The sequence below is a fragment of the Elaeis guineensis genome, chromosome 8 (assembly GCF_000442705.2).
Source record: "Elaeis guineensis isolate ETL-2024a chromosome 8, EG11, whole genome shotgun sequence".
NCBI lineage: Eukaryota > Viridiplantae > Streptophyta > Magnoliopsida > Arecales > Arecaceae > Elaeis > Elaeis guineensis.
Window position 1 is genome coordinate 22,128,015 of NC_026000.2, and position 60,948 is coordinate 22,188,962.

At 42.8% G+C, this 60,948-nt stretch overlaps 3 protein-coding genes and 1 pseudogene across 10 annotated transcripts in view; 2 read left to right on the plus strand and 2 right to left on the minus strand.

Annotated features, from left to right (window-relative positions):
- The window catches only part of LOC105049869 (exocyst complex component EXO70C1-like), a 2,801-nt gene extending 446 nt beyond the window's left edge, over window positions 1-2,355 (plus strand). Inside the window, exon 1 of the mRNA XM_010929644.4 lies at window positions 1-2,355. This exon is cut by the window's left edge and continues 446 nt beyond it. Coding sequence (XP_010927946.1) covers window positions 1-2,066 — 2,066 coding nt within the window. The 3' untranslated portion in view covers window positions 2,067-2,355.
- A 1,382-nt stretch (window positions 2,356-3,737) lies between these two features.
- On the minus strand, window positions 3,738-6,409 carry LOC105049870 (aquaporin NIP6-1). Its single transcript, XM_010929645.4, has 5 exons — window positions 6,105-6,409; window positions 5,163-5,387; window positions 4,867-5,061; window positions 4,700-4,761; window positions 3,738-4,386 (listed from the first exon to the last, which is right to left on the minus strand). Exons 1-5 carry the CDS (start codon window positions 6,297-6,299, stop codon window positions 4,197-4,199), a joined length of 867 nt encoding a protein of 288 aa, XP_010927947.1. The 5' UTR covers window positions 6,300-6,409; the 3' UTR covers window positions 3,738-4,196.
- Window positions 6,410-44,472: 38,063 nt separating this feature from the next.
- LOC105049871 (hydrophobic protein OSR8) lies at window positions 44,473-58,343 on the minus strand. Of its 8 annotated transcripts, none has more exons than XR_012143468.1 (4): window positions 58,068-58,343; window positions 57,828-57,972; window positions 49,547-49,642; window positions 44,473-44,773 (listed from the first exon to the last, which is right to left on the minus strand). XR_012143468.1 is itself a non-coding variant. In XM_010929649.4 (3 exons), exons 1-2 carry the CDS (start codon window positions 58,158-58,160, stop codon window positions 57,838-57,840), a joined length of 228 nt encoding a protein of 75 aa, XP_010927951.1. In that variant the 5' UTR covers window positions 58,161-58,343; the 3' UTR covers window positions 44,473-44,773; window positions 57,828-57,837. The 8 variants fall into 8 exon arrangements, 4 of the variants coding, with proteins under 4 accessions (XP_010927951.1, XP_010927949.1, XP_010927950.1 ...); XR_012143467.1 differs by having other exon boundaries at window positions 44,473-44,779; XR_002165206.3 differs by having other exon boundaries at window positions 57,789-57,972; window positions 58,068-58,342.
- On the plus strand, window positions 51,519-54,209 carry LOC140859743 (uncharacterized; annotated as a pseudogene).
- Window positions 58,344-60,948: the final 2,605 nt, after the last annotated feature.

The following is a 60,948-nucleotide window of genomic DNA, read 5'->3' on the forward strand; positions in this document are numbered from 1 at the left end:
TCAAGCTAGAAGATAGACACCAGAAGAAGGAGACAGATTACAACAGGGAGGACCGGATAAAGGAAGGGAAGGAGATTAATGCGGACGAGAAGCAGGAGGAAAAGGAGGAAGCAACCAAGGAGAACTTCCAAGAGGCCGAACCCAACTTCATTGCCATCTCTGAGGAGATTGATCATTTCCTCGCCATCCTTGTCAGCCTCCAAGATGCTCAGTTTCAAATCTCCGAGCCGCCCGAGCTCCCAGAGTCGAACATCGAGACGTTCATCGCCATGTTGGAGATGGAGATCGCCACGTATGAGTCCGGCGAGCAGAAATGGTCTCCTGACCACGACGAGATCTGCCTCCTCGATGCCTTCAATCGACTCCACAAGCTGACATCCGCGCTCACACCACTCTCGTCCAACGCCAAGTATAACCATGCCATGAATCGCACCGGCAGTGCCCTCCACCACGCCATGGCCTTCCTCGAAGACGAATTCTTTTCACTCCTCGACGAGAATTCCCGGGCAAAGCAGCAGGATCCGGGCAGCGCCAGCTCGAAGACCAAGCGGCCGCCATCTTTCAGCCGACCGCAGCAACAACCACAACAACAACACGAACAAGACCGGTGCATTCTGCCCTCAGCCGAATCCAGCACCCATGAAGATTCCCCGACATATCCACCGGATGTCGTCGAGAGATTACGCGGCATCGCCGCGGCGATGATCTCCGCCGGGTATGTGACCGAGTGCAGCGAGGTGTTCGCCGTTGCTCGGCACAATGCCTTCTATGCGGGCCTGTCCAGCCTCGGATTTGAGAAGATCGGCATCGATGATGTGCAAAAAATGGCTTGGGATTCTCTGGAGGGAGAGATCGCGACGTGGATCCGGGCGTTCCGGCATTCCATCACCGTCTCATTCCCCAGCGAGCGCGAGCTCTTCGATATAGTCTTCTCCGGCCACCAAGAGATAGCCAACAGCCTCTTCAGCGACTTGGCCCTCCGTGCAGTCTTTCAGCTCCTCAATTTTGCGGAGGCCGTCGCCATGACGAAGCGCTCCACGGAGAAGCTCTTCAAGATGCTCGACATATATGAGAGCTTGAGGGACTTGATGCCCACCATCGACGCCATTCTCTCTGTTGAAGCGAACGAGGAGGAGGAGTCAGCCTCCTCGCCGGCAATGGATCTCAAGTCGGAGATCTCCGCCATCCGGTCCCGTCTCGGGGAGGCGGCGGTGGCGATCTTCTGCGACCTCGAGACCTCGATCAAGACCGACACCGGGAAGACACCGGTGCCCGGCGGCGCCGTCCATCCTCTCACCCGCTACGTCATGAATTACCTCAAATATGCATGTGAATACAAGAACACATTGGAGCAGATCTTCCGAGATTACCAGAGATCTGAGAGGCCGTCATCCTACGACGATGATGGCGATGATGCGCCGTCGGACAGCACTAGCAACCATGAGAACAAAGAAAACAACAACAATGCAGATGATCCAAACCCATTTGCAGAGCAATTGATGGAGGTGATGGAATTGTTGCACGCGAATTTGGAGTCCAAATCCAAACTCTACAAGGATCAGGCACTGTGCAACATATTCTTGATGAACAATGGGAGGTACATCATGAAGAAGATCAAGGGGGCGGCGGAGATCAATGAGCTGCTCGGCGATGCATGGTGCCGGAAGAGGTCATCGGATCTGAGGCAGTACCATAAGAACTACCAGCGGGAGACGTGGTCGAAGGTGCTCGCTTGTTTCAGGGATGGAGGCCTAAATGTGAAGGGGAATGTGTCGAAGCCGGTGCTGAAGGAGCGATTCAAGAGCTTCAACGCCATGTTCGACGAAATCCTCAAGACGCAGAGCTCATGGGTGGTGAGCGACGAGCAGTTGCAGTCGGAGCTGAGGGTGTCCATATCGGCGGTGGTGGTGCCGGCATACCGGTCGTTTCTGGGGCGGTACTCGCAGTACCTCGACCCCGGGAGGCAGACGGAAAAGTACATCAAGTTTGGGGCGGATGACCTCGAGAATTATATTGATGAGCTCTTCGATGGCAATCCTTCCTCCATGGCAAGGAGGAGGACATGAGAGGGGGTGAGAGTTGGGGGAGGTGCGATTCCTGTCATATTTATTATCTTCCTTTTTTTTTTTTTTTTTTTTTTTTTTGCTGTTTTTACTTGTGTTAAGAGTTGGAATGAAGAGAGGGAACGTGTCATATTCTGTTAAGAGACAGAGATGCATGTAATAGCTTGAGGTCTGTATTCGTTCGATTATGTTCTTAAACATTCAAGAAATGACAAATTCTGGCATATCTCCGTGCTTACAATTCATGAAACCATTCGTGTTTGCTCTAAATGCAGCTAGTGCTATACTTCTATCTAGCTCCGTGTTCAGAATTCTCCAAGTTCCTTTTTGAGTTCAAAATGCAATATGGTGGGAGCCCGGTGTGCCTAAATTAGTCTGCACTCCTTCAGCCAAAACCAGACCAAACCTTCAGAAGCTGTTTTCAGGTTGAAAACATTTGTTAGTACTCCAAAGATTTTATTATGCTGGGCCTAGAACATTGACATGAAACCGAGCGACCAACTATTTGAGGTGGTACTTAAAATTTTTTAGCAAGTTTTCGGTGCTTACATATTGATACAATGTCATCTGATTGGCTTGGGCAACTGGATTTATATAATAGATGATATAGTGCTTATATTTTGATACCATGCCCTCTGATTGGCCCGGGTTTGCCTACCGAGCTAATAAAAACTAAGGGTCACAGTTAAAATTCCAGGCCTGATCCAATCTAAGGCTTTCTTTTTTTCTTTATTATTATTATTATTATTATTATTATTATTATTATTATTATTTGATGTGGCCCAACCCATCCAGTTTATGCCTTAAATAAATGAGAAATTCTTTGTGTGCTGCACCGTCCATGGTGGTTGGCTCGGATGTGAGGTCGGGTGAAAAAAAAATTTTTTTTTTCATACTCCTCTCCAACCCAATCATCTGAGTCAATCATCGTAGATGGTGCACGTCGAGCTGCACCACCTGCAGTGCACAAAGAGTTTCGATAAATAAATTGGCAAAGTCTAGGTGTCTAGTAAGGCCCATTTGAGAGGCCGGCGTTACGCTATGATACATAACTATAGCTTGTTAATTTTGTTTGTAACAAATGCCTTCCTATCTCAGCTCAATTAACAGTCCAATCATACGTCACAGCATTCTTCTGTCAGTTGTCAAATGAGTGGCTGACATTTACTTCCATAAAGTATGAGTAAGAGATTCAAAATGATTGATCTAAAGAAATTTAAGGGATGCTTAGTCCACTGCTAGAATCGAAATCCAAATTGATCAATTGAAATGGATATATCCTCTAACATATTTAATTTATAGTAAAAATTAAAATCAAAATTAAAATAAAATTTAAATATTAAAAAAAATAGACATCAGATTTTAAAAATCAGGACATTCTCATTTTTTTTAAAATTAAAATGAAAATAATTTTTTTTAATAAATAATTAAAATAAAAGCTATCCATCTTTATTTTCCTCTCAGAGCCCAACCAGTCTCAACTAAATATATTCTTAAGATACATGTAAGTAATATTTGGGAAACCTCATATTTGGAGATGATTCGCGAAGCCTTGGCCTCTTATAGCTATACTTCAACAAATATTGACGCATCATTCAGAACGGTAAAGGCATTATCATTAAGAAAGGACATTCAGAACGGTAAAGGCATTATCACTAAGAAAGGACTGTAAAGTTAACAAATATTTCAGGGCATCTATTAATACGACAGACACAAATATTTTATCAAAGTCACATTCCATCATTTAAATAACCGAAGCCTTCGTTGGAACCCACTGAGAACAAAAAAGAAAACAGAAGCTTCCACTCCCAAACCAAAGCATATACCAGCATCAATATATTCTCCCACAACATTCAACTCTCCGACCTCCGCCCTTCCCAGGAAATTTCTTATTGGATCCATACCGTATGGGACCCTCCAATGTGTGAACCTTTTTAATTACTTTTTTGCTTTTTGCGTGTCATAAACTACAGATATATGGACCTTAAAGTAACCCACGCAACCACTACGTTGCTTCAATTACAATTACTTTGATCCAAATGAGAGGACATATATAGTTAGGTATGCTACAGCGCCTCTGACAAAGCCGGTGTCATGTTCCTTTTGGACAAGAACCACCACCTCTGGTGGTCATTACCTTCTGAAGCTTCGCGCTGTTGGTGTACCGTCGTCCTTTGGGAGCTTGACAGCAGAATAGGCTCCGGCCCCAATAAGGGCCCCAAGGATAGGTGCCGTGAAATACACCCATATGGCCTTGTAGTTGTTCGCCGCCACCGCCGGGCCCAGTGTCCTCGCCGGGTTCATGGATGCTCCACTAATCCTCCTGAAATTTTTGTAAATATTCCACCATTTAACCCAACTGAAAGAGATAGCTTTGTGAGAGAGTGTTGGAATTTGGAAAAGATAGTTTCTAAATCCAGCCTTTTGTCTTTGAGTCTCTCTACTTTCCAAGAAAGAGAATAAGTTTCCCTGGGAAAGCTTAACATATAAGCATCGACTAAATTTTGAGAGAAAATATAAATTTGCTACTTCATCTAGGAAGTTTTAATCCTTGATTAATCACTGGCAAAACATTCTTTTCAATTCCTTTTATACTAAATCATGATACATGAAGCTGTCATGGTCATCATACAAACCCGGCAATGAGATTGTTCATTGCGACAGTCGCTCCTACCGCAATCCCGGCAAGCTCCCCCACCTGAAAGAAATGAAGAGGATTACAAGAATTACACTAATTCATACATTATGTTCACGACCCCTATGCCTAATTTCATGGACACAAGCAAGAAAGAAAACAACTCACAGCTCTAGAATCGGTTGCAACTGCTGTGGTAACGAACATGAGATTGAATCCTATAATAAACTCCATTACAAACGCTGCACTCACACTACCACTCGGCACCGTTGCGCCTTCTCCCAGAACAGGATAAAAGATTGCCTTCAGTGTAAATGCTGCACAGAGTGATGCAGACATTTGCGCTGCAATATATACCAACACCTTCCACATATATACAAATATAATCAAACATAAGCTTAGTAGAATTTTCTTAGCACAAGATATCCTAGAAGCTCATCAATGGATGGTAGTTAATTAATTACCTGCTCCCAGGAGAAGTGTTTGAAGGTGGCAAAGGCAATGGTGACAGATGGATTGAGATGAGCTCCGGAGATATGGCCGGTTGAGAGGATGACAAGCATGGCGGCGAGGCCGGAAGCGGCGGCGACGCCAAAGAGGGTGACGGCACCGCCGGATTGGTGTTCGATGATTGCGGCGGCTGTGCTGGCGAAGACTAGCATGAAAGTGCCTATGAACTCAGCCCCTACCTGCTTTGCCCACATACCACAAAATTTCTGGTTATTGTTCACTTGCATGTGTTGCATTTCATACCATCAGCGAAAACTAGCTCTCTAGAAAGCAATCTATTCAGGAAACCGGGGAAAGATTTGTGCTTCCACCTTTCCCTTCCATCTTTTCTGATAAGATTTAATATATGTATTAGCCAAACCATCATTATGGATATAATCTAATTATTTATGTGGTTGCTATCGTATCATCTCCATGTCCAACAAAAGGATGCGTTCTTCTTCCTTTGAAAAACAAAAAAAAAAAAAAAAATCTTGTGTGGGCACGGTGGGTCAACATCCTTAGCATTAATTTATTGTTACACGTAATACATTGACTAATGGCGAAACAAGGTTGACGTGGTGAAAAGGACAACTAACAGCGACATAATTCTCCATTATTACATCTCTCCGTTGACACAAATTGCATCGTCTTTACCAATAATTTACTTCAGATCTCAAGTAAATCCTATCTACTTTTACCCCCCTCCCCCCAAAAGAAAAGCTATCTATTGGGAAAGATTAACGATGCAAGTGATTTATTTGATTGCTTGGCTGAAGGAAAGAAGAGCAAACAACCATTCAGAAGCCTTGATTTGATGAAATTTTATATGATTGGGCCGCCAGCCAAAAAATTTCCAGGTTACCTAGTGGAACCAGAAACGCTTATTTAAAGAGAAACGAGATCGGGAAACACACCTTTCTTGCAAGGGAAAGGGATGTCAGGGGGCTCGGGGCATCGTCGTCGATGGTCCATGGCTTAACTCGGAAGCAATTGCGGTGGTTGAGGAGCGAACGCCACCCATCGACGGCCCGGCCAGCCTTGTGCCCGCCGAAGAGTGGCGATCCGGGGCTCGCCGGAGTGGAAGCGCCGTCGTCGCCGATGTCCGCCATCGGAGAAGACAAGGGAGGAAAGGAAAGGACCCAAGGAGGGTGGAAGCGGTGCCCTGGAGGAAGTATACTTTAACCTCTCTCTTTTCTTATTCCCTGTCCCTCCGGCTTCTATTGTGGGCTCAGGTTCCTTATCAAAGAGGTTTGGTTGTGTTGCTCCTGGGCATTGGTTTTGGCTAACATGCTCCACACTTGACGCGGCGGTCATGTTTCGGAATTTTTCTTTCTTTTTTTTTTTCGTTGTACACGTTTTCAGTATTTGAAATAACGAAACTCTTGTGTTCCGTTATGTGCACGTAACATACTTCAAAAGAATAATAGTTATTTTCTAAATATTACTTTGTTAATACAGCTATCGTTTACCACTTTCATCATTTCTTGCATAAAAATAACTATCACGTTGCTAGATGAAAAATTTAAGATAAATTATATCGATAGTTCTTAAACTATATTAAATTTTTTTAAATAATTACTAAATTATAAAAATCTAAATTTTAGTCCCTGAACTTTCTGAACCATTTTAATGTTGTCCTTTCGATGATTTCCGACAACTCTTTCTCCTTGATTTACTCTTTCACCTACTTATGTAGCTTTTATTTTAATAATTAAACTCAGCTGGTGTCCCACACGAATCGCAAAGCATCAAAAAAAAAAAAAAGAACGAAGAAGACTCCCTGACAAACCCCTCCTACCGCACCTCTGCCCACCTCGCCTCACCCCCTCCACCCCAGCATCGATGGATTGTGCGCTGGTGCCCCCCGGCCCCGCCCCACCCCACTCCAATGTGAAGGATTAATTCTCCTCCCTCCATCGCGATGCACCCACACCAGCTGCCGACGAAGCCCGAGGGTGACACCCACATCCTCCCTTTCATCCTCTAGGCCATCGTCATTGCGGTGGCTCTCATCCTTTTCTTTCTCTTCGTCGGTGTCACGAGCGTCGTCCTCCACCTCTATGTCACCGACCGCACCCTTCGCCGCCATCGCTGCCACCCAACCGATTCCACCACCATCGTCGTAGAGCACTCCAGCCTCCCTCTAGCCGACTTGAGAAAGATCTGGTGCTTCAAGTACTCCGATGGTGGCTCGGCGTCGCCAATCCTCCGCCCTCGGCCTCCACCCCGGCTCCACGGGCGCCCACAATCCCCACCGCCATCCCCCGAGCCTCCATCTTCAATCGTGAGAGTACATAGGGGTGGGGCGGGGCGGGCCCAATTTGGGGGTGTGCCATCGCACAACCCACCAATGCCAAAGCGGGCAGGGGTGCGCTGGGGTGGGGCAGAAGCCCCAAGCATCAGAGAAGGGGGCCAGAGGGGCTAGTCGGTGGGAGTGAGAACTGCGAGGGTGCGCAGGTGGCGAGACGGTGGGGGGGTCGAGGCGATGGCAGAGAGAAAAAGAAGAACGTAAAAAAAAAAAAAATCAATTCCAATCAGTGCGCCACCTATTCAAATGAACGAAGTCACGTAAGCATCGGCAACTGCCACATAGAATTTTCGATGCGAGAAAGGCACCAAAAATGGGTGAAGGGCAACATTAAAATAGTTCAAAAAATTTGAAAACTAAAACTTAGGTTTTTATAGTTTAGAGATCATTTAAAAAAATTCGATATAGTTTAAAAACTACTGACATAATTTACCCAAAAAATTATTTTGGAGAGATTAAAAATTGTAATATCAAACAACATTGTTATTTCACTTATTATCCATCATTTTCATTACTAGTTGTAATATATATGTTCATGCATATGGAATTAATATATATATAATATGTCAAAATATATTTTTTATATTAAGTAGTTTGAGAAGAAATTTTAAATGAAGTGAATACCATTATGGCTTTAATTATAGTTTTTAGGATTTTATAGTATACTTCTTTACGAACCAACTCCAATGACTATGTATGGTTAACTAATTGACTGAAAGAATAAAGTGATCCCCGTTGCTTTCTCAAAAAAATGAATGCTATGTTGATGAAATAGAACATAAATAATTATTTAGGAAAACTTGAATCTAAGCAACTTGAACATATGGCAGTTCCATGATATGCATCCTGCCCCCTTGGACTTGAGTTATCCATCTCCTTTGCAATCAAGGATATGATCGTACGAGCCTATAGAATAGTTCTGTTTAAGTAAAGCTATAGTTCTATGATATATGATAGATCACACTATACTACTGCATTAGAAAGCACACAGTTTCGACGTTGCGAAGGTATTGTTTAATTTATATGAAGTTATTATAGGCTTATAGTGCTTGATAGTAGCAATTGGTAGTAATATATATATATTTTATTGGAAATTAGTTTCTTGTTAGAGAAACCTCACATATCATTAAAAGACAAAAATACTTCAGTCATCCAAATTGAATATGTTTTTCTAGAAACAAGAAAATACTAAATCAGGTGTGCGCCCCCTAGTAAATCAATTGATAATGTTGGAAACCATACAGATGCCCGTTGCAACATGATATTAATCGAAATATTAATTTTTTTTTTTTCCACTTTGGAAAGGACTTTTACTTTTAATTGGTTTGCTACCAATCATATAATTTATATGATTGTGCAACCAAAATACTATGACATGAAGACAATAGATGACTTCAAATTCGATATCCGATAAAGCTGGAAATATATTCTCAATGTCTCCTAACTATCTTTCATAAGTATCCTTCACCCCACCTTCATGGAATGCTTCTAGCTGAGATATCTCAAGCAAACATTTCAATATTATGTATTTAGAAGCTTATGCTTGGGGCTTCTAACTCCAAAGTTTAAGCACTATGTAGCTCATCAAAGAGAATTACAATGAAAAACTTTATATCGTCTTTGACCAAGTTCGGGGATCCATTGGCAAAAAATAACAAAGTAAGCACAAAACACATGAGTATTCTATCAGCTAAGAGACTAATAAATTATAAATTCCATGCTTTTATTGTGCTTGGAAAGCAATTCCCAAGATTTATATTAAACAGTGGCAATTATGTATGTCAACGATATAATATTGAGTCTATCCAAACAATTGATGTCAAAAACAAAAATTTAAACTTAAAACACGACAGAAGAATTACGGGAAGAATAATTTTTAAAAAACAAAGCATGGGTTGTTCATATATTAATGTAATTTTTAAACTAAAAAATATTGGTGTAAAGTCAAATAAAATCTAGAATAATAAATTTGACAAATAATAGCCATTTTTAACTATAATAGAAAACTATGCTTCCCAAGAGGTCCATTATTTGGAGAGATCAAAGAAATCTTGATTCGTGTTCAAGTACACAATGAATCGATGATTGAGATATAGAAACTCACAAACGCTAATATAAGGATAATATGAGAGAGAAAGGGAAACAAAAGTTCTTAGAAAAATAAAAAATTATAAAAATAAACTCACCCTTAGATTATCGCACGTACGCTCCCCGCTACCACGGGAAGGCGGGAAGGCGACTGCGGTCTCGATAGCTGGTAAACAAAACAGTCCAACTTTCTGTACAGACAGGTATTTTCTTTTTTGATGGGATGAAGACAAGTGCTTTCAACCGAGCAAATAAACCAAGCTTCCTTTCCCTCCAATATTTGAATTGATTTGAGCAGCCGCCAACAGTAAAATCTCAACTTGCTTTTCCCTTCATTCAAATTCTAATCCAATGCTTGCACAATTTTAAATCCTAAAAACAATAATTATAGTTCAAAACCTTAAAACAAAAATTATTCTAGCTAGAATCTATTATACAGCTCTAAATGTCCTAATATAATTAGGGCTCTTTATATTCTATGTCGCAACTGATCAATCACCAACCCATACCCATGTGTCTTGAGTTAATGGTAACATACAATACTCTCTTAATATTGACCCCATTGTCATTGTGTTAAAATTCTGTTGAATATCCAATCAAAGCTAATAAATATCTAGTTATTATGATTTCTACTTTTTTCTAGCTCAACCATTTCCACCAGTTACTTGACCACTTCACTTACATGCTTGCAAATGGTTGTACCTGATATATATAACCCCATGACCTCAAGTATACATAATATACGGTCATATGCTCTCATTATTTTGTTCAGCATCCCTCAGTTTCTTAAACGATGTTCAATCTCTCTACTGGTTTCATAACTATCAGTTCTATCATTTTCAATCTCGTAAAGACTTCTAGTTTATCCTATTCCAAATTATATGGATATATTCTTAAGATAATTAACCTTGTTGTGCTTTGGATTATATTGAGGACCCGATTCAAACTAGTTGAACATTTTGTGTTTCAATTGAGGCCCCTCTCTCTCTCTCTCTCTCATGCATCTACTATTCCACCCTCTTTAGTGCTGATTTTATTTGGGCTATTAAAAGGAAAATCTTCTAGATGTAACCAGAATACAATTTTTTTCTAAATGGAAGGAGACCAAGATTAAAACCTTAGTTACAAGGTAATTGGAGTACCAAGGATGTACTAATGTCTTCTTATCAAATTGGGCTGGCTAGAAATGAAAGTATATTCTAGAGCATATTTTGGTGTCTCAAAATGATTTTTATGAGAGCCTCCATCCAAGCTCAAGATCAAATCCAAGCAGCTGCCCCGAATGGATCTTTGACTGCACAAAAACTATGACTCTCCATTTTTCACGATCCTATAAATGACTTATTTCTCTTGACTCTTGAGAGCTATTACGTTCATATTTTTTCAAAATCAACTTTTGATAGTGGTGCTTAGAGTATGGGTATTTCTGATTTGGTGAGCTTTATCATCAAACGTGGTAGTGATGCATTAACTATAGCAGATGGAGTTAAAGTATTTGAAATTATGGTTCTAATAGTGGAGTTATATATTTCCTTAAAAGCAGTGACATATGCTACACAAAAAATTTAAGAATTGCATTCTTGAGAATGACTTTTTGCTAGCTATTAGGTAGCTATCTACTTCACTATCTGTAAAATTCAATCCCCATCTCCTATATACAATTGCTGGTGGATGAGGGCTACTCTATTTTTTTGTGAGGTAATACGATGTCTACAAAAAAGCTAATATTACTGTATATTGAATGACAACCATACAACTAATCATATCAACACAATATTGTAAATTTTTATGACACATGCTAAACACAGAGCACCAAAAGTATCCTCCACAAGAAGGGGCTATTATCAAGCCACCAATAGATCCACATGCTGATCATGGAGCACCGGTACCCCCCACAATGATGAGAAATTAGTGGTTGGACCTTATTCACAGTGAATCGGAGAAAATTTATTAGTTAGAGTGTATCGAATATATTAAACACATAGTAGCGCATGTTATTAAGGAGGAAAAAACATTACATACATGGTGATGCATGCTGCTAAGGAGGGGAAGCTATTATTTATCTCTGGTCCATGTCCAACCAATAATTTTTACCCAATTATGGGACACAAGCTTACCACAAATTATCAGCTGACAACCGTAGTCCGCTATAAATGACAAACAAAACAGACCAACCCTATGTTAAGAGAGGTACCTCTACCAACCTTCTATTTGTTTTAGACAAAACTTTCCCTGTGATATTTTGAATCCTGCAATCCTCTCTCGGGCTCAAACAATGTGTTGCCTTGCCGACCAAACTTAGACTCGCAACACGATTCATGACAGTTTCCCCTTCTCTATAAAGATTCAAACTCTAACCTAATAAGTCTATTAAAATTCTAATATAATCAGATGATCCCCAACACAAGGCTAGCTAATCTAGAGTTACAAACAGAATGGATAGATGAAGGCCTTATTTGGGTAATTGAGTGTCGGGCCAGGATGGGAATGGGTTGGCCAGGACAAGAAACAAGTGTCAAAACGTGACGATTTAGCTATGCAAGCAAAAGCGGAGCAAAGATGTGAAGTTTTACATAATTAAAGTGGTTTTGTCAAGAGCCGTGACCAATGGGCACGGGTTGTAACTTTCGCATGCCAAAGGATGATTGAACTTCTTTTATAACATTAACTATAGGATAGCATCATATATGGATCTCAAAGTATTCTATACTTCGTTTATTTGCCTGTATCGATCTCGAAGAGACCACATCATGATCCAACGATAATTTTATATAAAAATAAATAAATAAATAAATAAATTTTTTTTTTCATAAGAAAGATCTAACCCCAGTCATATAATCGATTTTCTCTACAATAGCATAGGTCGGTTTTCTTTCTCCCAAAAAAGGGCAAGTTGGTTTGACATGATCCATGTTAAATCTATGAAGATGTTCGGCCCGTAGCTCTCATGCAGAATGATATTAGTAAGAATAGATTTTGAGGAGATGACTGATTTTGAAACGAATAAACAAGTTCCACCATGAGATATGATCAATTAGCTACTTATTAAATACCTGAAGGATCAACTTAACCCAGTTAACTTGCATATAATTTTTTTTTGTTTCTAGGTTATTTTTGCCTAGATCTCAGTTTGTATTAGCATCACACTAACAAATGGCATTCATGTAAAACTAAATTCTTATCATCTTGACTGAAATAAGTGGAATATGAATATCATTTGCTGATATTTTTCAACCATCTTTTGTACCTTCTTAAATTATTTTCAATTCATAGATGCTAAAATAAATGAGTGACGATATTTGTTAATCACTATTTACTGTCCAAGATTTTGATATGTCAAAATCACATTATATCAACAAAGATAATACAAAAAAAACGATATTTCTTTTTACTGAAATTTTTTCTCTCTTTTGTCTTGGCTGACATAAAAAGTGGTGATGTTTATCAAGGAGGTCTCTATCATCCAACAAAATGTCCAAGTGTCTCAGCTTTTGAAAAAGTTTTAGTTAGTTTTGTCAAAAAAACATGGTGGATAATTGCATACAAGATGGTCGTTGCCATAATGGATACACATGGATAGGCCAAGGAATCATTAAAATCATTACACTTGCTGAATTGACATGATGATCATAAGAAAATGCTCTGGAATGCTGCAGGCTAGTTATATATGAAAGGGAATAGTGTAGGTATGTGGGTGGTACACACATATCATAAGAAGATAACTTGATACAAAACTATATCATCCTACGTTGTTTATCTGTTACTATACGTAATACACCCCATAGTCCGGTTTGACGCTCAACCAGTATATGAGACAAGGTACGGAAAGTGGTCCATCCATTCTTACCAAAAAAACAAAAAAAGGGTGGTCCATCCATCTATTACTATATCTGTATTTAATTGGAACTCATAAGAGTCTGTTATCTATATTTAATAGAAATTTGTAAGAGTCTCTTATCTGTTCACTCATCTCACATTATATAACCAGAGGAAAGATAAGGATTAAGTGAGTAATTTGAGAGTTTCATAAAAAGCTAACCAAGAGATATCTTCAAAAAAAAAAAAAAAAAGATTTATTGAAGTTTTTAAAAAATACTAATAAAAATTTGACTTAAATAAGCTCTCCACATGCATTCTATATATTAGATTTTAATTAGCATAAATTCTAGTATAATGCAACCCCAAAAAGAATATTCATTGGATGTTGAACCATCTCATCTGATCATTATATGAGATAGCAAACAAAAAAAAAAAATCTAAGTTTGAGGCAGAAAGAGTGAAAGGGGAAATGGACATGTGAAGAGAAGTAAAATATGCATGTCCAAATGAACAAAAAATAGCAATAAATTGATAAATTAAAAGAAATGAAATTTTTTCAAAAAAAAAAAATCTGGAGAAGGAATCTGAAATTTAGGCCACACTTGGTTGTGGAGTAAATTTTGAGGGGATAGGGAAAACTTTTCCAGAAATTGTGAGAGAGGTAGGATTTATTCCATGGCACAGAAATTTTCGGCATTTTGGTTGGAGAAATGAGTGCAAAAAATAAAGTAAATTTTAATGTTCAATAAACGAATGGGGACAGTACTTTCCTACCTTTTGTTTGTTTTGAAGGGATACACTTTTTACCCTCCTAAGGTTTAAGTATAATTCATCAAAATGATAGAATAAACTTGTATTTTTGACTGCCCGCTTATCCCCTTGGATGGTATAAACCTATCTCTCCCCTACTTTGTGGCTTGTTTGCTAAGATATCCTCCTGCGTTGGAGGAGATATTTTTCCCTCATTCTATGTCCAGGAGGGTTGCTTCCTGAGAAAGAAAACGCATGAAAAGAGTTCACGTCAGGGTCCAATAGTTCCAAAATACGTCAACTTCAGTAGGAAAATTGTCTCAGCATAAAATTTTTTTTTATCATGGACGTGTCATCATCTTAAACGTCGCTTCTTAATCCGTCAATTTTTAGTCCTTTCATCTCAAAACAACAAGAATGGATGGTGGAGAAGAAATTAAGATTTTTTTAATAAAATATTCTCAGACTACGATGGGTTGAAAACTATTTCCCACGTTATTGTACCACGTGAAATCATGGGTGATGACTCCAGCGCCACCTTAGTTGAAATCGTGGGTTGAATCCAAGATGATGTTGAAATCATGAGTTGAACTCACGATTTCAAGCCAATATGTCCATCTGACGTGGATCAAAAAAATCTGAAATCGTGAGTTCAACCCACGTTTTGACTGAAGTATAGGGCTAAGCCCACGATTATATTCTCATTTTTTTTCCTCATCGTTTCTCTTTCTCCCTCCCTCCCGTGTCCGTCATTGCTGCCCCCCACCTCCAGCACCGTACGCCACAAAAAAAAAAAAAAAATCTCCCCACAATCCTCCGCCCACCTGCTCCGCCCTGTTCTCTGATTTTTTTCACTCTCTTCTTATTCTTCTTCTTTTTTGCATAACGAGGGTGGTGGACTTGCGGGCACGGGAGGAGGGGATGGTGGGGCACGGATTCTCCATGACCACTGCCACCACTACCCCCTGCCACCCTCTTCCCCACCCTCTCTATCTGCCATAAAAAAAATTTAAAAAAAAATAAAAATCTCCCCCCACACCCTACACCCGCTCTGCTCGCACCCCCACCCCCTGCGGTGCCCCTCTGCCCCACCACGTCGGTCTGCGCTCATCACAACTGCTCCCCACCCCACCACCATCCACCACAAAAAAAAATTTAAAAAAATAAAAATCTCCCCCACCTCCAGTGCACCAACTCCGCTCGCACCCCCCACCCCTTACGGCGTCCCTCCGCCCCACCCCACGATATGCCTGTCAGCACCGCTCCCACCTCCGTCCGCCACAAAAAAAAGAGAAAATTTCTTACGCCCGCTCCGCTCGCTCCCCCAACCCCTTGCGGTGCCCCTCCGCCCCCACAAAAAAAAGAGAAAATTTCAGACGAGCTTCTACATCATACAAATTCCAGTCGGACTTCTCCAACAGACGGTTTCCGTCCGAGCTTCTACAGCAAATGACTTCTGTCTACAGTACCAGCGGCACTCAACAACAGTTAACCCGTCAGCAATCTCGAAAACATTCAAACTTCTCTCAGATTGCAGTGACAGAGAGCCATTCCGCTCCATCAGACATCCCAGCCGAGCTTCAACCGTTAGGTCCGAACTCTCTGGCAAGTCACGATAATGGCCACTACCCCACTCCACTCTCTGTAACAGATTTCGTGTGGCCCCACCACTCTCTGGCAAGTCGCAACAACGGACACCACTCCACTCTCCATAACAAACTCCACGTGGCTCTGAACGGCCCACTGACGCCACTACTCTCTGCAACAAACTCCGCGTGACCACAAACGGCCCACTACCAGGCGGTTACAGACATCGCTGTCGATCAGTTACGCTCTCTGTCTATAAAAAGGAACCTCCAGATACGTTCTTCTCTAGGCTCTAAACTCTATCTCAAAACTTTACCAAAATTTCATTTGAGTGCTCCATTTCTGTTGAAGCAGAGTACTGACTTGAGTGTCAGAGGGTCTTGTCGGAGCACCCCCAACTTCGATCTAGACTTCCCTTGCAGGTCCCGGTGGCGGCCGCGGTCATCTCGACTCCAGCTCCTCCGACATCGGCGGAATTTTGCACCAACAGAATTGGCGCTAGAGGAAGGATCCCCGTATCTTCGCAGGACCCTTATTCTTAAAGGAGTACTCAGCGGAATTGTCTTCGATCATCTTCTTCGATATTTTCTCCTTCTTCTCCCGCCAGATCTCCACCTGATGCCTCCCCGGAAGGCATCCACCAGGCGATCCACAACCTCCGCGGTCAGATCTCAGCGAGGCCTGCAAGCTCCAACCTCATCTCCAGTTTTTCAGGCTCCTCCTCCTCCGACGACTGCAGTCGGCATGAAGCAGTTCGACTTGCTGGTTTAGCAGGTCAGGGGCCTCACCAAAGCAATGCAGGCCATGCAGCAGCAGCAGCAACAGCCGCAAGCATCAGTACGGCTGGAAGGAACATCGTCGGAGTTCCAGAATCCGATGATCGGGCGGGCCACTTGGGCCGATCGCCCTGTCTTCTCCGAAAAGGGGAAGCAGAAGGCGGAGAGCCCTCCGTCTGATCACGATTCCACCCCCAGAGGGTCCCTACCTCCATTCTACCAGAAGACCCTCAAGACTCGCAGTTGAGAAGATCTCCTGGATCAAAGGTTCCAAGAGATGAACCGACAGATCAAGGAGCTCATCAGACGAGGTCGGCTCGACAGATTCATCCAACGTCGATCTGAAGGTAGGGAGGATCGGTCGGGGGCCCTACCACGGTCAGGGCCGTGAAGGAGGGAAGAACAGCCTGAAGCTCGGCCCCCCATCGGGATCATCAACACCATCTTTGGAGGGCCCCGGAGGGGAGCAGCCAGTGGATCGACCGGACCGCCCAAGCGGCAGAGGTCTGAAGAATCCATAACATTTACTGAAAAAGATGCCAAGGAGATTCAGTTCCCCCATAATGATGCGGTTGTTGTTTTTTAAATATTGCTACTTATGATATACGCCTCATTCTTGTTGATAGTGGTAGCTCGACCGATATTTTATTTTACGATGCATTCTCAAAAATATCCATCCCAGATGGTCGATTAGCGCCGGTTAGCTCCCCGTTGGTAGGGTTTACTGGCGATGCTGTGCCAGTGGAGGGAGTAATAACTTTGATAGTAGTTGCAGGTCAGTATCCGAAGCAATCTAGAGCGTAAGTGGATTTTCTGGTAGTGAGGGCACCGTCTGCCTACAATGCAATTCTCGGCCGACCTGACCTCAACACCCTTCGAGCTGTAGTATCGACCTACCATTTGAAATTAAAATTTCCTACTAGCCAGGGGGTCGGAGTGGTCAGAGGAGATCAAGTCCTGGCAAGACACTGCTATAACATAGTCCTACAAAGAAATAATCAGTCTGACCCCTGTCCGATTGATGGATTGGACACCCGTAATGACCTCGTCGAAGAACGGGGTGAGCCGATGGAAGATCTCATCTCAATTCCTTTGAATGATGGGAATGAAGAGCATGTGGTGAAGATCGGCTCCAACCTGGGGAAAGAGATGCGGACACAGCTCATCAATTTTCTGCAAAAGAATGCGGATATTTTCGCTTGAGTTCCGACGGATATGCCAGGGATTGATGCTAAAGTCATGGAACACCACCTGACTGTTGATCCCAAAGATCGACCGACAAAGGAAAAAATCCGAAGTCATGCTTCAGAAAGGCAGATGGCAATAGCTGAGGAAGTTGAAAAACTCATGAAAGTCGGGTTCATCAGAGAAGTCAACTATCCGAGCTGGATCTCCAATGTGGTTCTAGTCAAGAAGGCGAACGGCAAGTGGAGGATGTGTATAGACTTCAAAAAGCTGAACAAAGCCTGCCCGAAGGACAGTTACCCTCTGTCCAGAATCGACCAATTAGTGGATGCAACCTCAGGCCACGAGCTTCTCACTTTCATGGATGCATTTTTCGGCTACAATCAAATCAGGATGGCGCCAAAGGACGAAGAAAAACTGCTTTTATTACTAACCGTGGCCTTTATTACTACAGGGTCATGCCTTTTGACCTCAAAAATGCAGGGGAGACCCCCTTTGCCTTAACCTTCGGGACAGAAGCCGTGATCCCGATCGAACTCAAGCTTCCATTGATGCGAGTCATGGCATTCGACAAGCAGCGCAACTCGCAAGATCTCAAGGCCAATCTCGACTTGTTAGAAGAAAGACGGGAGACAGCTCAAGTTCGGATGACAGCTTACAAGCAGAAAGTGGCCCGCTATTACAATTTTCGGGTCAGAAGCAAAGCCTTCAGAGCGGGGGACCTGGTACTTCGGCGAGCTGCTGTCTCACAACCTCAGAACCAAGGGAAACTTGCTCCGAATTGGGAAGGCCCGTATGAAATCAAAGAGGTAGTCCGGCCTGAAACCTACTATCTAAAAGAGCTCGGAGGAGCAGACCTTCCACGACCATGGAACTCGAAACATCTATGAATGTATTACCAATAACCTTGCCTTAAATAAAAGTTTCATATTTGCATATCTTTTCTTTTGGCATGAGCTTACAACGACAGAAAGTAACTCCCCCATACAATCGAAATCAAGCGTGTTAGGAACAGGAGGGGAACCTCATCCTAACATGAGCAAAGTCGAAGATCCGATTATTTAAAGACCGAATGGGGGGAGAGGCCCTTACAACGGCCCTTACGTGCCCCCACAGCCCTGTTAGGAACAGGAGGAGAACCTCGTCCTAACATGAGCAAAGTCGAAGGTCCGGTTATTTAAAGATCGGATGGAGGGAGAGGTCCTTGCAATGGCCCTTACGTGCCCCCACAGTCCTGTTAGGAACAGGAGGAGAACCTCATCCTAACATGAGCAGAGTCGAAGGCCTGGTTATTTAGAGACCGGATGGAGGGAGAGGCTCTTGCAACGGCCCTTACGTGCCCCCATAGCCTTGTTAGGAACAGGAGGAGAACCTCATCCTAACATGAGCAAAGTCGAAGGCCCGATTATTTAGAGACTGGATGGGGAGAAAGGCCCTTGCAACGGCCCTTACGTGCCCCCACAGCCCTGTTAGGAACAGAAGAAAAACCTCATCCTAGCATGAGCTGAAATTGACTGTGTCGAAAATAGGAGGAGAACCTCATCCTGACACAAATGAAGACCTGATCGTTCAAGATCGGATGAGGAGAAAAGCCTCCTCCATGGCTCCTCTATATCCCTACAACCCCGCTAAGAGCAGAGGAAAAATCCTCACCCAAATATAAAAAAAAAAAGAGATAAAAAGAAAAAGCGACGAACTATACCAGTGATTAGAAAAAAATAAACTACATCAAAGATACAAAGGATCTCATCTCAACGAAGAAGGAGACTCCTATCAAAAACCCTCAGTCTCTAAGAGGGAACTCAACACAGGTAGGGGAAAATCGACTTTCTTAAGATAACGAGAAGTTCGGGCCCCCAAGCTCGAGCACTGGGAGGGAGCGTCAAACTCGAATGGCCTTGAAAAGACCTTCGATCATGAACAAAAAGGGCAAATCAACACGACGATGATCAGAAATCTTCAAACAACGTCGACATCGAGTAAGACAGAAGATAAAAGAAGTTTGGTAAACGACAACTTAATGAAAGAATGGACAACGAGATCGAAAAGTATTTGACTTCTTCTTCCCCCTTCCGTGAGATCAAAAAGTACTCGCGGTCGAAGATGTACCACGAGCACGGGCTCTGGGCGATCAAGGCGAAGCACGGCCAGATCTGTCTCTTCTACCCTCGCCTTCTTCGTCGACCCAGAAGTTGCAGTGCCTTTCCTCTGTGGGTCTTGAGACTCTTGGCTAGCATCCAAGCCGCGTCCGCGTCCATATCTGCAACGAAAGAAAATCAGCACAGCTTAGAAATAGAGCCACGAAAACAGGGAGAGTTCTGGAACTAACCTAAGCTGGTCTAGAGGAGGCAGAGATGCAGGGATGGGGACGACTCGAAGAATGCCTAAGGCTGAAAAGGATGCTGGGGAAGAACGAAACTCGCAGGAAGAAGGAGAGACCGCAGAAACTTCCAGGCAAAGTGAGACCCCTGAAGGAGGGAGGCGGGTTTAAATAGGCAACAGGGTCCGGTGCAGTAACGATTGCAGATTTTCTCTGGCCGATCTACACTCGCCGCATGTCCCACTCACCATAGCAGGCGATCGAAGGTGGCTGATAGCTGACAGAACCATTATTGCATCGTACCTAGAGCAATGCTCCAGCGAAAATTCCGAAAAAATCTTTTCAGATCTCCTCGATTTGAAAAGACTCCAATACCAGTGCGCCAAACGCCAAAATATCTGGATACAACCGAGTATGAAAATCGAGGGAGATAACTTCGGCTGTGAAAATTTTTCTGTACTTCCTTCATTCGAAACTCAAACTCGAAAGTAGGGAGACTGGTGTTGGGTATAAAATAACCCCAGCCGAAGTTCATAAGAGACCGACTTTCTCAGGGCTCTTCTGGCTTCCAACTTTGTGTGGCATCTTTCTGAACCTCCCCGACCATCCGTACTTCCATAATACCATCCGGACTCCTCCAGCGGTTGGCCTTCCACAGCGTCCTCCAGATCCCTCTAACAGACGAACTCCTATCATGCCATCTAGACTTCTTCAATAATGAGCTCCTCCATTCATCTATCGGGCTGCTCCAAACACTCTCTGAGCTTAACTTTCAGCCGATTCTCTACAGTGATCGACTACTCTCCGAATCTCTTCCAGACTTCTCCCAGTCATGATCGACTTTACTCCGAACTCCTTCCGGGCTTCGTTGACGTCCGAGCTTCCCTAACAATAAGACTTCTGCAGTAACCAGACCCCATCCAAGTTTCTATGATGGTCGACTGCTTTTCGGATTTCATCTGAGCTCCTACAAGAGCCGGATCCCAGTCGAACTTCTACCGCAGGTAGTCTGCTCTGAATTTCTACCGCAAGCAGTCTACTCCGAACTTCTACAACGACCAGCCTTCCTCTGAACTTCTACAGCAACCGATCTTCCTCCGAACTTCTACAGCAACTGGTCTTTATCCGAGCTTCCACAGCGATCGGCCTTCCTCCAAACTTCTACAGCAACCGATCTTCCTCCGAACTTCTACAGCAACCGTTCTTCATCCGAGCTTCCACGATGATCGATCTTCATCCGAACTTCCATGACAACCGATCTTCATCCAAACTTCCACAACAACCGGCCTTCATCCGAGCTTCCACAACGATCGGTCTTTATCCGAACTTCCACGACAACCGATCTTCATCCGAACTTCTACAGCAAGCGGCCTTCATTCGAACTTTTACTGTAAGCGAATTCCTTCGGAACTTCTATTGCAGGCGGACTTCAGCCGGACTTCTACAACAAGCAGTCTCCCTCCAGACTTCTACAAGAATCGGACTCCGTCCAAACTTCTACAGTGGATGGATTTCAGACGAACTTCTACGACGGACGGGTTCAAACAATTAGATTTCTACAATGTCCAACCATCAACCTTCAACAGGCACCAACTGGACTCCAACAATGCTAACCGAACTTTCGCAGGATCCTCCAGACTCCTCCAGTGGACGAACTTCAATAATGCCTTCCAGACTCTTCTATCGGCCGACCTGCAGCTGGATTCCTTGTGCAACCGGACCTTTCCAGCAGATAAGTCTTCAGACGAGCTTCTACATCATACAAATTTCAGTCGGACTTCTCCAACAGACGGTTTTCGTCCGAGCTTCTACAGCAGATGACTTCCGTCTGTAGCACCAACGGCACTCAACAACAGTTAACCCGTCAGCAACCTCGAAAACATCCAAACTTCTCCCAGATTACAGTGACAGAGAGCTATTCTGCTCCATCAGACATCTCAGTCGAGCTTCAGCCGTCAGGTCCGAACTCTCTGACAAGTCACGATAATGGCCACTACCCCACTCCACTCTCTGTAACAGATTCCACGTGGCCCCACCACTCTCTGGCAAGTCGCGACAATGGATACCACTCCACTCTCCATAACAAACTTCACGTGGCTCTGAACGGCCCACTGACGCCACTACTCTCCGCAACAAACTCCGCATGGCCACAAACGGCCCACTACCAGACGGTTACAGACGTCGCTGTCGATCAGTTATGCTCTCCATCTATAAAAAAGAACCTCCAGATACGTTCTTCTCTAGGCTTTAAACTCTATCTCGAAACTCTGCCAAAATTTTATTTGAGTGCTCCATTTCTGTTGAAGTAGAGTACTGACTTGAGCGTCAGAGGATCTTGCCGGAGCACCCCCAACTTCGATCTAGACTTTCCTTGTAGGTCCCGATGGTGGCCGCAGTCATCTCGACTCCAGCTCCTCCGACGTTAGCAAAATTTTGCACCAACAGGTAGAATAAAAAATACTTTTCAATCGACTGTAAATTCAAAATATTTTATTTAAAATTATTATTTTAAAAAAAAATTAAGAAATTATTTGCTGCACTGCATACACTGTGTGACTAAGCATATCATCAATTACATCCATTAATTTTGTAAATCTCATCCATTAATTTAGTGCATCGCGTATAAACAAATGGCTGTGATCGGTGGCATGCAGTGTAGGGTATAATTTCTTATCAAAAAGGCAGCTTTAGTGGAAGTGGCTACCTCGTGCCTTGGAGGATGCTTGGCTTCTTCGAAACATGACACATCCAAAAATCTTGGCCTATATATTGGGAGGGGATCTTTGCACTGCAAGATTTTCTTTTTTTTCCAATTGAAAGGGATTGATCTTGTTGCGGCCAATCCCCTCATCGCCTGGTCGTCGGGAATGAGCACCTGCAAAGAAAGTCCATGCTAACCGGAGAGGACTCTGATGGGGACCCTCCGACGGTCAAGTCAGAGAGGAGACTAGGCAACAGTAGAAAAGAATCAAGGAGCTCAGCGAGAGAAAGGGAGAGAGGGAAAGGAAGAGTAAGCTCAAGGGTTTCAAAGGGACTTCTTCTAGCACTGTTGCCTTCCCTGTTTTATAGTAGGGCACGGCATGGCACCGTCATTAATGGCGCAGACAATAGGAGAGTTGTCAAATCATCGAAGATTGTCAGAGTCGTCGTGAGACTGTCAAATCATCGTGGGGCTGTCAAATCACTAGGATCGACCCATGCCTTAGGTGGGACAATATTCCAGGGCGGCTACTCTGCACGCCTTTGTCAGGGTAGCGGCCCACAGCAGTCGTACGGCATTCGGGGGAGCCGACCGACTGCACGTCGGCGTCTGGTTGTGGAATGTCGGGTGAAAACCCAGGGACCCTCCGATGGTCAGTCGGGCGCATCGCGGGAGTCGGATATCAGGCTTTGCAGTTCAGCCAGTCGGAAATAGAGAGGATCTGCCCGACCGATGTATACTCGATCGGTCGGTGTCGGCAGTCGTCGGTCGGTAGAGTCGGGCGCTGGTCAAGCGGGCCCGATGGTGAGTCAGCGTGAGGGGGAGCGATCGGTATATCCCAACAGTTGCCCCCCCACTCCTGAGTCGGATGGTGTGCTGGCCAGCGTCTTTGCATGGGCGGCGGCATCGAGCGAAAGGAGTGGATATCCATCGCATTATACCCCGACCGTATCATTGTTTGATCCGACGCCAGATGTCTTACGGATGTCAGGCGACTCGTCGGTGTCAGGCATCCCGTCGGTGCCAAACATCCTGTCAGTGCCAGACGTCCCATCGGTCAAATGACTCATCGGTGTCAGGCATCCCGTCGATGTCAGACATCCCATCGATCAGGCGACTTACCGAAAATAGAAACCATCATTTCCGTCGTCTCTTCGGGAATGTGAACCGCCATGATTTTTCTACCGCGTGGCGGGGAGCCATTGGGCCAAACCTGTTCAGGCGGATAGAGTCGACGTGGCCTGATCTGAGGACAGGTGCATCGAACCGTTGGGCCGAAGGAGGGCCCAGATGTCGCCACATATCACGATCTGGGAGATCTTTGCTGGTCGTGCTTTCATCTCGATCGTCGGGGGGCACTATATATACAGGGTGACTTGCATCCAAATTTTCACTTTTCAAACTTGCTGTCGAGACTCTGGTTGAGCGGTCTCTTGCCTCAGGTAACCGTCCCCATTTCCTTCCTCAGAAAATCTTCTTTCCTAGGAGCCTTCATCGTTATCCTTCGTCTTCCTCCTTGCTTCCTTGTAGTCCTCTTCCTTCTTCTCCTTGTTCTTTAACTTCTGTTCCAGCGTAATGGCTAGAACATCTCCACGAGGAAGTCGGTCGAAAAATCCGACAGACGATTCTCGGTCGACCCCGAAGGTGGAGGTCTCTTCACTTTCGGGGCCGAACGTTGATCGGCTCTGGGAGCAGTACTGCATCCTAGAGCAGTTTCAGCTGTTCGCCCCTAGGGCCGACGGTCGGGTTAACAACCCGTCCGCGGGCCAGGTGGCCTTTTACGTCGAGAACCTCCGGGCTGATCTTCGCTTTTCGATTTCGGAGTTCGTCCGAAACATGCTGGACTACTACGGGCTGTGTCCGGCGCAACTTGCGTCGAACTCGGTTCGGCTGGTAGTCAGCTTTGCTCTGTTGTGTCGGCTTTTGCCGACCAACCCTCGCCTTTCACTCTTTCGAGCTTTTTTTGTTCTCCGACCCCACCCTAAAGCCCGAGAGTGGTGGTATTTCAATCCTCGGAAGGGTCTCTCCTTTATTATCGATCTTTCATCGTCGATTCATAGATGGAAGAACCAATTCTTCTTCGTCTCTTCTTCTGTTCCTTGGGGGTTCCCTATCCATTGGGGGGACCCCCGAACCCAATCAAACGAGAACAGTCGGGTGGAGGCCGGGGATCGGGAAGACTTCCACCGTCTGAAGGACATCTCGGTACCGAAGCAGAAGGAGCTCGTCACCGAACAGGCCCTGTACGACGTCGGTCTCAGCTCGGTGCCTCGCCTAGGTCTGTTCTGTTATTTTTTTTCTTCTTTTTTTTTTTTATGCTGATCCTCTGTCGTCGTTGCAGATATGCCGCCGAGGATGATATTGACGGCGGCCGACATCCGACAGCATGCGGCACGGAAGAGGCCGGCGTAGGGGGCCGAACCATCACGGCCTCCCAAGAGGCCTCAGGTAGCTCCACCAAGCGAGCCGGCTGGGGCGAAGGCGGAGCCCGACTCCGAACGAGCGTCAGATCGGGAGCTGATCATTGCACTGTCGGTGCCAACAGCACCCATTGAAGTCCCGTCCAAGGAACCATCGGTCGAGGGGGCAGCCTCGCCCGAGGGACGGGTGGCTGAGGAATCGGTCGAGGGTGTGCCGGCTGCTCAGCCGGTAGAAGAGGTTCGGGAACAGGTGCGCGAGCCCGAACAACCTACGTCGGCGGCTGCCGCACCTTCGGGAGGGACTCAGTCGGGCTCGAGCATGCCCTCCCTTTCCGACATCAAGGCCTGGGTGTCCGCACGGGGGAAGGCCCCGATGGCACCTGACGATGACAGGAGGTCGGTCGGTGGTGGAGCATCGACCAAATCCCCGCTTCCCGAAGGAGCGTCGGCCCTGGCAAACCATGACTTGGCCAGGAGACTATGCCAGGCACTCATCCTTCTGACCGATGTCGAGGTCATGAAGAATCAGTGGATATCTGACATGCTGTCCTCCTTCTACCCGACTATGATCCGGGTAAGTCTTCCTCCTTTTCATTTTCGTTATCATTTTTCATAAGTTCGATCTTCTGACGGTTGGCTTTATTTTTTGCAGCTGATTTATAACATATCCGAGTTGGAGGCCGGATATCGAAGGTTCGATGATCTGCGCACGGCCTGGAAGGATAAGGCCATGGCTGTCGAGGCCGATAAGGTGATCCTGGTCGACCAGCTGCAATAGTCGGTCGATCGGGACGCCCGACTGGAGGGGGAGATCTCCCATCTTACCGAGGAGGTCTCCCGACTCACCGACGCTCTGGCCGCTTCGGGGACTGAGCTACAGTCGGCCCGAGACGACGTCAAGCGGAAGTCCCGCACCGTTCGTCGGCTGCATCGCGAGCGGGATGACTTCGCCAAGGAACTCAAGGCCAAACGCGAGCAGCTCCGAATAAGCTTAGGGAACCTCGCTAAGGCTGAAGAAAACCTGTCCACCGCTCAGGCCGACGTGGACATAGCAAGGGCGGAGGCGGAGTCGGCGAAGGAAGCCATGGGTCGGGCCATGGAGGACTTTCGCGACTCCAAGGAGTATCGAGAGAAACTTCTGGAGAGCGGCTTCCTCTCGTACCGAGTGGGGTACGAGGATGCTCGGGAAGCCATCCGGAGCTTATATCCGGAGCTCGACCTCGATAGCATCGTCCCGCCAGAGTCGGAGGCCCAAGCTGTGGAGGAGATGGCCGTCTCATCGTCGGTAGATCGCACCGTCGTAGTGGAAGCCGAAGCTGACGCAGACCAGGCCGTCGAAGGTCAGGCGGCGCCGACCCCTGAAGCTATCCTGGCTCGAGCGGAAACGCCGATCACCCCTGGTCTTCTCCCGATGGAAGAAGCCGACTCCGATGAATAGTCAGAGTTTTATTTTTACTTTTATTCGATGTACTTGTAGTCGGGCTTCGGTCTAATTTTGTAAACTTAGCTCGAGCTTTAATAAAACCAAAATCTTTTTAACTTTGATTTTTCCTTTATCTCTATGTATCCTGGGATGTGTCTTGTGTGATTCGCTGAAATGCTTTCGAACGCATGAGTTGTAAGCCCAACGTACTAGTTAGGACATTTGGTAGGATCCCAGGTAATGACCCAGAGTAGTTGGTAGCATGTACTGTGGCAAAGGTAGAGCGAATCTCGAAGGCAGAGCGAATCCCGACTTTAGATCAGCCTCCCGACTGTCGTTTGACCCGACGGTCGAGAGCTTAAGTCGAACGCCCATCGCCCAGTCGTGAGTCGGGAGTGTTCGTCGAGTCGAAGGTCGCCTGACCTCCAGACGTAGCTCGATGACCTGATCACTCCGTAGGATCCGATAGTCGAATGTCGTCCGACGTGTTCAGTTGGAAAAATGATGACAAGTTGAGTTCCCATTATCCAGACCTTGGTCGGGTACATACGTCGTGACATGTGATAAATGGTGGTAAGCCGAATATCCTTCGATCGATCGTGACCTGGTCGGTAAGTCGCGAACGTGACATTGATCGCATTGGCGCTTTGCCTCTCTTGGCCGAGAGTCTGACTGTAGAAGGAGTGTAACTCCCATCGTTGTGGATATATCGGTCCTCATAAGCATCCGATGTGTCGTTGGCGATCGGGCCGTTGATTCTCAATGGAACATTGGGGCCTAAGTCGGGGCATCGGGGTTCGTACTTCTGGTGAGCGCCGACCCACAGTCGAAGAGTCGAAATTTCAGACTCTGAAGTTTTGAAACTAAATTTGTATTCCGGACAAGGGGATACAAAGTTCACTGGTAGTACAACTTTAAATTATCGGCATTCCAAGTCCAGAGAATGGCGCTTCCTTCTAGAGTCTCCAGTCGGTAAGCTCTCGGCCCGTAGGTGTCCGCTATCTTGTAGGGTCCTTCCCAGTTTGGAGCTAACTTTTCCTGGTCTAGAGGTTTTGAAACTTCTGCCTTTCTTAAGACTAGGTCCCCAGGCCTGAAAAGCTTCGGTTTGACCTTAGCGTTGTAGTATCAGGCTACTCTCTGTCGGTAAGAAGCCATGTGAAGTTGAGCCTCGCACTGGAGTTCGGGTAGGAGGTCCAGGTCGGCTCTCCGACACTTGGAGTTGTCCGACTCTTGGTACTGCTCGACTCTAGTCGATGGTAGCCCGATCTCGAGCGGTATCATCACCTCCGTCCCATAGGCCAAGCTGAAAAGAGATTCCCCAGTTGGGACACGGGGTGTCGTTCGGTACGCCCATAGGATGGAATTCAACTCCTCGACCTAGAGGCCTCTGGCTTCATTCAGTCGGGTTTTAAGTCCATGCAGAATGGTCCGGTTGGTCACCTCGACTTCACCGTTGGACTGTGGATATCCGACCGAGGTAAATCGATGCATGATATGAAATCTCGCACAGAACTCCCGAAAGTCTCGGTTGTCGAATTGTCGTCCATTGTCGGTAATAATGATGTGCGGTAGTCTGAACCTGAAGATGATGGACTTCTGGATGAAGTCTTCCATCTTTCGCTCCGTGATTTGCACCAGAGGTTCGGCTTCCACCCACTTAGTGAAGTAGTCGATTGCGACGACTATGAACTTTCTTTGACTGGACGCCAGAGGGAAAGGACCGAGTATGTCAATCCCCCACTGGGCGAAGGGCCATGGGGCGATAATAGGAGTGATTTGACTGGCTGGTCGGTGTTGTATGTTGGCATACCTTTGACATGGTTTGCACCTCCGAACCAACTCGATCGCATCCCTTCTCATGGTGGGCCAGTAGTAACCCTGCCGTAGGATTTTGTAGGCCAAGGATTTGCCCCCCAAGTGATTTTCGTAGATCCCTTCATGTACTTCTCTGAGCGCGTAGTCCACGTCGATTGGTCCCAAGCACCTGAGCAAGGAGAGGGAGAACGACTTTTTGTAGAGTCGGCCATCCATTATCACATATTGGGAGGCCGACCATCGGAGCCGTTTGGCCTCCGTGGGGTCTTCAGGGTTAATTCCATTGGTTAGGTACCGAACAATCAGATCCATCCAGCTTGGTTCGGTCGCTAGTTGTAGTACCTTCTCAGCCCTGTCGATGCTCGGCTGCTCGAGATTCTCCACGAATGTCTGACCTAAGGCGTCGTAAGCTGAAGTCGCAAGCCTGGAGAGTACATCGGCCCGAGCATTCTCCGACCTAAGGATGTGAGAGATCTCGAAATATCCAAGGTGTTCCACGAGATCTTTCACCTTCTAGAGATATTTTGCCATGGTCGGATCTCGCACCTCGAATTCGCCCTTGACTTGCCCCATGATCAGCTGGGAGTCGGAGAAGACTCTGAGGCTGTCAATCCCAAGCTCCTTCGCCATCCTCAAGCCAGCGAGGAGCGCCTCATACTCGGCTTGATTTTTGGAGGCTTTAAAGTCGAATCGGAGGGCGTACTCGGTGACCACCCCCTTCGAGTTGGTGAGTAGAAACCCGGCCCCGCTCCCTCGAGCATTGGAAGCTCCGTCGATGTGCAGCACCCAGGTAGACCCGGGGTCAGGCTCGGAGGTGGCAACTTCTCCGGGGCTCCCGCCTTTCGATCCTTGGTCGGTTGTCGGGCACTCCGCAATGAAGTCGGCCAAAACCTGGGCCTTCAAGGCAGGTCGTGGTCGGTACTAAATGTCGAACTCACTGAGCCTCATTGCCCATTTCGTCAGTCATCTCGATGTGTCAGGGCGGTACAGTATCGCCCTCAGGGGCTGATCGGTCAGAACCACGATAGTGTGTGCTTGAAAATACGGACGGAGTCATTGTGCAGACACGATCAGGGCGAAAATCATCTTCTCCATCTTTGAGTACCGAGCTTCAGCATCATGGAGTACTTTGCTGGTGTAATATATGGGTTGATGGATTCGGCTCTCGTTCTCAATGATGAGCACTGAGCTAACTGCCTCAGGAGACGTGGCCAAATAGAGATACAGTGTCTCTCCGACTTCCAGCTTCACAAGCAGTGGCGGGGAGGCCAGGTACCTTTTTAAGTCCTCAAAGGCCCGCCGGCATTCACCCGACCAAAAGAAGTCCTTCACCTGCCTTAGGGTTTTGAAGAACGGAAGGCATCTCTCAACCGATCGAGAGATAAATCGGCTGAGTGCGATGATTCTTCTGTTCAGCTGCTGGACCTCCTTCTTGGTGTCCAGATGTCGCATGTCGATGATTGCCTTTATTTTTTCGGGGTTAGCCTCAATTTCTCGTTGAGAAACGAGGAACCCGAGGAACTTCTCCGAAGTCACCCCTAAGGCATACTTAGTCGGGTTCAGCTTCATCTGGTGTTATCGCAGAGTGCGAAAAGTCTCTTCGAGATCTCGAACATGATCTGTAGTCTGTGCGCTCTTTACCAGCATGTCATTTACATACACCTCCATGTTGCACCTGATTTGGTCTTTGAAGACCTTATTGACAAGTCACTGGTAAGTGGCTCCGACGTTCTTTAGTCCGAAGGGTATTACTCTGTAGCAGTAAAGACCCTTGGCGGTCACAAAGGCTGTGTGTTCCTCATCTTCGGGCGCCATCCGGATCTAATTGTATCCGGTAAAAGCATCCATGAAGCTGAGCAGTCGATGGTCGGACGTCGCATCTACCAGCTGGTCGATTTTTGAGAGTGGAAAGCTGTCCTTCGGACAGGCACGGTTTAGGTCGGTATAGTCAATGCAGATCCTCCAGCTCCCGTTGGCTTTTTTCACCATGACAATATTGACGAACCAATCAGGGTATGTAGTTTTTCTGATGAAGCCCGTCTCGAGTAGCTTGCCCACTTCCTCATCAATGGCCTTCTGTCTTTCGGGAGCAAAAGACCGCTTCTTCTGCCTCACCAGTTTCATTGTTGGATCGATGTTGAGTCGGTGAGTCATCATCTCTGGGGGGATGCCCGACATATCTGCTGCCGACCAAGCGAATACGTCGGCATTGACCTTCAGCAGCTCCACTAGCTACTGTTGCTCGAGGTTGGGTAATTGAGACCCAACCCAGACTACTCATTCGGGATTCTCCATCATCGGGATGGGAACAAGCTGTTCGGCCGGTTCACCCCGTTCTTCCTCTTTCCGTTGGTCCAACTTGTCGACCGTCAGGGAGCCCTTCAATTCATCACTTTGAGCAGAGATCTGGAAGCATCGCTGAGCGAGCTGTTGATCCCCGCGCATCTCTCCGACTCCATTTTTGATCGAAAACCGAACCAACAGATGATACGTCGAGACTATAGCTTTGAGGGTGTTTAGCCCCAGGTCTTCCAAGTATGGCGTTGTAGGCTGAAGGTACTCGGACGACCGCAAAGGTCAAGTGGACTGTGCTTTGTCATGGTTCGGTCCCAGCTGTCACGGGAAGAGTAACTTTCCCTTCCACCGTGACAGCATCTCCAGCAAAATCTATCAGGGGTGTAGAGACTCTCTTGAGCTGGTCAACCGACAGTCGCATTCGGGAGAAGGTCGAGTAAAACAAAACATTCGTCGAACTTCCATTATCAACAAAGATCCTTCTTACATCATAATTTGCTATTATTGCCGAAACAACAACAGCATCATCGTGGGGAGTTTGGATACCCCGAACATCTTCATCTGTGAAAGTAATTACATTGTCTTGGCGCAGCTTCTTCGTCGGCTCCCCTCCAACAGTCATCCCCGGGCCCAATCATTTGGAGATCATGTTGATGACCCCGGCTGTGGGCTGGTTATTCGTTGCTTCTTCAGTCGGCTGGGGTCGTCGATCGGTGACGGGCCGAGTCGACGGGTTCCTCTGGAATTTGTCGAGATACCCTCAGCGTATGAGGGCCTCGATCTCATCCTTGAGTTGGATGCACTGCTCGATGTTGTGGCCATGGCCCTGATGGAATCGACAGTACTTTCGCTGGTCGAGGTCCTTTGCCTTCAAAGGCAGAGGCCGTCGCAGATATTCCTCCCCTTCGATCTCCATCAAAATCTGCGTACGAGGAGCAGAGAGAGAAGTATAGGAGTTATACCTGGGACGCGTCGGCCTCGGACTTCACCTTCGAGGTGGCCTCGGGCTCCGTCGCTGGGGTGAGACCTGTTTGTTGGTCGGGGGCCTGCTAGGCTCGGCAGGGGCCCGACCCTTCTTTCGCTTCTCCTTCGGGGTCGATGCCTCAGTCAGACACCGATCGGAAGCTCCTTCGTCCGTGCGCATGTACTTGTACGCGCGCTCCAGCAGTTCGGCATATGTCCGGGGGAGGGTCTTGTCCAAGAAGTAGGTAAATCGGGACCCCCTTAGCCCCCTCTTCATGGCTGAGATGGCCATGTCTTCGTTGAGGTCCCGGACCTCGAGCATGGCCGTGTTGAATCACGTCACGAAGTGTCGGAGCGTCTCATTTTCTCCCTGTTTGAGGGAAAAGAGGCTGTCCGAGGTCCGTGACGGCTTTCAGCTGGTGCTGAAGTGGGCCATGAAAGAGTGCTCAAGCTGCCCAAAAGAGTTGATACTTTCTGGATGAAGGCCGGAGTACCAGGCCCTGGCAGCTTTGCGAAGTGTGGCGGGGAAGCCAATGCAGAGAAGAGCATCGGTCGCCCCTTGGATCGTCATGAGAACCTTATAGCTCTCTAAATGGTCAACTGGGTTGGTGGAGCCGTCGTAGGGCTCCACATGGGACATCTTGAACCAATTAGGAATCGGCTTGTCGAGGATGAGTCAGGAGAGAGGCTGGGCGGTCTGGAAGTCGACGTCATTCGAGGATTTCTGTCCGTCTACCTGTAGTTGGGCAAGCCGATGGTCGATTTCTTCGAACCTGCGTTCGTAGTCGTCGGCCCGTCGGTGCTGAGAAACCCCGGGAGTGGAGTCTCCCGACGAATCTGAGAGAAAGGCAGACGGTGTTCGCGGTCACTTCTCCTTCCTTGCTCATTCCAGCTGAGAAGGAGACGGTCGTCGAGACCGATGGGTATCACGCCGTGGCCGCCCCTCCTCCTCTCGGTGGGAGTGCTGTGACAACTGCTCCTGAAGAGGAGACGGAGACCGACGCGGGCGTCGGGGGCTGCTCCTGGAGGGCATCGGGTGTGCCGCCGGCTGTCCCGCCGGCAAGTGCGGCAACCGGATTGGTTGTTGTTGAAGGCTCTTGACCGCGTCCGTCAGCACGGTCATCTGCCGCACGATCGCCGCGATCTGCGCCTCCGTGGTCACCATGGAAAGTGGAGAGCTAGGTTCCGCCATGGAGGATGGAGGAGAGGCCTCTTCCCGACGGAAAGAGTATCTTGCCGATCTGGTGGTCCTTGATCGCTGAGCTCTGGTTCTTGTCATCTCGAAAAGATTCTTCAAACTCTGTGGGGGTCGTAATCCCTGCGTGATCCCCCCTACCTGGCGCGCCAAACCTGTTGCGGCCAATCCCCTTGTCGCCTGGTCGCCGGGAACGAGCACCTGAAAAGGAAGTCCACGCTGACCGAAGAGGACTCCGACAGGGACCCTCCGACGGTCAAGTCAGAGAGGAGACTAGGCAATAGTAGAAAAGAATCAAGGAGCTCAGCGAGAGAGAGGGAGAGAGGAAAAGGGAGAGTAAGCCCAAGGGTTTCAAATGGACCTCTTCCAGCACTGTTGCCTTCTCCGTTTTATAGTAGGGCGCGGCATGGCACCGTCATTAATGGCGCAGACAATAGGAGAGTTGTCAAATCGTCGGAGACTGTCAGAGTCGCCGTGAGGCTGTCAAATCACCGTGGGGCTGTCAAATCACTAGGATCAACCCATGCCTTAGGTGGGACAATATCCCAGGGCGGCTACTCCGCACACCTTTGTCAGGGTGGCGGTCCACAGCAGTCGTACGGCATTCGGGGGAGCCGACCGACTGCACGTCAGCATCTGATTGTGGAATGTTGGATGGAAACCCAGGGACCCTTCGATGGTCAGTCGGGCGCGTTACGGGAGTCGGATATCAGGCTTCGCAGTTCGGCCAGTCGGGAATGGAGAGGGTCTGCCCGACCGACGTATACTCGGTCGGTCGGTGTCGTCGGTCGGTAAAGTCGGGTGCTGGTCAGACGGGCCCGATGGTGAGTCGGCGTGAGGGGGAGCGGTCGGTATATCCCAACAGATCTGCAAGAATATTTCAATAAAAACATATCATCGCAATTGCTTTAACGAGTCATGAACATTACTTCAAGCTTATTAAATTGATGGTTTTAATGATAGTGCACAATTTTTTTGACCCCTTACCTTTTTTGGTTTGCTCGGATGTGGGTAGTTTGGACAAAAATTTTAAAAGATTTCTAAAATGCTACGGTGATGAGCAGCCCAAATATTCATTGGTTTCTTTTTTTTCTTCTTCTTTACTTCTCTTTTTTTCTTCAAATAAGCTCTAACCACAAAAATCGGTGCAAAAATTTAGGATTATGGCTTCTCTGGAAAAAGAAAGAAAAAAAGACAAAAGTCTTCTTGATTATGGCTATAGGCTATAGCTATTAAGCTAGATAAGTAGCTCTAATTAGAAGAACTAAGATGGAGAGATTTGGTCATTTATGCCTCGATTTTCTTATATGATTCAAACCAACAACGAGTTAATATCAATATATATGTATATGATCAATATTTCATAGGACCTCTGGTACAGACTCCAGGCTGACTGAAATAACTGTGCGGTACTAAATTTATGGTAAATGATTTTTGATTTATCAGTTATCATAATTATTAATTTAATGAAATTAAAATCATCACGAAATTCTCATTGGCATAAGACAGAGAAGTTAAAATTAATTAGACATCATGAGGCTCCTACTCTGGTATCAATTTAGATAAGTGCGAGTGAAAATTTTAAACATATATGATTAAACAAATGGGCTCCTTTGGCATTCCATATGACTTAACGGCAATGTATACCAAAATAATGTATAATTGCAGCTAAGAATCCCATGTGAAAGATAGTTGGATGAAACTGCAACCCAGATTCCAACTGGATGAGGTCAAAATCATTCCTCTGTCTTTTTTGGCTCGCATCAAACTTCGTTGATCCATGTTCATTGAATATCTGCATTTAAATCGATCTTGGATATAAATTTATTTATATAGTTGCTATCATATCATCCACATCCATCAAAAGAAAGCATCTATGAATATGATATCTAGAGCGTATTCATTTCTCCCAAAAGAGAAAAAAAAGAAAGATAGAGGCTATTACGCGTTCACTCTGTCAGCATCACCTGGTCAGCATCGCCAAGCATCAAATTCTAATTTTATGTGATAAATCAATTTATCATAAAATATAATTTAATATTTAAATTTTTTTATTAAAATAAAATATTTTTTTTGTTAACATATAATTTTATAATAGATAATCAAATTATACTATTTATTTTACTACTTTCACAAGTAATGCTACATTACATTTAATGTAGCATTATCTCAAAAAGAGATAATCTGATTGTCTAAGGACAGGTGGCTATGTGATTACATATAATCTTGCAATCCTACAATACTGTAACAAGATAATTTCAGGATCAAAATATTCCTATCAAAATAAATTAAAATTTATATTAAATAAATTATGGATAGCCTCAATTAGTGAAAATGAAAAAAAAAAACATAATGGGTGGTTCTGACGGGTGATGTCACCAAAAATGATTGGTCTCGAAATTAAGTTATCCTTCTAGAAAATAGATAATAATCAATAAGCAAGAATAAAAATATTTTTAAAAAAATTAATTTATATTTTATATAATTTAAATTATAAATCAAATATTATAATATATAATTTTTTATTATTTTATTTAATAATTATATTTTTTTATAATTATTTTATTATAATAATATTATCTATGTAATGCATCAAATGCCTCACAAAGTCAGTTACGAATCCTATCTATTTGGAAGGATTTGTGATGCAAGTGATGTTACGAATTCCACGTCCGGGGCTCTGTGCGGGGGAAGGGTTGTCTCGCTCTCGCATGTTGGTTTTGGTTAGCGTGCTCTTTGGCGGATAAGTTCTCGTAAATTTTTCAAGACTGAAGATAACAACCATTACAAGAGGCAGCTTTGAACACCTTTCATTACGTTCTACATATACACAGGATTTTAAGTGATGGTCGTTATCTAATTGTTTTAAGTTATAGCAGCTATTATTTCTCATTTTAATTATTTCTCATAGGGCTTCTGTGAAAGGTTGTGTTGGAGAACTTCTGTAAAATTAAAAATTAATTTGGGCTAGATGTATCATTTAGAGTACTTTCTCCAAACAAATAAGAAGAGGAAACGGAGTCTCTTTTGATAAAAGAAAATAATTGGTCAAAATCTCAAAACAAAACTACTTCTAACGGATAAAAATGAGAAGATATTATTTTGAAAATAAGAAAACTATAACAAGTTTGCTATTAAACTTCTACCGTCTTCTATATTATAATGAGAATGCTTAAGAATTGGTCATGCGAGTCCATGTGCAGGAGAGAGACCGTGTAAGATATTTATTTGCTGCTACTTTCCGAGTATTTTACACGACAAAGACTCGTATGACTCGGAGGCAATGCACGTCAACATAAACTATTATTGCAGCTAGGAATCTTAAATCAAATCTATAATAACTACAATTACTTCTAATAGTACAACTGTATTTGATACGTAGTTGTAGCTGTGGCAAGTTATAGTTGTGATCGTATTAATCTAAGTGTTTGATAAAAATTAACTGTATCAGTAAGCTATCATATACAAAATGATACAAAAGAATATAACCTCATTTTATTATTTTTAACATCACTTCAAATATTCAGTTCAATTAAATATAATAGATATAATAAAAATCAATTTTACTAAATTATAAAATAATAAAAATAAAAATCATATGATATTTTTTAAGTTTGAATTAAGAATTAATGAAATCGTATATTTATTTATAGTATTATTTTTGTAGATAGATTTTAAAAATTTCAATCACAATAAAATAAATATTTTTTATTATTATGGGGTAAAGATTGTTTACAAAAAGTAAAATCTTAATATTTAAGCTTAAACATTAAATAAGTGAGTAATTTTAGAAAAAGATAAAGAATAAATTTGAAATTAAAAAATGTACAGCTAGCTGTTGATTTTGAACCCCTATCAACAAAAACTAACTTATGAACTATAAGTTATCCTCATCAAATATTAATATTGCTACATTGTAGCTTAAATAAATTAAAGCTATTCCAAATACAGTTTATAAGTGGCAAGGACAAATGATGCCAAACTATTTTCTTTGAGCCCGTTGTGGATCCAAAGTCTGGATCCAGTTTGTTCTGGATTGGTGTCGCAGGCTAATACGAGAATGGCTGAGCCAGAATAAGAGGTCACGCACCAAACCTAACCAAAACCATAAATGTGATGTTTTGCTGAAAGTGAAACCCACCTGAACTAAAATGTACAAAAATTGTGATGCTTTACCAAATTAAAGTTGTTTTTTTTTTTTAATTTTAAGTTAATACATTTTGAGAGTTGGAGATGTAGCTTTAGCTATAGAGAGATGGCGTCAATCTCTCTCTCTTTTTTGTAGAAGTCAATTTTTTTTCTCTTTGTTGGCAAAGAGCATGCCAATTCTCTCACTGCAACACAATAATAATAAACCATGTTTAAGTGGGTCAGCTCTCGCTGGTATGAATTGATTCATGCAATAATAGTTAAACAATTATCAGAGGATAGGGTTAGCCTGTAGTCAATAAATGTTTCGAGGAAGGCACACAAGTACACATGATGAGCCAGTTCAAGATTATCATCTCCACCAAGATCTTGGCTTCTATTGAACAGGTACTCCACAAGCCCCTTTCTTGACGCAACTGAAAACTGTGCGGCCCTTTTGAAGTGCTTTGAGATTTGGGCTGTTATCTTCTTGGGTGTGACCGCTGGTGTTCTGGTCAGCTATTGGCACCGTCGAGGCGATTGATGATGGCGAAGGAGGCACATGACCGATCGAGTGCCTCGAAGGTCGGCAACTGGTTGGAAACGAGTTGGAAAGGGGTGTTGCAAGGGCAGATGATGTGAGTTTCGTCGGATCCATTATCGAAGGAGGTGACGGAGCTTACCCGTTGGTTTTCAGAGAAGGTGGAGGCTCCGACGGCAGCCTCCAAAAGCATTCGATGTGGTGGGAGGCAATGGCGATGGTGGGACGAAGTCTGAGACGGCGAGTTTCATTGGAGTCAATAGCAAGAGAGTTCCGACTCTGGGGAGTGGTCAAAGGGGAGGTTATGACGTACGGATTGGAGAGGGGGCTACTTCTCTTCTAGTTTGGAGAGCTGAAGGAGCACGATTTAGTCCTTCGACAGTCTTGGACGGTGGCAAGGCAAGCCTTAGCCCTCGAACCATAGAGACTGGGGTTTTTTCTGGCAAAAGGGATAATCTTGATGGCGTTACTTTGGGTTCGTCTTCCACGGCTTCCGATAAAGAACTGAGATTCGGAAGCACTTTGAGAGGTGGTGCAACTTGCCGGCAAGCTGGTTTCCCTCGATGATTGCACGACGGAGCTGAGGCGGCTGGGGTTTGCCCATGTTTGCATCAAAATCGATCTCGGCCACCCTCTGAGGCCAGGGGTTTTAGTTAAGGGGTCGTCAGGCCTGTTCTGGCAGCATTTTGTGTTTGAATGTGTCGACGGGGTTTGTCTCTATTGCGGATACTTTCACCCACCAGAGGAGCAGTGCCGGTCGAGGAAAAGAGCTGCGGTGGCGAGTTTGGGCCCTAATAACCTCATCCGAGCAGAGGGGGCAGAGGTGACCAGGGGACGGCTGCGCCCCCCCCATGGGCCTTGGTTGCTGGCTGTCTGTCGACAGGAGCTGAGGCAGAAAGCTGGGGCTGATAGGAGGAGACTGACGATGGGGACGACTCGACACGAGTCCATGGCAAGTCAACCAAGCTGGGACATTTCGCAACTAACTCGATATGAGCGAACTCGAAACTTGGCACCGATGAATGGATCCAGCCAACCAAGGTCGCGCGTTGGAGATCGCCTGGTCGGTCGTGTCTAGTGGCGGGGGATGCGGAGCTGCATGCTGGAGGCGGGGGAAGGGTTTCGAACCTAAACCCAAATCCATTCGGCCCGTTGGCCAACCCCGAGCCTGCAGGCGCAAATGGGTGCACGAGTGCGCTGGGCATTACTGGGGGGCTCAGCCTAGCTGAAAGCGGGCCAGGCGAGAGAAGGGAGTAGGGTGCGCACAGCGGACCAAGCCAAGCAAGTCCAGCCCGAAGAGTTTGACATGGGTCGGGCTCCAGTGAAGCCCACTAGCCAAGTTTTGGACCTAAAGGGCTCCAAGAAAGTTGGGACCAAGAAGAACAAGGCAAAAGGCAAGGTCGTGGTCTCTTCGTCCGTGGATCTAAAGCGACAGTGGCTTCCTGGGGCCCTAAAGTCTTCATCTTTGCAGCCAGGGCCTCGATGGAGGCAGAGGAGAGCCCGCAGGAGCCAGGAGGAGGAAGCCGAGAGCTTGGTGCCTCGATGGTAGCAGGGGTGTTGGAGCGGAGGCTCGAGATTGAGATGGAGGGTATCCCACCTAGGTGTGTGGCGGTTGAGGGTCTAGAGCACATGGAGATTTCAGGCATGAACCAGGGCCCCTCTTATGAGATTACGGTGGCTAGACTCAGGTAGGCCATCCATGATAAGGGGACAACCTTCAAGAGGGAGGGCTCAATGGATGATGTGGCTGAGATGGACTCTCAAATTTAGGGGGGTACGAGTGCTGGCCCCCTTCCTGATGAGTCTTCTCCATGAGGATCCTGCTCTGAAACTGTCGAGGGGTGGAGAAGCCCTCCTTTCGGTCGATCTTCGATCGATTGATCCAATAGCATGGTTCTGATATTTGTGTGCTGAGCGAGACTCATCTTTTCGAGGCTGGGCTGGCCCAGACCAGACGAAGGATCCCTATAGCCTGGAGTTCTTATGCTATGGAGTCTCGGAGACTGTCAAGAGATATTTTGGTGATGTGACGTCATGACTTGGTTAGAGTGGATACTTTTCATAGATATGAGCAGCAGGTGTTCTTGTCATTACGAACCAGTCTAGGGAGCCCTGGCTCCTCTTCGGTGTCAATGCGAGCACCAAGCACAGGGACCGGAGGGTGCTCTGGATGGAGATTTTTAGACTCCTGATGTAGGGCGTGCCTTCTCTGGTGGCTGGAGACTTCAATTGCATCATGGGTCTCCACGAAAAATGAGACGGCAGACAGCAGTTGGACAACATGGAGTCTCGAAAGTTTGGGAAGTTCATTAGTAGCAGTAGGTTGATTGATCTCGGATTCATAGGCCCGAGGTTCATCTGGTGCAACAACTAGCATGAGTCAGCTCATATTTAGGAGAGGATTGATCGGACACTTGCTTCTACTGATTGGATCCAGCATTATCTGGGGTATTGTGTTCAACCTCTGTCGAGTATAGCCTCGGATCATTGCCCAATTTTTGTTTCGACGGATGGCCTGGATCGATCGAGGGCCCCCTTCTAGTTTGAAAAGTTCTAGATCTTTTATCCAAGATCTTAGGACTTTATTCAGGAGGTATGGAGGATGCCAATCTGCGGGTATGTGAGGTATAGGATGACTCGCAGGCTAGAGCTGGCTAGACACAGACTCCTCAGATGGAACCGCTTGGAGGTGGATGATATTTTCCAATGGATTGAGCAGGTTGAAGAGGATATTATGGAGCTGCAGCTGAGAGAGGATCAGGACGGTGGCTTACATGAGCTTGAGATGGGGTAGCTCTATAGTAAGCTCTCCGAATATCACTTTCTACTAAGACAGCAGGAGACCTTATGGAAGCAGAAGTCCAGAGTCCAGTGGATTCGAGAGGAGGACTGGAGCACTAGATTCTTTCATCAGTCCACCATGATCCGAAGGTCTGCCAACCATATCAGGCAGTTACGGAGGAGTGATGGCAGTGTTGTGGATGATGGTTGAGGGATCCGAGCAGAGATCCTCTGCTTCTTCAAGGATTGCTGGACGATGATGCTTGGTGATGACCATCCCATCCCAGATGCTCAGTCGATGGCTTATATCTCCGCATAGGAGAATGATATTTTGGTTGGTCCGGTATCTCCTGAGGAGGTCCATAGGGCCCTCTGATCTCTTGGAGAGGATAAGACCTCGGGGTCTGATGGATTTCCTTCACTGTTCTTACGTCGGTACTAGCCGATCATTCAGGAGAAGGTAGTGGAGGCGGTGCAGACGGCCTTCGAGTCCAGAGACGTATCGGCGATATGGAAGTGGATCTTGATCATCCTCATTCCAAAGTGGCCGACGCTTCAATCCCGAAGCACTTCAGATATGTCAATCTCTGTACCACTCTCTATAAGGTGTGTGTGAGGATTCTGGTGGGGTGGCTGAAACTGTTGATTCCTCATCTGATTAGCTTAGAGTAGGATGCTTTTGTTGTAGGTCAGTCCATCACCGATAATGTTATGCTGGTCCAGAAATTCATGCACGACCTTCAGAGAGCTCCATGTCGCCATAGCCTCATGGTGATCAAGCTACATATGGAGCGGACATATGATCGAATGTGTTGGTCTTTCCTCCGACGGATACTTTAGGAGCTGGATTTTGGGGACAGATGGATTGATTGGATTATGGATTGCGTTGAAGGCCCGAGCTTCGCCATCCTTGTCAACGGCATCTCGACAGAGTTCTTTCTTTCTTCTATTGATCTTCGCCAAGGTTGCCCTCTCTCTCTATCTTTTCATTTTATGTGTTGATGCATTACCCAGGGCTTTAAGAGCGATGGTTCAAGGGCAGGCCCTAGAGCCATATTGGCCTACCCCTGGTGCCCAACCTCTCTTGCACCTTCTCTTTGCAGCTGACTCCCTTCTCATTGAACGTGCCTCGGTCCGGAATGTGGAGCGCTTTGCCTCCATTATTAGGGCCTATTGTCGGTCGTTGGGGTAGTTGGTGAACATTTAGAAGTCTGCGGTCATCTTCACCCCGAGAATGAAGCTCCAGGCCAGATCGACGATCAAGGAGATCCTGGGGTTCAGGAGCAAACAGGGACGCTATCCTACCTTAGAGTTCTGATCACAAGCCATTATCTTCGGTGGGCTCGGTGCAGGCCTTTGGAGCAACGGATCCAGGAGCATTTTCAGGGTTGGCAGGTTGATGTCCTATCCTTTATGGGTAGGACAACTCTAGTGAGATCGATGCTGAGCTCTGTTCCAGTATACCTCTTGGTCAATACGATTGTGCCGATTGCTTGTATTAAAGGGATGGAGCAACAGTTTCGCAACTTCTTGTGGAGTTCCTTCTGTAATCGTCATCAAGTCCATCTACTTTTTTGGGAGGTGGTATGCCAACCTGTGCAAGATGGTGGCCTAGCAATCCACTCCTTGTTGACGAAGAGGGAGACTTTGATCGCGAGTCAGGCAGTCAGATTTTTGATCCAGCCGGACTGTTTGTGGAGTAGGGTAATGAAGGCCCGCTATGGTGGCTGGAGCCATGGGACCCCCATCCTTGCTGGCCGGGGATACTCTTTCATATGAAGGAAGATTTGCACTCAAGGACCCGACATTATAGACCAGATCAGATGTTTGATTGGAGATGGATGCTCAATGGAGGTGATCCAGGATGCCTGAATTTCAGATATTTCTTTCTTCCATTGGTAGAACCTTATCAGCAATGAGATGGAGGACCACATGAGGGTGTCTAACCTCATTACTGCTGACTGCTCTAGCTAGAGTAAAGAGGAGATCACTAGGCTCTTTGGGGGCCTACTTACAGAGCGGATCCTTGCCATCCCAGTTTCAATGCACCCCACTCAGGATGTGAAGGTTTGAGGGCGTTCTTGCTGCCTCAAGATCTTCTTGAGGGACCTATCCCAATTGTACAGACTGATGCCTACTAGGAGGATTGACGTTGCCTGGATTTGGAGAGTTGCCGCCCATCCTAGGGTGAGGATTTTTCTTTGAAAACTTGCTTGAAACCGACTTCTTACTCGGGCACTACTCAAAGATAGGGGTATGGAGATTCTGACCTTCTGTCCGATCTATGGGAAACTGTTCTGTACTGCACAAGGGTGAGGGTCATTTGGAGATAGACAGACGGTTACCTTTGGGAGACGAGCACTGATCCCTGATTGGTTTCCTTCCTTGGCTTGATTCATCAGAGTGTGACCGACGGATCAATCATTGTTGCTGGATGGATGGCTTACATTGCTTACCAGATTTGGCTGTCTAGGAACAGCCTTGTCTTCGACGGTGATGTGATTCTTGCTCGTCGGATTTTGGATATGGCTGTCTATCTTGCTCAGGAGTATTGCCACTTTGATACTACCACTTCGTTTCTTGACATCCCCAATCTCTGGAGCTCTCTAGCTACCCCGACAATGACCCATAGGGTTCTATCCATCTCTTGAGAGCTCCCACCCTCAGGGTTTGTCAAAACTTTGATGGCAGCATCAGAGATGGAAGAGACAGAGCTGGCTTTGTTATCCGCGGCTTTGATGGTAGACTTCTGACAGCTGATGGCTCCTACCTCTTTGAGCCTTCTGTCCCGAGTGCGGAGCTTCATGCTGCCTGGGCAAGTACCACTTTTGCCAGGCAGCAGTTTTATGCAGAGAGGATTTTCCTTAAGAGTGACTCTGCCACTATTATTGCTTGGCTTCAAAGGGTGCTAAGCAGCTCGAAGATCATCCTTTTATCCGAAATGTCTGGACCTCTCTTCGTCAAGCTGCTGCAGTCAGAGTTCAACATGTTTATCAGAAGGCTAATACTGCAGCAGACTGGATGGTGGTTTTTATTATAGACCACTCCGACGACTAGATCTGAAGATAGGATGGGGACTGCCCACTGGTCTAATGAGATTTTCTGTATCTTAATCTTTTGGACTGCTCTCGCACCAGATTGATGCGACCGTCCGTTTATACTAAAAAAAAAAAAAAAAAATACTCTTCCAAATAAAATACATAAAATCTTGGTGAATTCAAACTAATATATCTCATGATATCAACTGATACAATAGTGATATGTCAGTTGATACTCCTCAATGGTTTTTTTATTTTCTTTAAAAAATAAATTAATAAATATTTAAATCAATGTCTTGATGATGTTTCTTTCCAAAATTTCCTCACCTTTTATCATTTGATTTGATTGAGAAAAATGGGTAGATAAACGCATGCAAGAGGACCACAGCAGTGATGGATGTGAATTGATAATCAAAGAAAGGAGTTCTTACACGTAACTAGTCCAAGGAAAGATATAAGACAGTTGGAAGCGACTAAATGATGGGGAGATAACTAGTTAAATCATAACCATGAGAGTGGTGACCTATATCCAGAAGGAAAGGATGAAAAGACCAATGATATTTTGGATGGAAATTTTAAGAAAGCTTTTGAAAACCATGGTGACAAGCGAGAAATTATTGCCTGGACCATGCTCAGGTAGACCCCTCAAATCCCACGGTGGTTAACAAGCCACACTAACCCTTATATTTCACAAATTTCCGATTGCACATTATCCACTGTGCATGTGCTCCGAGATGTGCACTGATCTACCTAGGCGTGGTCCAGGCAATAATTTCTCAGTGACAAGTAGCTCTAAATCATTGCAAAGATGATTTATATAAGGCGTGTTGATTCTGCCTAGAGGTTAGATGAGTACCTCTAATTATAAGAAGATGACTGTTGGGCCTAGGACAGTATTGCAGATTACCTCTTCCACAGAATTGAGACTAAGCAACGCTGTTACAGATTTATTACTGAATTTATGGTAAATGACTTCGGGTTACCCATTATTATAATTATTAATTTAAGAAAATTAAAATCATGATTGAAGTTTACCACGCACAATCCAGCAAGAGAGTTTGGTTAAATGCAACTAGACTTACTCGGACTCTATCTGATTTCAACTTAGATCAGGCATAGTGAAATTTCAGTAAATCTATACACAAACCATTAAGCAAATGAGTATGATTGACGTTTCTCATACCTTAGAGACCATGCACACAAAACAAGCCATTATTGCAACAATTCACTCTTCATGCCTTCTTTGTTCCAAAATAGACCTTTTCATTGTTACAATTTTCACTTTCAATACCATCTGAAACATTTCATTTCACAGAGATGCTGTTTACCTTGGATCAAGCTAAAGTTTATACTGGCATAACACACTCAGGACCTGCAATCCATTTTCATTGAAGCATAGTTGCGGAAGTGTATTCTCTGGTACCCTCATCATGCATGCCTCTTCCAAGCTCTATCTCTAACAAGTGTGGATAAATCAGAAGATTTTAAAAGAGAAAGGTATTTAATGTATATAATGTGAGAATGACTTGTTGCGAAATAGAAGTCTAGCAGAAATTTTGAACTATCCAACAATTTTTCACATGTAGCAAAATAGACAAAGTCATAAGCTGCATCGTGGATTAGGATGTCATCATTTGTTCTCATGAAGGATTGTAATCAGAATTCTCGAGTCTACAGAAATCCTATTGTTTATGACAGAAATAGCTAATGATTAACTAGAGCATAAATCAACCTTCACTTGCCAGGGAGTGATCACAATGATATGATAGGAGTATAGGACCGGCATTGATTCCAACAATCGGCAGGACTGCCATCACACAAGTGCAGATTGCAATCATTGATGCACAATAGTATGTATTATTAAAAAAAGAACAGCCATCACACATGAAGGATTGAAAACATTAGGTCACTGTCCATCCTTAGCCCAAACTGTATGATCAGCAATCTACCTAAAATCAACCTCTTTCAAATTGTGCCAACCATAAATATAAATATGTTGACATAATTCTTTGCATGTCTATTCTTCATGCTAACAAACACTAAAGCAGTCCTAAGGAATTAGAGAATAAATGTTAAAAAATGAATGAGTTATCAGTTTTCCTAAGCTGCACTATGTTCATATGTCAACAGCCTAAAAGATTTGTTTTCTTGTCAGCAGCCTAAAAGATTTGGTTTTCTTTCTTTTTCTTTCTACAGTCTGGATTTTCTTGTGAAATATGTGCAAAACTTCAAAGAACCTCCTCGTTTTATTCTACTAGAAAAACAGTTATCATTGAATGGTTGCAATAGTTTGAATAATCCCAACTCTAGCTTATGGAATAATGACAGAACTGGTGGCAAACCCCAATCATTTTCACAAAAAGTCTTGTGGTAGGTTTCCATGACTATGAGCATGTTTTCTAGGTTACAAGGCAGACATCTGTTCTGCCATAGTTGCTGTGGCCAAAACATCTCAATCTAGAAGATAAACGTCAGGTTAAAAAAGCCAGCCATAAGTCACATTAGTGACTTTGACAGAATCTACCTTCATCCAAATAGTGGACCCATGTAGATGGGAGGCATCTTGTCGGTTGGTGGGTCTCTCAAAAGAAGATATTTTTCCAACAGAATTTTCTCATGAAAAGATCATTAGACATAAGGGAGCTAAGGAAATACAGAGACTATCCTATTAAATAACTCAAATTCCAAAATGATTTTCACAATGTTTGCAGCTGGCTGTATATCATTACCATAGCATCGCTCGACATGAGAAGAACCTTGAAGCTTGATGATAAGCACAATGATTCCTCTTCTAACATGAGAGATGCAATACATGTTTCAGTTATATATGCACCAACCAATTTCCCAAGTAGAAATTTACAATTGCTCCCCAAAGTTCTTAGTATGAAACAAGGGAATGGGTCCATGATGGACAGTAAACCAACATAATACATGGCATCTTTTGTACATAATACAGAAACATGGAACTTGACATGGTTCATTCACGTACATATACAAGTCTGCATCTAATACAGATGGCCATATAAACTGCATGAATGGGTCTGAGAAGCATTACATGCCGCAACTATTGATGCATCCAAGACTTTATATGACTTAGCTTAGAACAGATACAGATATGCCAATCATTATTGGATTAGCTATAGAGAATAATAAGAAGAAGAAATTGGTATAAGGATCATTTTGTCTTTAGTCCATATGTTGCTATGGTTTCCAACTCCCAGCCAACCACATCAAATCAAAAAGGTAAAGATTTATTTTCACACTGCTCCATCAGTCACAAGCATCCCAAACAAAGACGACATTGGACATATTGCTATTGCACAAGCATATAAATCAAAAGAAATGATGACGTGAAAGTTAACCTTCTATTTATTCTTCAGTTACAAACAACCACACATTATCTGTCTGCATAATAGCTTTTTGAGAGCAGAGCATCCCTGGAATTTGATTAAGCCTTAAATAAATGCTGAGAATATCAATGCTTCATTATTTTTGTTTTTTTTTTTTGACCTGAGCATTCTGGACTATCTGAGGTTTCTTAAAACCTAAATATCAAATATATAGCTTGGATATGGTCACATCTTATGGTTACACACCTAAAAAGGATGAAAAGAGATAGCTAGATGCCCAAGAAAGCATGAGGTTGGGCTGTAAGTGGCATCAATGCACATAGGTGCAGGAAGAAAAAGACAAGCAAGAGATTAAGAAAATACATGATATGCTAGTAGTTTGCCATAAAAATTTTGAACCTTAAATTCTTTGTTCCTACTTCAAGGAAACCAGGTTATAGGGGAAAAAAAAAAACTAATTTCACTCTGCTGTTTTTTCAAGGAAAAGTAGAAAAAAATGTTGCAAATTAAAATTGGTAACAAAATCACAAGACAGTTATAGCAAAGTTTCATAGCATGAGAAAACATGGATAAGAAAAAGTATAATGTGTTTATCATAGTACGTATTTTCGTCAATTATTTAATCACTTTCACTGTCTCTTTATACAATCAAAGGTGAGGGTGTCTCAGGGAACAAGTAGACTTTCATGCTGAAATATGGGCAGTGAACCAATGGTACATTTTATCAATGTTCCATACTATGCCACTGCGTCATGGACACACAGCACCTTGCTTGCTGGCATGCCTTACTAAATAGTATGTACTGGTTCATGCCGACCTGTATCAACCCATGCTAGATTGATATGGTAGGCACCTCTCTCTCTGACGGGGAAGGGGAGATGTTTGTTTTGATGGAATCCTTGGGAGCCCAGCAGGTTTGACTTAGCATGTATTTTTTATGCTTTGAGGCTACCAAGCACATGGTCAAAGTTATTAAATAAGTCAAATCCAAAATATATGGACTATGCAGCTAATTTTTAGTTAGATTCATGTAATTATTAATTAGAGTTGCACTGAATGATCTTGGAAAGGAACATGTTCGATACTCTAGCAATATCCATACAACCACAATGTGAACATGACAGCCAAGTAGGATGCCTATGAGAAGAGTAGACATTCTATATGCACTTAAGGGTTTGCAAAATTGTATTTACCTCCTCATATAACAAGACATTATTGGTGGTGTACTGTGACAACTAAGTATTTGATAGTATCATAGTATAATACGTTAATACTTAAGCAATACCTGTCTAGTTTTCATATGACTCAGAATATTGCATTTTAGCAGTGACTACATTCTAATCATCCTACCTCATGTTTTTGGCACTAAAGCATTGCCATGGAGTAATATGATGTCATATTACCTTAAGAATTAACTTCAAAATAATTAGCAAGAACATGTCACCAACTTTGATTACAGACTATTTTGCTGTCAATCTCTTTCTTTTCATTTTTTATTTTGACAAAATAATATTCAAGAGTTATGACCCTCAAAATAAGTTTAATGTGGTTTAAATTAAATTTAAAAGGAAAAAAACCTAGAGATGCATACTATGTGCTGCTAAAAGGCTACGCTTGTTAGTCCATTCCATAGCACAACCACAGTATGGTGCATGACACATATCATGTCAGTGAGTGACCAGCAGATAGAACCTAAAGCATTGTGCTATGTTGCATTCAGACAATAAACAACAACCTACCTGTAAGTAGCTTGCTCAGGGGGGCCTGCTTTCATAATTACTAGCTTTTACCAACAGCCATGATTGTGAAATGTGGCAACAAGAATGGGTGTCCATATGGACATGGGGGAAAAATGGAGCATTGCTTAAAAGAAGAAAGAAGGGTAACACGGAACTGAAAATCTCTTGGTCTGTGGTCATAATTAAAAAATATCATATTATTCTCGTAAAAATAAGAACGAGGGGGAAAACATGCTAAAACTACATTGAACTTTTGAGTTTTAAGAAGTAAAAGTTAAAAAAAGAAGATGCAAAGTGTTCAACAGTTGAATATCAAGTCATGTCAGCTTTGACAGAGGGAGCTTCAGTGAGGTCTCAACTAAAACATGGAATAATCAAAGATCAGCAGACCAGTTTATACCATATGGTATTTTATGTGCCAATGAAAGATAGGCAGAAAACAAAGCCATATTGTGTATTGCAGAATGCAGGGAATCATTGTGGTCTGCCACATTATGAGCTGGTATGTTATAGCACAATATGTTTTACGCTTAACATGCTTTTTAAAATTCATTCACTTGCAGTATTCATGCAGCTTGGTATCATTAAGTAAATATTCTTATAGTTAATGCCTTCAGATTCATGCATTTTTTCACTCATTTGAATTAATATAAAGCTAGTTTATGCTATTTTCTGTGATAGACATCTTATATTCAGTGATGCAAATGTTTAGGGTATGTTTTATCAGCAACAAGAACACACATTAGCATCGATTGATATTCTAAATCTCTATTATTTTAATGAAAAAGCCTACATGGCTGCACTTTAGTTTGCAGTTGATCTGTCTTAATGTAGCCGGACTATTACATCCCAATTCTACAAGTCTTCATATACTCTGAATTGCAAAGTACCCCATATCTAGGCTCCATATACAGCAGGTTAGATTTTCAGAAAACTTTTAAAATAGAAAACCATACCTAGCTCCCACATCTTCTCTTTTATTTTCTTACTCAGGTGCAATACATGTTTCAGGTTCTAGTTTTTATTTAAAGGCCAAAAGTCATGTTCTAGCACTTTAAACATGTTTATTTTCTAATTTCTAGTAAAAGCAATTAGAGTAGACAAAAATCGGGGAAAAAAATTTTCCTATTGTACCTGAGATTATCAACTGTATGCCTTTTAATTTTCCATGACACTATATGCACTATGCTGGCTTCTGAACAGCATAGAATGGTTACAACACCTGACTCCCTGGAAGTAGGAATTCATTAAGAAAAAGACATCAAACACCATTGTACTTCGGGGGCATAAAAGGACAATTGAATTGTTAATTGGAATGACCACATGTACTCACATCAAAGAATCATCAATCTTCTGCATCATGAAAGTCATGGATTAATCAGTGCCATACAGTATGTCCTTTCAATACATGTGTCAGTCAATATTATACAACATGTTCCATGCTGACAAGATACAGGCATGACATGGTGCAAAATACAAGCACACACCTACAAGGACCAATACAGACCCATGTTGTTTGCCACCCTAGGCATGAGGGCAGATGACTCAGCAGCCAGCCCATAATGGCATGAGCATGGCAAATAATATTTTAATCTTTGGTGTATTTACTTATGGATCCAGAACTATTGAAAGTTAGAAGCAGGGTTCGCCGTACCGGGCCGAACAGCCCGATACGAGGCGTACCGAGCCGGACCGGTACTTTACCGGTCCGGTTCGGACCTTTTTTTCGAAAAACTCCCCGAACCGCACCGAACCGCTCGGTTCGATCCGGTTCGTTTCCATACTGCCCAAAATCGGACGGTATGGATCGGTTCGGTCCGGTTCGGCGTGAACCTAACCGTGCCGACATGCCCATATGCATAAAGTGGGGAGGGGGGAGGGACAGGGGAGGAGGGTGAGGTCGGAGATCTTTTAAATCATTGAGCCTGTTTAGAGTTCTTTGAGAAGTCTCAGAGAACTCCCGAGGACCCGAAGCTTATAAAGGTCTCAACGAAACCGTTGAGACCTCCGAAAAATTAGAAGAAAAAAAAAATTCATCAAATTGTAGGAGTGGTTCGAGGAAAGGCTAATCTTTGGTCGGAGGTAAGATAATATGTTATTTTCTTAGTAAATATTTTTTTTATTTTTGTTGTTAAAAATAGGATAAAAATGAGAAAGAATGAAAATAAGAGAAAATCATGCTAAAATCTTGTGATTTTGGGATGATTTAATTGTATGTGATAGATCTTTGGAAGATCTACATGATGACATCAAAATTATTAATTTTCGTTAATTATATATTTTTTAAATATTTTTAAATATTTATTTGTTTAAAAATTAAAAAAATTAAATTTTAGGAAAAAAAATCAGAGTTTGGGAATCATGTTTAGAATGATTCAAGCTACTTAAATCTAATTTCAAATTTTTTTTCAAATATTTGAAATAAAAAAATTATTTTTTAATTATTTAAATTAAAAAATTTAATTATAAATAAAAAATATATAAAAATAGTGTTATATTTTAATTAATTTAAAAATATTATTTGAAGCATATAACATATTTATTTTGAATTTATAAGTTTTAAAATAATTATTAAAATTATTTTAAAATTATATATAATTATTTTAATTATCGTTAAACTATTGTATTTTGTTGTACTTGCATATATTTATAAGAAAAAAAATTTAGAGCATAACGTTCGTTTACTTTAATTAATCAGCTATTTTATAGTATATATTTATTTATATAAAAATTATTAAAAAATTAAAAAAATAAAAAATCAGTGTTAGTTTTGAAATTGAGAATAATATTTAGAATGATTCAAAATAATTGAAATATTTGAATCTAACTTGAGATTTTTTTGAAATTTTTTTTGTAAATATTTAAATAGTAAAAAATATTATCAAATAAAAAATATATGTAATTAGTGTTATATTACAGGTAATTCGAAATAATTAGTATTTTGTTGTACCTGCAGAAATGAGTAAGAAGAAAGATTCAGAGCGTGACATCGGTTGGGATCATGACGAGATGCTCTCGACTCGGCATCATTGGAGATGCAAATGATGCAACACAGAGTTCAAGAGAAGAGGGGTGACTAGGTTGAAGCAGCATCTGGCTGGTGGTTATCTTAATGTATCCATATGTCGGAAATATCAGCAAGAGGTCCGACAATTGATGAAAAAGTACTTTGCTGATTCGAAAGCAGCGAAGGAAAGGACAAAGCAGAAAAAGACCGAAGTAGACCGTCGAGCTGCAGAGCCACCTTCTTATCACTCTAGAGAGTCAGAGGAGACTTTTGCTCCGGATGATGAGGAGGCACAGATTGAGGCTGCCATTCAGGCGAGCTTGGTGGATCAGTACCAGCAAGAGGAGATGGTCCGGTACAGAGAGCGATTCGGACCATCATACTACGAATCAGGATCTGGATCAGCGACTGGTAGGGGAGAATTCGAGTTAAGGAGGACTACCTCAGTCAAAGAGCCTGGTGGTAGAGGGAGCAGACGCAGCATGTCTTCTTTGTTGGGAGCTTTTGGCAGTAGGAGGAGGTCCTCCAGAGATATTCCAGCAGGAGCCAGCATTCAGGATTTGGATCCACATGCTTTGCCCAGCAAGGATTCAAAGCAACAGAGAATTGACAGTATGCTGAAAAAAGATAAGAAGAAGGATATGTGGCGAGCTATTGGATCATGATTTCATTTCAGCCATATTCCAGCAAATGCAGCAGCCAATCCTTACTACCGATCTGCTATTTCAGCCATAGAGGCTGCCGGCCAGGGTGTAGATCCTCCAAGACCTAAGGATATCTATGGTCAGCTTCTTGACAGCAATAAAGAGGATCTGTAGAGATGGATTGCTTCTTACAAAAATAAATGGTCTACATACCGTCTGACAGTGATGTGTGATAGTTGGACAGGTCCTACTAGGCGGAGCATCATTAATTTTTTGACATACTGTGATGGAAAAATATTTTTTCACAAATCAATCGATGCTTCAGATAAGATGCACGATGCCACATATATCCTTGGTCTGATGGAGGAGGTGATTGATTCAGTGGGTGAGCAGCATGTCGTACAGGTCATCACAGATAACGGACCACAATATAAAGCTGTCGGAGAGTTGCTGATGGAGCAGCGACCGCAGATATACTGGACCCCATGTGCTGCACATTATATTGATCTTATATTGATGGATATCGAAAAGATTCGCAGGGTGCAGCAGGTAATAGAGATTGCCCAGATCATTACTAGATTCATCTACAACCACACATGGGTTCTTTCATTGATGCGGACGTATACTGGGGGAAGATCTTACGACCGGATATCACACGATTTGCTACCAACTATATAGCACTTGATAGTCTTCTTCATAAGAAAACAGCCCTACGTCAGATGTTTGTTAGTGCCGAGTGGCAGAAGAGCAGATATGCGAGGGCCGGCACTGATGGAAGTCATGTGGAGAACTTGGTGATGAGTCAGTCATTTTGGCAGCGGACTGAGAAGATAGTGAAGGCTATCAAGCCTTTATATGAGGTGCTTCGCGCCGTGGACAGCAAGAGATACCCCCAGATGGGCTTCCTATATTACATGATGGAGAGGACAAAGAAACAGATCAGTGAGAATGATCCCAAGCATGCTCAAGAATTCATTAATATTATTGAGCGCCGTTGGGACTATCAGATGGGCAGAGATTTGCATCTAGCTGGTAAGTTTGGATTCAAGAATGTTTTAAAATATTTTTTCGAAGTATGAAAATAAAATTATGCTTAATCAGTCTGGAAATTTATCTGCAGCTTATTACTTGAATCTGAGATTTCAGTATACTATTTCGGGGATAGATATGGATAGCGAGCTTCTTGCTGCTCTTCGCAATGTCATATATAAGATGGTGTCCGATCCAAAAATCGCATCGTTGTGTCTGCAAGAGGTATGCTAGTTTAAAACAGATATAATTATTCAACTGAATTCGATCTGATATATTTATAAATAATAAATATATTTTGTTTCAGACAAAACAGTTTAGAGAGGGATCAAATAGTTTTGGAGTCCCATCAGCTGTCGTAAGCAAAAAGCAGATGAATCCAGATAAATTACATATCAATAATGAGCAATGTAAATTGATATGTAATTTTGCTTAATAATATCATCAAATTTTATATGTAATTTTGCTTTTGTAGCTAAATGATGGATTCATTTTGGAACGTCAGCAGAAAATTTGAGACATATGACTGTCCGTATTCTTTCTCAGACGGTCTCTGCTAGTAGCTGTGAGCATAATTGGTCCACTTTCGTCCTTATCCACAGCAAACAGAGAAATCGTCTGATACAAAAATACCTCGACAATCTTGTATATGTTCACTACAATCTGAGGTTGAGGCTAAAATGTATTCACAAAGAAGTTCAGTTGAAGTACACTGATCCGACGCTGGATGATTATGCCGACGAGGATGACGATCCGATCATCGGATAGCTTGCAGGTCAGCAGCAGGAGCCAGAGCTTGATGAGCCAGGATCCCCTCCACGACCAGTCAGTGTGGTGGCGAGAGAGATCAGGGTGGATCCAGGGCAATAGGCAGAAAAAAATATTCCACATAGGGTTCCAACTGATCAGCCACAGTCTGAGGAGACACAAGGGACTCATTCATCACATGACTCGCTATCCGATACATCTTCCCAGAGATTCGAGCGACAGATATATAGACGATCCTCCCGGCAGCCAGCAAGAAGGCATCCATCCTCCTAATCACAAGAAACTCAGTCACAGAGGGGCACAAGCGGGGAAAAGAAAAAGACAGTTGGACGTGCACTACTCTCGAGAGTACAGGAGCTATCTGGTTCAGATACGGATACCAGGAAGAGTGATGATGATATTGGTAGTAGTAACCATGGATCTGATGATCAGGAAGAAACTGGAGGACAGGAGACCACCGTTTATGAGACACAGCCACAGGATGATATTCGATTCACCGGTGAGTCTCAGTTTATGCATGTCACACAGGATAGAGATCATGGTGGATGAGTCAGTAGAGATCGTGGAGAGCGATTTCATATAGACGACGGGCCCCTAGAGGTCGTCCAGCACATAATGCAGCTGCAGACGATCTTGCATGTGGAGTAGGATCCATGAATGTATCTGAATCATCCTCGCATTATGGATCCTATTATCCACAGTCACCTTATGATCCATATGCATATGGTGCATCCGAGGCATCATCTTCTAGTGGTTACTACCCTATGCAGCCTGGAGCATCTTACGGATCAGATTTTGCTACTGGCATATTTGGATGGGCTTCTCCACAATCGTACCATCATCTCGAGGATACTTCTCAGAGTCAGAATTTTAGTGAGAGGTCTGAGATGTCTTACAATCCAGAGAGGATGCCTTATGGGATGATGAATATTCGAGAGTACGGTGCAGCTTGGCTAGAGGGTTGGACTGATGTCCCTTCAGACTATGTTAATGATCCAGACATCTACGAGCATCACAGACACTCGATAAGAAATTAAATGCAAAGTACATCTTAAGGTTCATATATCAGTTATTACGTTTTGTACTTAAATATTTAGATATATTTTAATGCGTATTTTATATATTTTTTCTTTAAATTTAAGATTACATAGTTGAAATATAATGTAAATAAATATATGTTTGAAATTTTGGATCAAGAGTCTTTGTACCGTAACCTAACTCCAAATTGAACCCAAATATGTCAATAATATGCAATATAATGCCATATTGAGGTTGTATTTATCAATTATTAACTTCAAAAATCCAAAAAAAATATTTGAAAATCAAAAAAAATATTGTGTACCGGTACCGGACCGGTATACCTAGACGTACCGTGTGTCGGTACGGTACGGTACCGGTACTGTACCGTACCGATCCGACATTGGCACGCCGTCCGGTACCGGTACAGCAAACCTTGATTAGAAGGGTTCTAATTCTTCTAAACTAATAACATGACTAAATGCACGGATCTAACCAGACTATAAAACACAGAAATTATCATTAAGAGCAGACGACTCGATCTAGTTTTCTTTTATGATGTACTCAAAAATTATACAATTGTCTTTAAATATAGGTCCAAAAGTGTATTCCTTGGTGCCAAAAGTGATACAGCTCCGCTTTGCACTTGAATATAGTGACGCAAGTTAATTAGTTAAATGAAAGTGACCACGGACAAGACCTTCTAAAAGGCTTGAATGACTTCTAAGATAGAAGCATTCTGGGTATCTCTATTATACACAATGAGAACACCTGAAGATGGGACTCACATATCTCCACCCAGACTTTTTCAACTCCTCCTCTGCAATCCTATTTCCATGAGATATTATGAAGCAGACTCTATCTTTGAATCAGGTTCTTTCTTTCCTAGTTTAGATATATGTCCTTTTATGACCCATGGACTCCTCTTTTCACCGTAAAATAATTAAGCTGGAGAAGGAGAGTACATAAAAATACATGGGAACAAATATATCAGCTTGATTCTTTTGTTGTTGTACACAATCATTCATAGTACTCCTTTTTTTTCCTGAATAGATCACATGCATCGCACTTGCAAAATATTAGGAACAATAGCTTCCTTATGGTGACATGCATTCACAAACCATAGCTAATACCAACATAGCAATTGCATAATGTGGAAAGTAGGAATGAATTCATATATAAACATTGATAAAGGATATGATGTTGCCAGAAAAATTTAAGAAAAAGGGGGCAAGAAGAGACAAAATCTTACAGCTGGTGATCGTGTTAAACAATGGTGGATCCGGGGGGGGTGAGAGGAGGCCACCCCCCTCCCCAATCTCCGAAAAGCATCTTAATAGTCATGATTAGTCCCTGACATTGCCACCCTATCCATATCCAATATTTAAAATTCAATGTAATTGCTTGGTCGCCTCACTTGAATTTCAAGTGATTTTTGCAACCCTCTCAATTTGAATTACCCCATATACTCCTCAAATCTCAATTCCTAATCTACTATCGAATTTTACCTAGTTATCAGTCCACTTTCTATGATAAGCTATAACAAGTATCCCACATCTTTCGAAATTTAAATAAAGCATTTTTCATCTAAAAGATATTCCTCAAAGAAAGTAAGAGCCCACATATTATTCAAACCTCACCATAACCTTCAAACCCTTCCCAACTAATCATAGATTTCCTATACTTTCATAGCCAACCTCTTGCTCCTCGTTTTCATGTGTTGCCTCTGTTGCGACTTGCCTCAAGTAATTTGCTCGTGCCTGGTGGCTTTGCTCACTTGAAAACTGTGCTTCTCCCAATCTTCCTAAGTTACAGTTTTTAATGAGAAATATTAATATAGAAAAAAGTACATTTCATATTCGCAATGTTTATACAAGGTTATTGCCAGTTATGTTTACTTTAGCAACACATTTTTAATAGATACAATATTCTTTTGTTATATATGACTTGAATGTTTCTAAAAAAAAAAACTAAAGGCATCATTCTTTCATGGACAAAGAAAAGATAAAAAAATATTGCAAGTCCTTCTATCTTTATCTTTATATATTATAAAAAATATTCTTCTAAAAGAGTCCTTCTCATGTAGTTCTTAATTTCTTTTATAATTTGATCTTGATATTGTCGTAGGCGCGCTCTTGCTTAGTCGAAGGACATAAACATTTTTTATAAGAAAAATACTCATATAAAAATGACATTTTTGATTGGGAATTTTAAATGGTTTTAACAAGTGTTTGGGCCTCCCAGAGGACAAATCCTGGTTCCATCCCTCCTGCTGAAAAATGCCTAACATCCTTGCAGAAAATAAGAAGCATGAAAGCTATGATTTATATTGAGTTTTAGGTGGTCCAAATCAGTGAAGTTCTTAAAGAAAGCATGCATCATTCAACCGACATAATAGATCTTGTGGTACGAGGTCTGGCAATGGGAGCAAAGCATTACAATGTGGTTTCCTCAGTCAAAAAAATGAAACGCAATCTGGACATATTTTGTGCCAAAACAAGCTTCCTCAACTACAACTTGACCTTGACCTAATTCAATATTTCTCTGGGTAGTTGTCTACATTACATAAGCAACCAATCATACCCATGATCTGGATCTAAAACTCTAAAATTATTAACCATTAAGACTCAGAAGGGTTCTAAACTAATGACTCGTATAGACCTAGCCGATGTATGCTAAAACAAAATACCTCGTTATCAGATACCCAACACAATCTAGTTTTTCTTTACGCTGTACTAAAGCAGATGCGTACCAGGAGTTTCAAATTACATCAAAATCACAAAGAAGTCATCTAATTCTCCAACACCATAAACAAACATGTTCTTTAATCTAAAATCTCATCAAAGAAAATCCCCATATAATGAGATCCAATGTCCACACACACCGTTAATTATCTCTAAGAGGAGATTACTTGATTAATTGACGTGCAGAGAAGAGTCCAGAGGCGAACCCCTCTCGAGCTAAGCGACGACTGGATAGTAGTAGTCGTCCCTCCGATAGCGGTCGCGATCGACGGCGACGATAACGTAGATGGCGTAGATGATCCCGGGGACGTAGCCGAAGATGGTTAGCAGCAAGCAGATGCAGAACTCCAGCTGAAACACCACCAGCGACATCAGCGTCAGACAAGGAGGAGGAGGAGGGAGTGGAGAAAAAAATTCGATCGGGTTAGACGGAGCGTGGTGCATACGCTGCAGCAGCCGTGGCGGAGGAAGACGCCGAGCGGGGGAAGAAGAATGGCGACGAGGATCTCGAGGAAGAGGCAGCATCTCTCCGAAGCCATCCGTGTTCTCGTTGTGGGCGCGGCCCTTGATTTGCTCTTCGGTTTGGTTCTCTGTGGAATTTCAGCGAACAGTTGGATCGCTTCCTGTTCGATTTTTCCCTGCGGTCCTCCCCGTACAAATTGACTCGCCAACCGCCTATGACCTCTCACGGGTCCCACCAAGAAGCGCGTGAGGGAAATGGAAATATGGAATTCAAATATTCAATTAACATGGGGTTTTTATGGTAAGCAATCCGACCCGCGTCTTGGTTTCAACGGAGGGCTGCCGCTAGGGTACGGAGATCACGAGACGGACCAGAACACCAACACTAGCTAGGCCTGACTTTTATTTATCAAAAAAAAAAAAAATTAGACCCGACTTTTGTGCTCGTTACCTAAATAATATTAAAAAAAATTATTTATAAAATTAATATATTTTCTAACTTATTTATTAAACTAATACAAATCTGTAAAATATTATTTAAAATAATATTTTACAGTACCACATCATCTGCCATGTGGATCCAAAAAAAATTTCATGTGAAAATGCCATTTGGAATGGTATTTATGATATTTTTTAATAAAAAATATCTCAAAATATATATATATATCAAAAAAAATATCATAGAAAATAGTATTTTTTAAAATACCATTTCAAATGGTATTTTTGAAAATACCATATTTTCTGACGTTTTCTTTGTTAAGGGCCGTCCGTATATCCAAATGAGGGAATTGAGGGTGTCACTCAGTCCGCAAATGCTCCGACAACACAACAGATCATTTCTGAGGAGATTGAGGAGGTTATTCCTGAGAAGCATGACCAGCAGACCTTCACTGATATGGATGAGGAGCCATCACGGCAGATACAGGAGCGGCCGTTGAGAACCTTCCTTAGAAGGTCCAAACGACCATGGGCACCACAACGTCCTTGTGGGACTTAGTATTTTTTAGATTTGTACTTAGTATTTTTTAGACTTTTATTATACTATTTTTTTATACTTGATATTTTTTATTCTATTTTATATTATTAATTATTATTTTTATCAAAGATTATTTTAATTTCAAGTGATCGGATGTTATACTTTGTGAATATGGATATACATAGTCTCATGTGCCTTAGAAGATTAGGAGAGAAAAAGTTATGCTAAAAGGGCTATAAAAATTATAATGCAAATAATAATAATATGTCGGATAATTTAATTATATTTTTTAAAATATTCAAAAATAAACTAAATCAGACAAGTCGGTAGGACACGAACTGCTACGTACAGTGCGGTATGGGCCGGTACCAATCGGTAAAGCATCGGTACGATATGGTGCTTTTACCAACTGCTTGGTGCGATGCGGTTTAGATTGGTATAAGTCGGTACAGCACTGGTACTGATTGGTATGGAGATGATACGGATTAATTTTTTGATCGATACTGATCGGTATGGGGATGACACTGATCGGTGCGATGCAGTTTGAATTAGTACATTTCCACTTGGTGCTTCATGATTTTTCTCTTTCTTAAAGTATTTTTCATGTAAAAGTTTGTTGTTCCTATTCTCTTAGTTGTTTGATTTTTTTACATTTATTGGGTTGTTGTTTGCCATTGTACATTGTGCTTGTGAAATATTATCAATACCTTACCTAAGTGGGAAAGAAAGCACTCCTTCCCAACAAGTAGTATCAGAGCTATAGTTGGTGCATATAAGATATTTTATAAAATTCTTAAGTTAGTAATGGAGGTAAATACAAATAGAATGGTAAGCCTAAATGGTGATAATGGAAGATATGAAAGGGCAAGATGCTAGACTTACTTTATTGTAAGGAGATACATGCTCCCTTGGAAGGTGATGATGCCAAGCCTAAAGACATGATCAATGAGAAGTAAAAATTTTTGAACTGATAATGTGTTGGCTTTATTCGATAATGGTTGAATGATAATATTTACCATCATGTAGATAATAAAATATTAGCTACTATATTTTGGAAGAAGCTTAAAGATTTGTATGAGAGAAAAAACACTAATAATAAGATTTATATGTTTAAAAAACTTGTTAATATTATTATAATATAATATTATATTATATTAATATATTATTATATTATAATATTATAATATATTATTTTATTTTATTATTATATATTATTATATTAAAAATATTATATTACATTAATATTTTATTTTAATATAATATAATATAATATATATTTTATAATATGATTATATATTAATATAGTATAATATATTATATTAGTATATATTATTATATATAAAATCTTATATTATTATATTATTATAGTATTATACAAATATTATGATATAATTAAATCATTATATATTATTATAATAATATAATATAATATAATATATTAATATCTTACATTTTATAATAAAATATATATTATATTATTATTATATTTTAATATCTTATAATAATTTTTTATAATATTATAATATAATATTCTATTTTATTTTATAATATATTATATTAAAATATAGTATGGTAATTATATTATATTATAATATACTATATTAAAATATAATATAGTACATTATATTATAATAATATATTATAATATCTAATATAATTATTATTATATATTATATTATTATTATGATATATTATATTATATTTTATATATTATTATATTTTATATATTATTATATTATTATATTATTATATTATATTATATTATATTATATTATATTATATTATTATGATATATTATATTATTAAGGATATAAAATTTTTAAATTAAAGATTTTGAAGTTTTCAAAAATATCATTTCAAATGGTGACTTTAATTTTTTTTATTTTTTT

Bases quoted from the DNA above. Each gene is read 5' to 3' on its own strand.
- LOC105049870 (XM_010929645.4), bottom strand. From the start codon at position 6,299: ATGGCGGACATCGGCGACGACGGCGCTTCCACTCCGGCGAGCCCCGGA. The intron at 5,388-6,104 runs GTGTGTTTCCCG...TGGGCAAAGCAG, and splicing joins CCCTTTCCCTTGCAAGAAAG to GTAGGGGCTGAGTTCATAGG. The intron at 4,762-4,866 runs GTGAGTTGTTTT...CATTTCTTTCAG, and splicing joins TTGCAACCGATTCTAGAGCT to GTGGGGGAGCTTGCCGGGAT.
- LOC105049871 (XM_010929649.4), bottom strand. From the start codon at position 58,160: ATGGCTTCGGAGAGATGCTGCCTCTTCCTCGAGATCCTCGTCGCCATT. The intron at 57,973-58,067 runs GTATGCACCACG...GTGGTGTTTCAG, and splicing joins TCCGCCACGGCTGCTGCAGC to CTGGAGTTCTGCATCTGCTT.